This window comes from Amphiprion ocellaris, chromosome 21 (assembly GCF_022539595.1).
Source record: "Amphiprion ocellaris isolate individual 3 ecotype Okinawa chromosome 21, ASM2253959v1, whole genome shotgun sequence".
Taxonomy (NCBI): Eukaryota; Metazoa; Chordata; class Actinopteri; family Pomacentridae; genus Amphiprion; species Amphiprion ocellaris.
The window spans coordinates 23,353,163-23,406,760 of NC_072786.1; the positions used below are offsets into that span (position 1 = coordinate 23,353,163).

Genomic DNA, 53,598 nt, shown 5'->3' on the forward strand with positions numbered 1-53,598 from the left:
GCCTTCCAAGCTTTTGTTGTTTAATTCAGAACAAACAATGACAAGCAACCAGAATCTGCTGCAGTTGTGTGTTAACTCAAACAAACAAATGCACAAATAAGAATAATTATGTTTAGTTATTTTTTATTAATTTATGTTTTTTTATTAATAATTTTATTATTATTAATTTTATTATTATTATTATTATTATTATTATTATTATTATTATTATTATTATTATTATTATTATTATTATTAACTTTTTTTTTTCATTTTATTTCTTGGGCTGGGAACAATTTAGAGTGTGCAGGTGCCCAAGGTTTATATAAAAGTTATTTTGTTTGGTTTTGTTTTCATTTTGTGTTGTTATATTTTGATTACATTTTGTTTTGTTGTAATATAAAACTCCACACAGGAAACATGCCACCAGAGGGGTGGAGGTGTTTTTGTGAACCTGCAGCGCTAATCACTGAGCCACAGTGCTGCCCTTAGATAAAGACAGAGTGAGGAGTAGAAGGGTGAAGAAAGGGGGTGAGGGGTGGAAGAAAGGACCTCCTGGGCTGTGATCCTCCAATGTGCATCCAGATTCAGCTAAAGTTGTAGAGGGATACAAATTATTTCAGCCTCATTCACTGGACCTGCCAGAAAATGTACCCCCCCGCTGTAATGAAAAGTCCAGTGAATGAGGCTGAAATAATTTGTACCCCTCTATAAGCTGTGATTAATGAAATTAGTCCTAATTCACAGGTGTTGCTAAGCATGATCACAAATGTCTGCAGAATAAAACACGTGATGTTAGTACATCACCTGAGGAATATAGAGGGGGGTACATTTTCTGGCAGGCGCAGACAATCAGGCTGCAATTATGTGTCTCCCCCTCATAACATGTTCTCGTCGATCCTCCTGTATCGCTATTTGTCTGAGAATTTCTGAATAAATGCTATGAAGTTCTGATGATCAACAGAGGGGGGATTTAAAAAAAAAAAAACAAAACAAAAAACAAAAACGCCAATATCTGAAGACAAGATACCCTGTGGAAAGTGAGTTACAGCAACAGCTATTGCTGGCAGTGCTGCAGTAAATGCAGTGTGTTAAAATGCTCACAGTGGTGTTGATTTTACTGTATCAGAGGTTGGACAGATAGATCTAAAGGTTGAATTACAGCGCGTTTGAATCTAGTACCCACCCAAAGAGTATTGGGCCTACGTTTAGTCAGCAGGGTGATCGCTTACACTTCATTACAAAAAGGAGAAGGAAAAGACATTATTAGGCAGCGCTATCAATATTATTAATTAGGCAACACGCAATGTATAGCAAAAGCATTTATTTAGGTTGAAATGTCATGTGCTAAATTACCAAACATGTTTGACAGTCAAAGCATGATCGTAACAATCCACATTTTGCTTTATTCATAAACTACGCTGATATCTAAACACAGAATTATAGCTCCACCCTTCCGAATGCATGCGCGCTCCCGCGAGGGGATACACTTTCTATCGGGGGTAACTACTTTGGCACGACACCTGTCGTGAACTGGTGTTGAGGTTGTGATGACGGATGGACGACCTGGACACCTGTAGTTTTCCACCTGAATCTAGACAGACTTGCCGCTGTTTTCTTCGTTAATTCGTGGTACTTTGCGGGGGTGAGTTAACTCCTAGCGCTGCTAGCTTGACTTGTGCTAAGTACATTAGCGAGCTAACAACGTTAGCCCAACGTCTAATCCACTTCCACACGTGCTAATGATAATGCTAATGTTAGCTGTCTAACAGACTGCTCTGAGTTGAGAAAAATACAAGACATACATGTTCTGTGCACTAAAATGTTTGTCAGAGTCTGTTATATTATGTGTAACCTACTGTTATGTTGGTAAAAGCTACTCATGAGCTAATATCGGTGTCTTAAATGAGCTGCTACTTTACATATTAGCCGCATGAAACTAATGGAATTGGTTTTCATTCATCAAAAAATAAATCACTGATCACTGAAAACATAGTTGTTGTTTTTTTTTTTTTTTTTACGAAATAGGTGTACCATTGAATTACAGTGGAACATTAGACTAATTTTGTTGAAGCTTTACCCTTTGGTCAGTCATCTTCATAGATTCACTTAAAGCTTAAATGTAATTTGACTGTGATCCTCGCAGGTCAGGGCTTTGAGTTGGAATCCAGAAGAGCAGAGATATAAAGAGAAACACTGGAACTTCCTGCAGGCTTTCCAGACACTCACAAAAGATATGACAACTTTCTGTTTCATGGATGGAGAGCCACAGCCCAGATGGACCTGAAGCCTTGAATGTGCAGCTGAAGTTTGGTAAGATCTAACTGTACTGTGACACACCGTTCTGTGGACAGAATTTAAACATGCCCACCTCCTTACAGATCAACCAGCTGGTTTGGACCTGAGAACAGTGACATTGAAAGACCTGCTTTTGTGTTTTTGTTGAATGTATCCTTTGGGCCTCATTGGGTTGTTAACTGTCAAACCACAATATAAGTATTTATTTTTTGCAGTAAGCTCTGTAGCCTGTTTGTCATTACTGTTGTCCATCTTGTTGACTTATCTTCTACTTTTTACTATTGTTTTACTAACTCCACATACTAGACACACGTCTACCCATTCCGGAGCAGTTTTTGTTGTGTGCAGAGATGAAAGTTTTCCGGGTTTTCCCGGAAATCCGGGATTTCAAATTTTGTGAGTTCATTTCCGGGAATCTGGGAAAATTGGTCGAAGTTTTCAGTGAAAATCAGAATTTGATTGATAGTATTCTTTTTGAAAATTTTATTCTTATCGCTAATGCGTTGTTTGTTGTTTATATTCCTGTACGGAGGCAGCCATTTTGAATCTCGTTCATTGACGCGATTCCAATCTAATGCTGAATACATTGCTGCGAGAATTTGCGAGAGCGGATGCACTGAATAGCGCCAGTTTTGAGTACAAAGGAGAGATTAATCATTGAATAGCGCTCATTGAATAGACGACCTTTGCTTTTGTGTAACTGTAATGACCCGTACCTGTCAGGACAATGTTTAAACAGCTAGACAGGCACGCTGACGTGCGTGCTATAGACGCGACAGTCAAGAACGCGTTCCGGTGGTCGTGGTTAGAAGAGAAAGATACGAACGGCGATTTCTTGTCTGAATATATCAGGAAATTAGACAAACCAGGTACGTTTTTTTTAAATTTTACAAAAATAGATATCAATATATTGATAGTTTACTGTGTCTTAAGATAAGATAAAGATAAGATAAAGTTCTTTATTTCTCCCCACTCCAGGGGAAATTTACATTGTTACAGCAGCTTATGTAACAGGAGACATAGTGATAAGAATAAAATAATAATAGAACAATAGTAATAATATTTACAATATATACAAGGGTGACAGATGAGGGTAAAGTGGCTTAACAGTAAAAATAAAAATAAAGTTTAAAAGTGTCTGAATATATCAGGAAATTAGACAAACTAGGAACTTTTTTTTTTATTTTACAAAAATAGACCTCAATTTTTTCATATTTTTGAGTGAATAGATATCATTTGTGCATGCTTTTGATAAGATAGACTCCATTGAAGATCTATATTTGGTCATTTTTAAATTTTTATCTTCATTGAATATTGCGTGGTCATTTTGATTTTTTATATATATTTTTATTGTTAATAAAGACTATAATGCTATGTTAATTTAATTGTAACAATGACACTATTATAATTTATTATTCGGCTCTCGCATAAGGCTGCCTTCGGCAGCCTCTTGGAGCACCTTCGGCGCTCACTTGGCAAAGTTGCTTAGAAAAAAAACTTTCAGGGTTTTTTGCCAACAGCCACTTTCATCTCTATGTGTGGTGGCCTGCACTGTCCTGCTAGGGGAGGTTGGTGGCATCAGGGAGTGTGCTTGGTCTGGAACAACGTGTAGGTAGGTGATACATGTCAAATTAACATCCACATGAAATAGATTGGAAGCTTTGTGGTCATTATACTGCAGTGCAAGACAGCAATACAACTCTATTTTGAAAGCACCCTTTCAGTAAAAAAAAACAACAAACAAATAGTCCATTAAAAGACATTCTCAATACAGATTAAAACATCAAGACATTTTGTAAGTTAATATGTAAAAGTGCAATGTTTAAAGTGCGAGGTGTGGTAGCAGGAAAAAAAGTTAAATAAATTGCACATCTAAACAGTGTGAACAGCTCAATCAGCCAGTTTCAATATATGTTTGTGTGAGTGGAGGGTGAGGGATCCAGCCATGTTCAAAAGTTTAACAGCCTGGTAAAAAGGCTGTTTTTAGTCTTGTTGATTGTGTGTACTGTCCTGTATCTCCTGCCAGATGGGAGAGTAGAGGGGATGTGGGAGGCCCTGCGCTTACACCAGGTCTGGTAAATGTCCCCAGTAGATGGCAGCAGAGTCCCAGTAATGATGTGGGCTCTTTTATTGAACCATTGCAGAGCCTTTTGGTCCTTCTTGGTGGAGCTGGAAAACCATAATGCAGCATGGTAGGATGCTCTCCATTGTCCACCTGCAGAAGTAGACCAGAGGGCTCTGTGGCAGACTGACTCTCCTGAGCTTTCTCAGGACAAAGAGGCACTGCTGAACCTTCCCAATAGTTGTGGTGGTTTGTATGGACCAAGACACTTCTTCAGTGATGTGTGTCACCTGAATTCTAAAACTGGAGACTCTTTCCATAGCCTCACCATCTGGCTATGTATCTCAGAAATGTTGTTAACATTAGTGACATTTTTAGTGCAGAAGTTACTGAATAACAATACAGAAGAGGTGCACTGTGTGCTGAGGTAAATTTATCATTAACTTATTTAAACTTTTCTTTTATTCTGTATTTTCCCCACTGAGAAACATGATTACAGTTGAGGTAACTTGCTTCCCTTAGGATGCACATTTTATCCTCTTCTCCTTTCAGTTTCCATTACGTGAGTTAAGTAGAAACTGTACCATAAAGTGAAACCTTTGAAGGCGAGTGTGTACGTATTAGCTGTCCACTCAGCCCACGCTGCAGTCAGCTGATCCTTCATCATACTGTGTTCCTGCAGAAACTGCAATAAGTTTTAAGGGTTATAAGGGTTCTTCTGGGAAAATACCATTAAACCAACCTTTTAGGTAAATGTTCCAGGATGTTGGGTAGAATATACCATCAGATAAACCTTTTAGGTCTACATTGGAAGATTTTAGAGTAGAATATTCCTCCAAACCATCCTTTAGGTCTACATTTAAGGTGGAATACTCCTTTACACCAAGATTTTTTTGGTCTACATTGAAGGATTTTAGGTGGAATATTCCTTTGAACAAACTTTTTAAGTTTATGTTCAATGATGTTGGGAGGAATATACCATCAGACCAACCTCCAAGGTCTACAGTAGTGAATTTTAGGTAGAATATACCATTAAACTCACCTTTTAGGTCTACATTGGAGGATTTTAGGTGGAATTTTCTTTCAAATCGTCTTTTAGTCTACATTTAAGGATGTTTAGGATGGTATATTCTTCCAAACCAACTTCTCAGGTCTACATTTCAGGTGGAATATTCCTCCATACTAACTTTTTTGGTCTACATTGAAGGAGTTTTTCTAAACCACCCTGTTCGGGTCTATATTTGAGGTTTTAGGTGGAATATTCCTTTTAACCAGCCCCTCAGGTCTCTTTGAGGATTTTAGATAGAATACTCAGTTAAACCAACATTTTAGGTGCATATCCAAGGATTTTTGGTGGAATGTTCCTTTAAGGTGGATGTTTGAGGACCTTGTAGGTGGAATACTTCCTGAAACCAACCTTTTAGGTCAACATTCAAAGATTTAGGGTGGAATATTCCTTTAAACCAACCAAATTTCATGTTTTGCTCATTATCAAGTGAGAAACCTCAATCCAGACTCCTCATAATGACGTTTGACATTTATGCTGCTGTTATTTGTTTAGTCCAGACTAAATGACAGAAATCCACAACTGTAATTTTATTTCAGGACTCAGTTATTTAATGTCAAAACAATCCATGTGACTCTAAAAACTCAACAGCTTTACAAACTCTAAGATTAAACTCTCCACAAGGATCCAAAATAAGTTGGACTTCTACATGAGAGCTTTAATTATTCTTCATCTACTTCCTGAAAAGTTTGGTCAATAAAAAAGACAAAAACTAATATTTTCAGCTGAACTAAAGACAGATTTTGTGTTTTTTCTGCTCACATGTTGTGTTGTAAACTTCCTCTTTCAAATAAATATCCTCCTAACCCCCTGGAAACCAGCGTTTGTCCTGTTTTTGTGTTGCTCCTCAGCGACCCTAGACAGCAACACACCATACTATGACGTTTTTACAATGATGGTTCTACTATGGAACCAGTTTGACATGTTCAGGTGTTCTTTGTGTGAAAACTCAGCGATTTCAGGGTATCAGAAGGTGGTTTTCAACTTTCTTTGTTAACTTTCTGCTTCAACTTTAAATTAAATTTCCTTCACTAACCCCGCCCTCTGTACTTCCAGTAAGCTGTGTTCCTATTGGCTGTCCAGGTGGCTGCTTGGTGTTATCAGGAACACCTGAGCAGCTTGGTGTTATCAGGAACACCTGAGCAGCTCAGTGTCTTCCTGCTTCATTTAGCTGCAGTCAAACATTTCCTCTGTTTCTCTTCACCACTGATCCGAGTTTGGCTCCATTGCTTTAGTTTGTTTTTTAGGCGTTGGCTTGCAGCTTCCAGCAGTAAAATTGTCTTTAACGTGTTTCTTAATGTGTTTTAGGGCTTTGTACTGGATAGTTGTCTTGGTAAATGTGGTTCTTTAGCCACAGTTAGCACATGGTGCTAATGTGTGCAGTGATTAGTGGATTTGGTGCAGCTGAGTTGTGTCTTTATCTTGGCTGTAGTGAGTCTTTAGAGGTTTTTGGTCAGACACATTCTGTATTCTTGTGAACCAGCGTTGGTTGTCCAGAAGGTAAGAGTTCCTGTCCTGATTCTCTGTTCTCAGAGGTTCTCTGGTAGGCTGCAGGAGACTTTAGTGTTTGGGTTGTGCTAGTTTGGTTTTTGTATGGTTTCATTTGGACGACTATCTTGAGGCCCCTCCATGTGGTTTAGTGAGGTTTTCTGGAACAGTTCTACAAAGCAACCTGCAGCAGAAGAGACTTTGAGAGTTTTTAGGAAGTTCTGGAGACCAGACTTTAGAGCAGCAGAAACATTTGTCAGCAGTTTGAGCAGGAGAAGGTGAGCTTCAGAGTAGAAATGAGACAGAAACCTTCTTGACCCGTGTGGTGAGGTCCTGTACCAAGAGTTTGAGCAGGTTGTGAAGAGTCTGTAGTTCTTTGGTCTGAAAACACAAGAAGAGTCGACTCATTAAAGGAGAAAACAGGAGATATTGTTGGTTCTTCTGTCGCTCTGCAGTTTCCAGTTTCCTTAGACTGAATATCAAGTTTATATTTTAAATGATTTCCCATGTGAGCCCAAGAAGACTTCAATAAACTCCCTCCATCCCCTGGACACGACATATTTTATTATGATGTTAAATCTTTTTTTTTTTAGATATGTTTTTGAGTTTTAATCATAGTTTTAGCATAGTTTTTTCTCTTTGCTTGTTTAGTTTTGTCATCTGTGTGAAAGCTGCTAAACAAATAAAGTTGAATTGATAAACTGAATAATTGACTAACTCATGATTGTGACAACAGAAGTATTTTTCATTGTGATTTCAGGGTTTGTTTCATTTTTAAGGTTGGGGTTAAAATCTTGACAGGAAAAAAAAAAGATTAAAGAAATAAACTACATTAAAAAAGCAATTAAATCAAAGGAAAAACATTTCATACAATAAAACTTTGAAAAAAAATTAAACATTAAATATAATTAAATTATATTAAACAGCCAAAATATTTAATTAGATAAACAGAAGATACAAAATGTAATTATGAAATTAAACAAAATTTTTTAAACAAAAATATTAAACATTAAAGATGGAATATTTTAGATAATTAAACATTTAAAATATACAATTAAACAAGAAGAATGATAAAACATTTCAAAAAATACAAAATATTTAATTAGATTACTAAACCTTTAAAAAGACAAAACATTTTATTAAAAAATTAAATGTTTAATTAGAAAATTAAATCTTATAGACAATAAAACTTTAAATAGGAATCAAACAAAATACAATGAGGCATTTAAAAAGAAAATTAAACATTAAAAGGTGGTAAAACATTTAAAAAGAAAAACAAAGATTTAATCAAAAAATTTAACATTGGGAAAGAAAAGAAAATTTTCAAACAAGCCGATAAAACATTTGAAAAAACAATTAACCATTAAAAAGACAAAACATTTCTAAATCAAATCAGACATTAGAAAAGAATAAAAGGTGAGAAAACAGCAAAACTAAACGTTTAAGAAGAATCAAACTAAAGACAAAACATTTGAAAAGACACCAGTTAAACTTTAGAAGATCAAATTAAACAGAGGAGACAATAAAATGATCAAAAGAGCAAAAACAGATCAAGGCCTTAAAGTCTTTTCTAGTCTGAAATGAAAACAAGTTGTTTCTTCAAACATTTCCTCTTTCTATGTTCTTGGTTTGATTGTGGACAGATTTACTAAGAACTCATTTCAGAAAACTGCTTTCTAGATAAAGTCTACTAGTAGTTGAAGGCATCGATCAAACTAATGTTACCTTCTGATCTCCACAAACTTTACTGTTCATTGAAGAGAATCAGAGTTTGTTGAGGATTTCTAAAAAACCCACAGGTGAAGGTCTGAGAAGAACTCAGATGGATGGTCTAAATGTGAAATCAAGACTCATGGTCACAAGTTTTAAGGCTTCTGTTAACCAGAAAGTTCAAACTAACAGAGAAGTACTGAGAAACTTTTAAGATTTCAGTCCTCAGACTGTCTGAAGGTACAAACTAACAGAGAACTACTCAGGAACTTAGAAGATATCAGTCCTTGGACTGTCTGAAGGTTCAAACTAACAGAGAACTACTGTGGGACTTAGAGAATTTCAGCCCTCAGACTGTGTGAAAGCTCAGGTCCTAAGGACTCGGGAGGTCTGGAGGCTTGGAAAGTCTTGGAACTGAGGGTTCCACCCTCCAGCACAAAGGCTGAAGTCCAACCTCCTGAGAAAAATGGTCGTCGAGACTCGAGTTAAAAAAAAAAAATCGAAAACGACAAAAAATAGATGATAAATGCGCAAAAAAAAGAAGAATTAGTATCTGAGCGAGTAGCTCAGGAGGATAAGAAGAAGACTACCGACTGGTAGGTCGCAGGTTCGAGACCCGCCACCGGCCTTTTTCTTTCTTTGTCTTTGTCAGGATTTTGATAAAACTTAAGAAGGGTCTGGTCTTGAACCAGCGACCTGCAGCTCCATAGGCAAGTCCTTAACTCACTGAGCTACAGATCAGATAAAAAGAAATAAATTCGTCGTCCCTTTGACATCGTAGTTACTGAAGTCACCACATGGGCAGGGCCAAGGCGGAGTCTGGGTGGAGTCAGGGCGGAGAGTAGGTGGGGAGGTGGGTGGCGGCCTCCCCCCTCTACTCCCCCACCTCCCACCACCACCCACCACACCTTCCCCCGCCCGACGAGTTCTTCGAATCTTGACGAGTTCTTCGAGTCTCCACAGGTTTTCCCGAGTTTCTGGAGTTTCCACCAGGTCGGAGGCAGAACAAGTTGTCATGAAGAGGTGTTGAAGTCGGCCAGGATGGACTGACTTTTTACAGCGACTAGAAGGAAGACCACTAGAAGAGCAGGTCTTTAACCACCATCCATAAAATCCATGGAGTCGCTCCAGAGAAATGAAAGAAGGTCAACTTTTATCAACCTCCATCCAGATGTTCAACTTGATAACTTTACTTGGAAATTTTTAGCACCACAAACCTTTAGTATCACATTTTATTATCATTTATTAGGACTTTAATGGAATCCACCAGCAGATTTAGACTTTGTTGACAAACTTTAGTCTTGTCATTGTGGGACTGCAGTATTTAAAACTGTTTCTTCTATTTGACCTCATGTTTATTAGTTTTTGTGGAGAAAGTTATTTTAAATTGTCCATTAGTCTCTTAAAAACCAAATAATAAATTGGATTAGTCAAGAGGTTTAAATTTCTTACTTTTTCATATTTTAAATATGACAAAAAAGTATAAAAATAAAGTGTCTTGGGACAATTTGACCTGTAATTGGTGTTATATAAATAAAATTGAATTAAAATTGTATGTATCTTGTAATGTTGGAGTAATTCAGCCATATATGTTGGAAAACACATTTTCTTTGTCCATTAATCTGTTGATTGTTTTCTCCAGTAATTCATTTCTTGTTTTGGACTATAAAATGTCAAACCCAAATATATTCAGTTTACTGTCATAAAAACCAAAAAGATTTACATTCATGATGCAGGAATCAGGCAGTTTTTCACTTTTTATCTTAGTTTAGTCAGAAAGATAGTTGATAATGTGTGAATTGTTGCAGCTTGTGAGCCGTAGAAGGTTTTAATCTTTGGGGCCGAGTGTCAAAAAACATTTAGAAACCAACATCAACAAAACACTCAACAAAGATTTGAACATCATTAAAGGGAAATCCAACTTTTGCATGACAATGTCTAATTAAAGGACATTTATTTCCAACGTAAATGTGTGATATTCATCCTCTGGAGCTTTCTCTTCACATCGTCTTCCACCTGGACTGGTTTGGTCGGGAGCATGTGCAACAAACATTTGAAAAACTGCACTTTAACATCAATGAATGACACTGAAGTTTAATCTCTACATAAATGAGACTGAGTCTGGATGTGCTGCTCTGTCATTAACTCCTAAGTTTAGGGAAAGTTCAAACAAAAGAGGACAGTTCAGATAAGACTAGATAAAAGAATGAGCTTATTTTGAACAAACATCTCAGACTTTCTGAGCTTCAGCACCTCTAGCAAGATATTTTAACAACAAGCAACTCAAGAGATCCAGAAGTTGGAGAGAGTTAGCTTTAGCTGAGCCAAAGAACATGTGGGACGCTAACCTAGCAAACATTTCAGACTTTTCTCTGTGAATTCTGAGAAATAATTTCCTATTTAATGACAGAGCTACACATCTTAACTCAGTCTCATTAAAACAGACTCTAATTCAGTGTCATCCATCCATATTAAAGTGCAGTTACCCAAAATGTTTGTTGCATGAGCTCCAACAAAACCTGTCCAGGTAGAAGGCCACTTTGACAAACAGGAAGTGGAAGATTCCAAGCAGATTTATAGAAGGGGGAACCGGACTGTACTAAGTGTGGTCGAGTATAGAGGGGTGTTTTGTGGGTTTTTAAGGCTGATAATGATTATTAGTGAGACATTTGGAGAAGATATTTATTTGCAGTAAATGAAAGTATTTAAAATCTTGGTGTTAAACTTAGAAGAACACAAACTCTAACAGAAAACTTTGTTGATAGGTTTTTGTTTTGTTTACAGATGTTAAGTTAAAGGAGTTTTATTCGTGACATATAACCAATCAAATCACTCCAGAAGACAGAGCGACCACAGGTAGATAAAGGTTCAGAGCCAAAGTAAATGTATTTATTACCGGTAAAAAATACCAATAATCAGAAAATCAGTCAGCCCACAATTACTACAATTCTACAGTGTATGTCTCTTTACTTTGACTTGTTATTTATACAATATACTATGTATATTTTACACTATGCTACTATGTTTGTTTCCTCCTCCTCTGTTGTTTTCTGGATTGTACTCAGCTGCATGCCTTCGTCCACCAGGCCTCCGTTGACTCGTCCCGCCTGCCGTCTCTGGAGCTGAAGCTGGATTGGAACAGACCAAAGTACAGTCCAATCACGATGCCAGCTGCCTCTCAAAAGGCTCCTTCATCTGGCAGGTGGCGGCACTTCTTCTGAGGGGAAGCTGAGCTGGACCAGCAGAACTTTGGAGATGTGTTCCAGTGGTTGGTGGATGTGTGGGGAGATAGAGAGGGACCTTTGAATTGTTCACAAAGGAAAACAGGGAACCCATTGTTAGTTTTAGTTTAGGGTGCTACTGCAGTTTGTTTTTGGGTTTTAATAAGTGAACAGGAAGAGGTTTTTTGTATTGATTGTCTTTTACTTTTTTCCTGGTTGGAATGCCCATCAATGTCATCATGAAGTTCACTTTTAGTTCTGTTTATTATTTTTATTTTACTAACACCCATTTGCTTTTAACCTCCCTACATGTTGTGTTGTTGTAAACTTACTCTTTCAAATGAATTCTCGTCTAATCCTCTGGAAACCAGCGTTTGGACTGTTTTTGTGTTGCTCCTCACCTACTTCAGACAGCCAGGACATAACAACCTTTTGTGGACTAAAGGCTTTTCTATGACGTTTTTAGAGCGACATGCTATACTATGACGTTTTTAGAGCGACATGCTGAACTATGACATTTTTTGGACCAAAGGCTACATTATGACGTTTTTTGGGCGACATGCTATACTAAGACGTTTTTAGAGCGACATGCTATACTATGATGTTTAAGTGACATGCTATACTATAACATTTTTAGAGCAACACGCTATACTATGATGTTTTTTGGACGACATGCTATATGATGACGTTTTTAGAGCGACATGCTATACTAAGACGTTTTTAGAGCGACATGCTATGACGTTTTTAGAGTGACATGCTATACTATGACGTTTTTAGAGCGACATGCTATACTATGACATTTTTTTTAGTGACATGCTAAACTATGACGTTTTTAGAGCGACATGCTATACTATGATGTTTTAGAGCGACATGCTGAACTATGACATTTTTTGGACCAAAGGCTACATTATGACGTTTTTTGGGCGACATGCTATACTATGACGTTTTTAGAGCGACATGCTATACTAAGACGTTTTTAGAGCGACATGCTATACTATGATGTTTAAGCGACATGCTATACTATGACATTTTTTGGACGACATGCTATACTATGACGTTTTTTGAGTGACATGCTATACTATGACATTTTTAGAGTGACATGTTATACTATGACGTTTTTAGAGCGACATGCTAAACTATGACGTTTTATGAGCGACATGCTATACGATGACGTTTTTAGACCAAAGGCTATACTCTGACGATTTTTTAGCGACATGCTATACTATGACATTTTTTGGTTCGGTAATAAATTAAAAATCTGAATTTTAAGGAATTTTTATTGGTAATAAAAGTTAATAACTTCACTCTTATACATTGTATTGTCACCAAAATCACTGGAGCCATCAATTGACTCCTACTGGTCATACTACAACTCTTGGTTTGATATAAAAACATTTTTTCATAATTTTAATGAATTTTATTATTTTATTATTATTTTTATTAGTAATACAATTCAATAACTTTACTCTTATGTACTGTAGTGTCATCAAATTCACTGGAGCCATCAGTTGGCTCATGATTGTCATACTACAACCCTTGGTTTGATATTTTTTTAAAAAAATCAGAATTTTAAGGAATTTTTGTAGTAAATAAAATTCAATCACTTTACTCAAACACTGCAGAAAAAATAAACTCCATCCAACCATCAAAAGGTCGTACTGATCATACCTTCAGGTTTTTTCTTCCAAGTATTGTCTGTACAGTCCTTAACTTGGAAAATATTATTAGCTGTTTAACATTATGGTTTAAATGAATCAGTTAACGCTGCAGCCCTCGTAGAAGGCATCTTATTGTCTTTCTTCCCAATCGTCAGTACTTGAGGAGACAGGCTAAACAGTTTAGTTTGGTATATTGGTGTTATCTGATCCTCTCTTTGGTGAGGATTCCAAGTTCCATTACTATTCAGTATCATGTACAGACCTGATCAAAATCTTAAGACCAGTTGAAAAATAGCTAGAATTTACCTTTTGCACATTTGGATCTTAATGAGGTTTTAAGTAGAGCTACAATATGCAAAAGCAAGAAGGGGAGTGAGACAAAAAGCACTTTGAAAAAGTAATTTATTGAAAACAACAAGTAAACTGAAATAGGCTGTTTATCAGCTGATCAAAAGTTTAAGACCACAGGCTATAAAAGCCCAAATCTGCTCAAAATTCTCATTTTCTGTCAGGCATTCACAGGGTCATGCCCTCCTGATGGCTAAAGCTAAGAAGCTTTCTCTTCTTGAACGTGGTTGGATCGTAGAGCTGCATAAGCAAGGCCTCTCGCAGCGTGCCATTGCTGCTGAGGTTGGACGCAGTAAGACAGTCATTCCAAATTTTTTGAAAGATCCTGAGCATTATGGAACAAAAAAGTCAAGTGGTAGACCCAAAAAAATTACACCTGCGTTGAGCCGGAGGATCCGATTGGCTGTCCGTCAAGACACAGGGTGGTCCTCGACCCAAATTAAGGCCCTTACTGGTGCCGACTGCAGCGCAATAACCATCAGACGGCATCTGCGGGAAAAGGGTTTCAAAAACAAAAATCGAATTCAAAGACCTCGTCTCCTACAACGCCACAAAACTGCCCGTTTAGACTTTGCCAGGGAGCATCAAACATGGGACAGTGAAAGGTGGAAAAAAGTTTTATTCTCTGATGAGAAAAAATTTAACCTTGACGGTCTACAGGGCTTCCAACATTACTGGCATGACAAGGAGATCCCACCTGAGATGTTTTCTACCCGGCACAGTGGAGGGGGGTCCATCATGATCTGGGTGCTTTTTCATTCAGTGGAACACTGGAGCTTCAGGTGGTGCAGGTCGTCAAACGGCGGCTGGTTACGTGCAGATGTTGCAGCAGGCATCCCTCATGACTGAGGGCCCTCGTCTGTGTGGTAACAGCTGGGTTTTTCAACAGGACAACACTGCAGTTCACAATGCTCGCTTGACCAAGGACTTCTTCAGGGAGAATAACATCACTCTTTTGGACCATCTCGCATGTTCCCCTGATTTAAATCCCATAGAGAACATTTGGGGATGATGGCAAGGGAAGTTTATAAAAATGGCCATCAGTTCCAGACAGTTGATGCCCTTTGTGAAGCCATCTTCACCACTTGGAGCAACGTTCCCACCAGCCTCCTGGAAACACTTGCATCAAGCATGCCCAAATGAATTTTTGAAGTGATTAACAAGAACGGTGAAGCTACTCATTACTGAGTCCTACTGAGAATTTTTTTTGTTCTGGTTTGGAGAGTTTTTTTGTAATTTTTTGAGCGATGGTCTGAAACTTTTGATCAGCTGATAAACAGCCTATTTCAGTTTACTTGTTGTTTTCAATAAATTACTTTTTCAAAGTGCTTTTTGTCTCACTCCCCTTCTTGCTTTTGCATATTGTAGCTCTACTTAAAACCTCATTAAGATCCAAATGTGCAAAAGGTAAATTCTAGCTATTTTTCAACTGGTCTTAAGATTTTGATCAGGTCTGTATTTGGACAAACAGGTGCACTGTGGATCTAAAAATATAGCACCACATGCATCAAGAGAAGAGCCATCAAAGCTAATTTACTCATAATCCTTAAACTTCACACACAAGCATGCACAATAAATAGTGTGCACAACATCACATGGCAATAAACAACCCAAATAAAATAAAATTCAGTTACTTTTGGTTATTAATGTTCCACAATCTACCAAAAAAATGGATGAGCACTTTTATCTGTTACAACAAAAATATTTGAGCTATATAACATCAATTTCATTACTAAATAAAAAAAATCCTTAAAATCATGAAAGATAGTTAAATATCAAACCAAGAGTTGTAGTATGATCAACAGGAGCCAACTGATAGTTAGACTGAGTGTAATCTTTCTGCAGTACATAAGAGGGAAGTTATTGAATTTTATTACTAATAAAATAATAATAAAATAATAAAAATTCCTTAAAATTCAGATTTTGTATTTAGTATCAAACCAAGAGTTGTATTGTCACCAGCAGGAGACAATTGAAGGCTGCAGTAAATTTGGTGACACTACAGTGTATAAAAGTTAAGTAATTGAATATTTGTGTAGTGTCTCTCTTCGCTGTTGCAGCGGTTTTGCTATTTGCAGACGGTCCCTGTTCACTCGTTGCACAGCCAGCTGCTCATAGACATCAATGTTATTTCTGCAGCTTGAAAGACAGCGAGTTTTGATAAAACTGGGCTTGTAGCACATTGTCTAGCTTACAACGATGGGAAAGAGGCATTGTTTATGATTTTACAACGTATATCTCATGAGTTATTGATGCCAGAAGTCCGAATCTGTGAATATCTTGCCAATTTTACCGAACTTGCATATTTTAATACCTAATAGCGATAAACTGCAGCCATTACAGGGTCGTTCACAGGACTAATATACGATAGCTAGCGAACTAGCATTAGCTTACCCTCATATCATAGTTCATATCCTCTTGTCTTCAGCTTGATGCTGCTGTATCGCCTCCCAAACTCTCCTGTGTCTCCTGAGTGTTTCGACTCGTCGCTCTCAGCTTTCTCCGACTCTTCTATTACTTTGAATCTGACAGAAAGCCACAGACCGAGCAGCAGGTGAACCATCGCCTCCATGTCTATTGTTGTGTTGCATTTGTGTCGCACACAAATGACGGTAAAGGACCTTCGGTCCGCCGTGCTATGACGACTCCACCCACGATGAGGTGGTACTCAATGTGATGGAAAAACAACTAAACCGAGACGAGCCGAGTCCAGTACAGTAGTGGCGAGCCGTACCGCGCCGAGTAGGTGCTAAAGGAAACTTTGTCTTGCACCGTGTTGTATCAACATTTGGGGTAGAGGACCGAGTCTTTAGCGGTTGCCAATAAAGTTTTGTTTAATCCAAACCAACGTAGAGGTGAATAGCGCCACCCAGTGTATCGGAATGTGTTCACAAGCTCTGCATCAATCCATTACCTGGAAGCGATTTGCCTTGACTTGATGTGCAGGGTAACCAATCAGGTGTTAGGATCCGCCCACCGACTTTGACGGGCGAGGTTGACAGATAAAATAAATTCATGATCCCCTGCAACACAAGGACCATGAAATAATTAATTAGTGAAATAATAATATGTTTTTTTTCACCTAAAATGAATTGCTATTTTAATGAATTAATGACATATTTAATAACACATTTATGTATTTAATTCCAATTTTAATTAATTAATGACATATTTAATTCCAATGTTAATTAATTAATGACATATTTAATTAATTATTTAATGATGTATTTATTTATTTAATTTTGGCACTTTTAGTCCTCCATGTATTTCAAGTTTAAAAAAAAGTTTGTAGGATGTGTCATGTTGCTTTTCTCTCCACTTAGGAAAAGTAAATTTACTTGTTTTGCAAATGGCTGCAAAAATTAGATTTAAATATGTACTGAACTAAACAGCTGTTATAAGTGGAAGCCTCTGTTTTGCTAAATAATTTTAGTTTCCTGTTTTTGTTTTTGTCTGTTTTTTTTTTTTTTTTTTGATGAATGTGACAGAGTTCCATACTGAGTTTAAGGGATGTTTGCCTACCACACCTAATATACTCTTTCTTTGTCATTTCATTGTAGGCGCTTCCTTGGTATCAACCCTGAGAGGGGAACAAAGGCCAGCCAGGAGAAGGTGATGTCCAAGAGGTTGGGGAAGCTGCTCCAGAAGAAGGCATCTACTGTAAATCCCCATGTAGTCACCCTTATAAAAAGACTGATGGACTCTGAGTGGGACTTCATGTAAACCCACAGCACCTCTCCACACAGAACCTCACTTTGACAAAGGAAAAGCCCAGTCTGCAACCAGATGTTCATGCTGTCATTCTAAGGTAACAAGTCTCAGTATTGTGTTTGGTTCAGTATAAAATACTTCAGTCCACGTGTCTCAGTTTTGAAGTTCCAGGTTTGTTCCATGACGTGGTGTTTATTGAACATGATCATGAGTTACGAAAGACTGATTCTGAAGGCAGAGTACCTGAAATGTGATGTGCAATTTTTAAACAGATTGTTGACATGTTAAACATCATTCATCTTTTTTGTAGATTTTATTTTGCAAGACTTGAATCACTTGAAATTTGTTAGCTGCTGAATGTGTTCAATGCAGTATTAAATAATTTAAATGATATATAGATATCTTTCGTTACAGTTCAGGAAAAATGGAAATCCAAACTCAGTGTACCTGAACTAGAACATGCACAATGGGAACCTATTCACCATGAGGAAATGATTGTATGTTACTAAAATTTAATGGGTTAAATAAGTCAGTTTTTGAAATATGTTTGATACAGAATTGGTTTTAATAAAAGCTGAATGTTGAAAAGTCATCTCTTGTCTGAGCCATTTCTATGCTATGCTATTTCCTGGGGCTTTCATTTTGAGATGTGACATTTTTAAATCATTAGTTTTCAGCAATGTTATCACTTCATATCATCACATTCTCTGATATCAATTTTACAGTAATAAACTGTTTATGAAGATTACAGTACAAACAGTAAAATAACAGTATAATGACACCAAAATACTGACAGTAATATACTGTAAGCATAAACTCTGAACATCATAATACTGTAATATTTTTTATAGTAATAAACTGTTGCTGTAGGATACGGTAGGTTTACTGGAGAATAACAGCGTCCTGCTGGCAACTTTTGCTGCCAGCTCTTTACTGTGAATTTACAGGGAAATTTCTTAGAGTGTATGTCTTGTTTGGAAGACTAACATTATATATTTGACAGTTTCATAGAGCAGGATGTTGATAGGATAGACAGACCAACTTGAAACACACTGCAATCCTTTTTGATACCTGGGTTAACATGTATTATTAGTATAATTTATTTTTGTTATGTTTTGCTTCTATTGTCAATGCTGGTGTTTTTGTTATCTATAATTTCCTTCATCTATATGTATGTGTGGGGGATATATTTTTTGAGATGTTTTTGTGTTGGGAAAAAAATGAATTGGGTTCCATGTACCTAGAGTAGAATGTATGTAATGCGAAAACCCACTAAAAATACATGGAAAAACAAAATAGTTACAGTGACCTTGTGCCACCATCTTGCAATGATACAGAAATTCTTAAATCCGTGGATCCAGACTAAAATCGGCCCGCCAGAGGGTCCAATGTGGCCCGAGGGACGACTTTATAAAGTCTAAAAATTACAGAGAAGACACTGAGAGCAAATTGTGAATTTGTAAAACTATAAATTTGAAATAATTTCTAGACCATGACAAGTTGTTTTGATCATAATACTAGATTGCTCATTGTTCTTTTGTCATTTTGTGTCTCATTTTGTTGTCTTTTTTTTGTCATTTGTCCCATGTTTGTCATTTTGTTCACTTTTCTCTTTTGTCTCACTTGGGATTTTTGTCTCGTTTGTCATTTTGTGTTTTGCATTATTCGTTGTTTTGCGTGTTAGTTTTTGTCGTTTTGTTCCATTTTTTTGTCTCATTTGCCCAATTTTTTGTCGCTTTGTCTCGCTTGTCGTCTCGTTTTTTGTCTGACATAGTTTTGATCATAAAGTAGAATACTCTGTCATTCAGTTCCAGATACCTGTGACGAAATGCTTTGTTCATTTCTAGACCCACTGTGATCTGTAAGGTGTAATGTGTAAATAATAAACTGAGGCATAATGTTGTTGAAATTGAACATTTCAGGTTGTTCATGTTTTGTAAAAAGATAATTCCTTAAATGCGAACATTTTTAGAATGTACTTTTTTACACTAAAACAAAGAAAAAATTTGGAGCGGTCATTATTTCTAGGTTATTATGCTGTGATTTTATTGCTCCGGTCCACTGGAGATCAAATTGGGCTGAATGTGGAGCCTGAACCAAGGTGACTTTGACACCCCTGGTTTTAAGGCTTTAGAGCAATAACATGCAGCAGTAACATCAAATAAAATCCAACAGAGCCAGGGTGATTTTTAAAACACTTGTCCATTTATTAATCAAAATGACAAAACAAAAGAAAGGTAGCTGAAACAGGAGACACAATCGACAGAATCAACATTCATATCGTGACCAACAGAGGTTTCTGTAAAGTGCCAAATAAGAAAAAAGCCTCACTGCGAATATACTGTATCATCACACACACATACACAAACACCACCACATAGAAAACTAGATTTTTAATACGCACAAAAACTTAGAAACCATATAAAAGGAGTCTATACCAAGTAGAGTCTGCTCTAAAATGATGTCGGCCGCTGGAGGCCTCCAGAGTTTTCCGTTAGAAGAGGCGTTTGATCAGTAGTTCATCCGAGATTCTGGCTTTCCTCTAAAGTCATGAGTGCTTGTACACACTGTGCAATATTCATCAGTACAAACCATTTAAACCCGCCACCCTCCATCAGCTAATACATTCTAATGCCGCTCAGAAAGAAGGTTTCTGATGAAGGCACACGACAGGGAGGCGTGTTCGTAACAACGCCTCCCACCTAGATATCATTTATACAAAAATCACACAGACCTGACTGTCCACCAGTGGAAAGTGTGTTCTCACTGGGGAAAATAAGTCAGAAACCATGTTCCACTTCACACCTTTGGTAACCTGCTGGAGAAAACAGGACAGAAGCCTTCCTTGGTTTTCTCTGAGAATAAAAACAAATCTGGATCCTGAAACCTCAGTGTCTTTACTAAATCATGACTGTGTCCTAGTGTTGAATTAAAAAAATAAAGCTGAGGTTAGTATTTAAACATGACTTTCTGACAAACTTCTATTCTTTGTTGTTTAAAACTCAGGACAAATGATTTTTAACAGCTGTACATGTAACAAAGGTGAAAATGTAAACATTGTGCAAGTGGTAGTGTTACTGGGGTACGTGGATATGACGCCTCCACAGAGACTGAATCACCACAAAGACAAAACAAACATCTTTGACCCTTTTGGATTAAAACATAAAAAATAAAAGACTATTAAATAAGATACAAAAATCAACAAAAATATAATTGTAGACAAAAAAAAACATGGTCAAAAGTGATGAGCTTGTTCACGAGGATTAGTCTGAGCTCCAACAAGTGCTGGTTTGAGATGGAAGCTGAGTCACCAGCCGGCTGGTTTTGTTGAAGTCTTCTGAGCGCGCTCAGTTACGTCTTCTGCCTCCGCCTGCTGTTCATTTCGAAGTAAGGGTCCTCACTTTTGCCCTTCCACTGTGGGATCTTCTTACTGATGCTGGGCTCGGCTTTAACCACTCTGGCGTTGGGGCTTTTCAGCGTGGCCAGAGCTGGAGCTGGTTCAGGTTTTAGAGTGGACTTGATGGGGTTCGTGGTGGCGGCCGGTTTTCGCCCCACCCTCTGTGCTGTGGCTGGTGTTTTCTGATTGGCTTTGCTGGTGGCAGACGGGCCGGTGTTGCCCCCTGGGACCCGCCCAGGGACAACAGCAGTACCTCGTGAAGGGGCGGCAGCCGCCTTGTTTGGGGCCGGGCCCTTGGTTTTGGCTGTGACCTCTTTGCCCTTCGACAAGGAGCAGGCGGGTTTAGCGAGTGCTGGGGAGGCTGTCCGTGAGCTGGGGGTGGGGGTCCGGGTCTGTGGAGCTGTTGCTGCTGCTGCTCTGGGAGCTGGCGTCACTGCAGCCCTGGTGGCCGTCCTGGCCCGCCTGGCTGCCTCTAGACGGAGGCGTGAGGCTGGAGAACCGGGGCGGCGCTGTGCGAGGCGAGAGCGCTGGCTGGCGCCTGTTGGGGGTCGGTCATCTTTAGGGGTCGGCGCCCCCCGCACTGGAGCAGTGACGGGGCGAGGCACAGAGGAGGAGGTGGGGGAGGTGCAGGGGCTGGAGGGTTTGGGGCATTTGGAGGATGGCTCGGGGCAGACGGGGCTCCTGGGCTGGGAGGTGGCGCCGTGTGGTGATGGTCGGAGCTTGAGTTTGGAGGCGGGGTTCGGCTCTACAGGGGCAGCTGATGGAGCCGCTGCTGGAGTCACGGCTCGACGCTGGGCACTCTGACACCCGGGGCTGGGTGTCTGTCTGGAGGAGCCTCCCACCGGTGTGGAGGGCAGAGAGGAGGAGCTTTTGGTGGTGATGGGCAGGGGCAGCTGGGTGGGCTTCCTGGGGGAGGAAGGTGTCATCTGGAAGTTCTTCTTGGGAGCCGAGGCAGAACCTTTCCTGGGCAGCGTGGGGGTGCAGGCCGGGGAGGCGTTATAGGACCGACACGTCTGACCTGCTGCCGTCACCGACGTCGGCTTACAGGCTGAGGAAGAGGAAGACGAAGAGGTGGAGGAGGAAGAAGAGGATGAAGAGGAGGAGATGAGGTTGTTGACGGCAGCGAGGGGGTCCATGTCAGGAGGAGGCGGTGGAGCTGCGTTGCCATGGTGACCACCCAGGCCTGGGGGGCCTTTCTGAAAGGCCAGAATCTTCTGCTCCAGAGTGGTGAACTGCAGCACTCGCAGCGGATCGTATTTCATCAGGAAACCACGCAGAGTGTCCCAGCCACCACCTACCCGCACCATCACATGTTTACCATGGAGCATCTGAGGAGAGAGAAGTCATGTTGAAGTCAGATCCACTCAGTTTTACAACAATTACACCCGTCTAAACACAACATCCATCCATCCATCCATCATCTATACACCACTTAGTCCTCATTAGGGTTGTGGGGGGCTGGAGTCCATCCCAGCTGACTATCACAGGACTACATATACAGGGTGGGCAATAAGTTTCCATACACAGGAAAATGTATAATGTATATTTTTTTAGGTTTTAGATACCCTAGAAGATTCATTTGGTGCCATCTTTGGGGGCAGTTGAAGGCCACGGTGTATCAGGTGAAGATATGAGACATAAATCATCAGAAGGAACGTATCACCAACACCATTACAAGCAGAACTTCAACTGTGCTAATGGAAGTTCATCAACAGTGCAAAACACGTATTAATATGTGTTTTTGAAACAATGGTAATCATATGAGCACATTATATAAATAAAAGCATTTGGCCAACATAAAATGTTTATTTTTCCTATGTATGGAAACTTATGGCCCATCCTGTAGAGACAATCAATCACATTCACACCTACAGAAAATTTAGAATCACCAATTAACCTCAGCATGTTTGTGGAGTGTGGGAAGAAGCTGGAGAACCTGGAGAAAACCCACACATGCACAGAGAGAACATGCAAACTCCATGCAGAAAGATCCCGGGAAGGCGGGACGCGAACCAGGGATCTTCTAGCGGCAAGGCTACAGTGCTAACCACCAAACCACTGTGCAGCCCGTAAACACAATAATGTGTGTTAATGGGTTTTTAATGCCTTTAATACTTCCGCCCTCCTTTATCCCTCAGATTCAGTTTGACAATCAAACATCACCAGTGCCAGATCACTTTAAGGTCCCAGAATAGCTGCAGAGACACAGATGAGTCCGTCTGTCCTAAATCTTGGCACTGTAGTTATGATGTAATTGTGATGTAAGCCACACACGCAATCCACCACTCAGATAATGAGCTTACATGTGTCCAATCACAGCCACCACTGATGCAGTTAGGACTAATGCGAATGCCAGGACACACACTTTGGCAGCCACCTGTGTGCCAGTGAGTCTCCTACTATGCATCTTTATTAGCACATCAACAGTATTTACAGTTGTAGACTGTACTGAGCAGCTTCTGGTTTCTACAGCCAGTAAAGGTACAGTGAGTGTAAGTGAAGCACAAAGAGCAGCAGCACTTAGGATGGTAAGTGCTGCTGCTCTTTGTGCTCCACTAACACTCTCTGTGGTGTCTGTACTCACCCGAATAAAGATGGTCTTATCTCCGAGTCTGTAGCGTCCCTCAGACAGGTACTCGATAGACACTCTGTTGGAGCAGTTGCAGGGCGGGTCATCCATGCCGTGCTCCTACACACAGGAGGGAACAATAGCGGACAGTTAGGCAGCCATACTGGAGGTTTCTTTGACAGAAACACTGGATTTTGTTCCAACATTTACAGTCTGAATATAATTCAGTGTCGCCTCAGATGGAACACAAAGCAATAAATTTGACATTCCCATGAAACGGCTTGCTGAGTGCTACTTTTTTCCCCCCTCATATATACATGTTTGCTATAAAAACAGAGACGAGGGAGTCCACGTCCTCCCATTAAGACCATACTGCTTAACTCCATGGGTCTGAGCAGGAACTTCCCACTATTCTACATCAGCTCTGGCAGTAGGTTTGGAACTAGTGAAGCGATCTACCAGCTCAAGGTTGAAAACAGCGATGAAGGAGGCCTGCTCTGTTCTTTGAAATATGTGAACTCCAGTCATTTTCTTCCTAGCCAAGGCTTACAAAGGGTTAGTTTGGATTAAACTGCTATATCACATTCAAAGTCACCAGCCACATCTATTTTTACTGCAAGTCAAATAAAAACACTTTAACACAGAATTCGCTTGCATGGAGATTTGAAGGACTTTCAATCTTTGCTCCTGGATCAGTGAACAATAATACAGCCAGTGAATTCAGTGAGTGTAATTAAAGGCAGACGTGGCTTCTTCCAGTTTCCCTCCCAAAAAGAGAAACAAACGAGGTGTTGAAGGCCAAAAATGAACTGATATTGGCATCATTTACAATCAGCAGCTCATTTGTTGCTGATTAAACGTATGAAGGCAGATACATTTGGGAATACATACATTGGATGCTTTTATCCAATCTGACTTCCACTTCAATGAGTGCAGCTATTTTTAGCACAGTTGTCTCTTTTGAACGATCAGACCACACAGGAATAAACCCACCTAAAAAGAACCTCCATCAGTAGTGGTTTATGAACTGTTTGAACTGCAGTCAGCTGAGGATACAGACTATTTACACTGAAAACCCATCGCTGAGTGAATGACGGCACGTATCTGGAGCCTGGAGGTCACGTGTGACGACGAGTCACAGGGCGGCGGCACAGCGTCACATGGTCAGCTGTGGTGTGTCATGTACCCTGTGGGGCGCCAGCGAAGCGCAAGAGCCGCCGCCTGACGCCATCTTGGCTCAGCTTTAACTGGGTCGCACATGTACCACCTATGTGCTGTTAACGTGATCAGCTGTCTACACTTTCCACGCAAAGTCAATGTATGAAGTGAGGAGTTCTCATTCTGCTCGTCTCTGTTCGGCTTTATGATGCAGTTGGTTTCATCTCATTTAAAGCTAGACGACACGTGTTTTAATGGCAAGTTCAAGGAGAGGAAGGTCAGCCTCGTGCAATACTTCTGCCTCTGGGTGGGAAGTGTCATATTGTGTCAGTTTAACCTGTGTGGTGTTAGTTTCCTGTTCATATGTCTTGCTGCCCTTTATTTATCAGAGCTTTTAACTTGAAAGGACCAAAAAAGAGCTCTGAGGTCGTCCAATCAGCGGCTGCTTTAAGCACCCAGGTCTAAATACAAACACTGGGGTGACAGGGTGTTCTCTGTAGCTGCACCCAGGCTCTGGAACAAACTCCCCCTGACATGCACCATCACTGACCTGGGTCTTTTTAAATCACAACTCAACCCTCCTGTTTAAAATGGCTTTTCACACCTAGTGGCATGGTGACATTTTATTACTGTTATTTCTTTTAGATGTATATTTATTTGATTGTTTTATTGTATATTTTACGGGCTGCACAGTGGATGGTGGTTAGCACTGTCGCCTTGCAGCTAGAAGATCCCTAGTTCGTGTCCTGGCCTTCCTGGGATCTTTCTGCATGGAGTTTACATGTTCTCCCTGTGCATGTGTGGGCTTCCTCCCACAGTCCAAAAATATGCTGAGGTTAATCGATTATTCTAAATTTTCCCGCAGCTGTGAGTGTGATTGTTTGTCCTGTTTTAAGTTACTGTATTGTTTTTAAGTTATTCTCTTGTTTTTCACTGTGAAGCACTATGGTCACCCTTTGGGCTGTAGAAATAAGCTTTGATTGATTGATATGTTCAACCTGTCGGTGTACGCTCACCCCGGGCTGGTAGAGGCCGCCATGCTGGCAGCACACACTGAAGGTTTTGACGGCTGGAGGCGGCTCCTCCGTCAGCAGCAGGGTCTCCTCCAACTCGATCTCCTTCTCCAGCTTCACCAGCACAGGAGGTTCCACTCCATACCTGAGACACACGACGTTTGCAATAGCAATGAAATGCTACGCTGACTTTAAACTGCCTCTAAATTATTTCCTAACTGCATGAAGTTCTATCCGTACTCAAAAACTCACTTGGAGACGATGCGGCCGATCTCCAGCAGGCAGAGACAAACCTGCCGAGGCTCTTTGTGCAGCACTGAGGCAGAAGACATCAGTTAACAGTTAGAGGCTGACTGGAGTTAAAATATCTGAAGAAGCAGCTGCCACCTCTGCTCTCTTAAGACAGAGGACAGTGGACAGAACAAGAGGGCCGAGTGACAAAATTCACGTGTGAAACTCAAAAACGTGACATTATGAGGACATTAGATGAAGTTAATTATTCCCTGAGGGGATGTTGGTGATTCATGCAGAAGAGGACAGAGGTTTGGGAAGAAGAGCACAACTTTGAAAACACTCGAGGGGATTAACAAAAAGTATATTGAAGAGTAGAATCTATGTGTACGTGCTTTGTGAGCTTTGCTGAAACAGCAGCTGAATGGATTTCTTTCCAAATCGTCCCAATCCGGTGTTTTGGAAAGCAATTACTTGTAATGAAGTGATCCCCCATAGAGAGTACTCAGGGTGATTGCTCTCTTCAACAGATCCTATTAACCCATTAAGAAGTAAAGCTTAAACAACAGAGTCGGCTCTGCAGATCTGATTTTACTAGGAGCTTACGGCTCAGATCTAGTCTGTTTCATAGCATTAACATCCTCTAAATGAAGCCCAACATTAATGAGCTACACTGTTGGATTAAGTGGCAGTGATATGAACAAATCTGGTCTACAGCAGAGGAAAAATGTTCAATGCTGCACAGGACTCTGCCTTCTTCTACCTGAATTTTAAACTGTACTCAACTCCAGTGCTTGCTAAAGAATGACATCTGTAAAGGGAAAAAAGGGAGTTATTTTCCTGATGGGTACACAGTGGCCAAGGACACGCAGGAAAACTTATCATGATTCCATTTCCAAAGCTTTTAAACTCACTTGGCTGGTAATAAAGCAGGTGTAAGGAAATTATTTGGACACATAGTTGCACTTGAGTCCCCTGGATTAAATGATTTACCAGCTAGAATGAAATTCTTTCAACTGTTCTGCCTGCTTGTATAAAACAGACCATGAATGCTGAGTCCTTCAGCTTAGCAGCAGAGAATGTTTACCTGCTTATTTAAGACGGATTGTGGCAAATTATCGAAAGCTTTGGCACCAACAGGCATTTTAATGACTTACTTTGTGTTCTTACAGTAACTCAGTGTCGATTCAGTAATGTGTTACCAGGAAAACGTTGCAACTTCATTTCAGCCAAAAGCAAACAATGTTCCTGTTTCCAAAAACTCAAAGGTCGTATTTACTCGGACTCAAGTGTTTTCAGACCATCGATTCTGACAGAGTTCAGGCTGTTGTATGTGAAAGAGAAGAACCCAGGTATAACAAGTCACAAAGTAATTTATAGCATTTAATAAAACAGGAGAAGGATAAACAGTGACGCTATAAAGGATGCATCTGTTCTCTTGTGTCAGTACTATGCGTTGCAGCTATTTACCGAGGCCCTCTGACTCAAACAGGTACGTCTCCTCCACACCGATTTGTCGACACCAGGCCAGGAAGTTGGCCGTGTTGTCACGAGCAAAGAAGGAACCTGGAGAAGCGTCCCGCTTGCATGCAACCTTCCTCGTGGGAAAGAGCTGTCAAGAAAAACAGAAAATAAAATCAATCACCATCATTCAGAATCTCAGTGGAGATAAATGCAGAAAATGAGGGAACTCAAAGTAAAAAGAAACAGGTCAAAAACGTTGCAGAACATTTATTCAGGCGAGAGTGTAGATGAGTTCCAATGCAATCAATAGCGAGATGCATGTATGAGTGAGGACGGAACTAAAATGTCTTAAATGGACTGAATGTGCAACAGAAGTTGGGATAATTAGCAGACTATTAAATTTTAACACCCAGACATCCAGCCTGGTTAAGCTCACTACCAAGACCCATCTGGAACATTTTTTTGACACAATGTACCAAATAAATAAACCAAAAGTCAGACATGTGTCCGTACTGTGACCTGCAGATTTCTTCCCAAACATTCTGCACACGTGAGCATGAACGTCGCCCTTCGTAAGATCGTCCGAGTCTATTTTCATCGCTGCCGACTGACTCACCTTGCCGAGCGCAGAGGGGCTGCTCTGGGCGATTTTGGTCTGCAGCACACCGATAAGCTGGCAGAGCTTCACGCCGTTATTCAGCTCCTCCATGAAAAACTCAGCTCTCACTTCCTCTCCTGCAAGAACAAATGAGAAAAACACTAAGTAAAAGTTCACACAGGAGACAAGTTGAATGCAAATTATCCTACTTTTCTATTTGCTTGAAGCTTTTGTAGAAATGACAGTTTGTTCTTTAAGGTTAAAACCACAGGACAGAGTTGTTTTTTGCCTCTGAGGTTAAATTTTTTTGTAAAACATCACAGTGAAAAACACTAGCTCTTCAACAGGAGACTCCTCAAGGATTTATAACACTGCCACAAACCCTGATTGTAAATAACTGCCTTAGGAAGCTCCACAAAGGCCACAGAGGGAACAAAATCCACAATACCATCACACTAAGTGACAAAGATTGCTCCACAAAAGTTTACTTCCCACCCAACAACGGTGGACCCCTGAGGCCTGAAACCTTAGCCACAGCACGCCACCTGTTTCTGCAGCATCCGGCCCCTCACGATTGAGGATCGGAGTGGTCTAACAGTTGAAAACGACTACAAATGTGGGGTACAGGTCATCGTAGTCACGGTGCCAATAACTCATGCTGAGTGTTTAGTACCTGCCCACATTCCTCATGAGAAAAACTAAATGCCTGCTTCTTAAAGAAGCGGATTCAGCAGTCAACAATAGAATCAGTTTCCAGTCAGCTTCAATTTCCTCACTGCTCCATTGTATCTTTAGGGACAATAGGTGCCAGTATAATGGTAGAGACTGATGAAATGAGGGATTTTGTTCCACTACCATTTCTGTGGTTTACTAAGAGCTGGTTGGAAAGAGCAGCATCCAAATCCAATTACATGGCGAGGCCTGTGTCAATTGTGCTCCAGTATTTTCCTCGCCTGAAGGGGGAAACGGGTATCATGCAACCGTCAAGTGTTGATTCACATATGAACAGGTTTGATCACATGGACTCTGTTGTGTAACACACGGACAAATTTCATTAAAATTCACAGAAATACTTTAAAGTGTCAGAGGAATATTGTTCGTGTGACTGTCAAAGTATGACAAAACTATTTCAACTGGCACACGCTGCTTCTTACCCAGCATGCCGGTGAGCCAGATGGCAAGATCCTCCTGCATGGGCACCAGGGTGGCTTCATGTCGCACCGCCAACCACTGGTCGTACTGGAAGACGTCGGCGAGGCCGGGACCATGCCGCTGTGCTAACGGGCTGCGAGGGCTCCTAGGGCTCAGCAAGGGGGCGTCAAACTTCTCCCCAAACCACACCTGTACACAGGAAGAGAGTAGGTTAAGGTGAGATTAAATGCCAGATATCCATTCATACTGAAAGACAGAAAGGAATCCTCAGGGTCAAGAATGAGATTTGGTGGGATCCGAATATTCAGATTTCAAAATAAATATTTGGATACCACCGTCACGACCAGGGTCCAGCCCTATAAGAAACAAATGGAAGGCAAGGCAGAATGTTACAGTAGACTAGTGTGACTGTCCTCTTACTGAGACGTTTTCGATTTGGATGAAAAGACTGATATTTGGAGAGCAACGAATCACAAAACTGGTCTGGATCGTATCACGGCTTTTCAGTCAGGGAACAGAATATTTGTGGGATCAACAATAATAAAGTGAACTGTTTTCCACATGCAAACACACATCTGCTTTCTATTTCATCACTGCAACACCGCCTTGAGTTTTAAAGGGATTCTTCCTCAACGAGACATGTTCTCAGTGGATTGTTTGGTTGATTGCAAAATACTATCAAGCCAATTTTCATGAAACTTCTCTAGATGGTGGAGCACACCAAATAGTACACTGGTCCAGAGCTGGATCATTTTGTTGAAAACTGGCCTTGACACTCTGAGTGCTCTTCTAGTAACTTTAAAAAGCAACAGTGGTACTAAATCTGTATTTCACTCCATGATGGTTAACTTTGTAATCAATTACATATTAATTATATTCACTTACATTGTTGTCATTTTTAACCGTAGCACGTTTGTTCGAGTCTTGCATTTGAATGTGCTTTGTAAATATTTTGACTTTACTTGGAATGACCAGCCAAACATTGGAGATAAAAGTAATTACTTGGCATTGCAGTTTGTCTCGGGGTGTAGGAAACATATCCGATCCGGTTACTGATAAAAACACTCAAATCATATCAAGAACCCAATGCACAGTTCCACCCACAAGATAAATTGTACTTGTGGAGGTGTTGGCAAATAAGATGGAGTTTGGAGAGTAGAGTTAAGCAGCTGGGAGATAACAGAGTAAGACTCAACTTTAAAAGCGTTCCACCTTTAATAAGACAGCTGCTACTGCAACATGTAGCAGCTGTAAGAACCTCAGGCTTATATGGCAGAAGGATTTGATTTTAAACACTGATAAAAACTTTTATAATTTCCAGTGCAGGCTGGTTTACAAGTGAAGTCCAAGGAAATTGTATAAACTATTAGATGCTTAACCGCTATTATTTTACCCCTGTCCACCTTCATAAAATGGGTTTATTACTAAATAATTTGAGGTAGAAATGTAAAAGACATGGAAGCACCTTTATCCATTCAAAATGGACCGGTTCTCTAGTAGAAATATAACATAACAACAGAGGAGTGGCTGAATATAGTTGTGCCTAAATCAATTCAACTTTGCTTCTTTGGGAACAGATCATGTTTACACAAGATTTCCAAATCAGGATTTGCTCAAACACATTTTATCTCAACTGCTATGGTTATACTCCATAACCAAGTTAGACCTGAATACAGGAAGTGGAGGAAGTTAATGACAGAGAACATGTCATATGAGTTAGAGATAGCTTGTCTCTCTCATTCTTCGCTTGTCTGGAATCAGTTTTTCTGTTTCATAAGGCAGAAAATATGTAATAGGAGATAAACAGTATGCATGGAGAAATGAGTTATCCTTTAGCTGATATGTCCTCTACTGAATAAGATTTGGTGCATTATCTTATAATGAAGGTTTCATTTTCTGTGAGTGAAAGTGAAGGAGGGCTTTTGTTTTCCATTTGGCTGCACCACAGGGACATTTCTTTTGTTTCTGTTTCCAGCTTGGATCTGTGAAATGGGTCATGTAGAGGACTGGTGCTGTGCTAACAGAGCTTAGCATCACTTATATTGTAAATGCAGCAGAGATGATGCAGTCGCTTTGTTTACCCTGTGCAATCCTGGTTCTTGTTTGTGATTCATATCCATCTACTCCTATGTGCGTTTGTCCTTAAATTAATTTGCAGTCAGACAGACCCATCAAACAACTTGTTCTACAGCTTCTTTGAGGTATTTGTAGCAGTTCTTTTTTTTTTTTTTTTAACCATTTTGGACAGGACCAGTCAAGCCATTTCCCAATGTTTTCAGTCTTTTTATTAGGCTGAGCTAACCAGCTAGTTGCTGTGGCATTCTATTTAATGAACAGCTGGAGGAAAGTGGTATCACTTTCAGCAAAACAGCTCCAGATAATCAAACACAGTTTACAAAATATCTGTTCATTTAAATCTTATGACTAAGACATGCTTTGTCTTACCAGAATTTGCCAAATCAGCCATTTTAATAAATACAGCATTGATGGGTGATGGCATTTTTTCGTTTACTGTGCTGTAGAACATAAGATCTGATGTTTTCATAACTTAGCTGCTGTCAAAAGTCATTATATTTTCTTCCTTCCAAGCCTACTTCAGGGCTCCAGTTTTTGTTCTTCAGATAAGCAAAGAAAACACTTTATCTCTTCATTGAATCACTGTGTGATGAGCCTGAGCTTGTCTCAGTCACTACAAACTCTGAAAACACTGTACCACATGACTCAACAAACCTATACAATGTTTTCCAGAAACACTGAATAATGAATATAGGTTAGGAGTTATTCCACAGCCCGCTCTCTGCAAGGACACATCACAGCATTATCATACTCTAGTTAGCATTTAGCCTTGCGCTGTGAGAATATGAGAGGAATTTGTGTGGGCCATCCATGCAGAGAGAACGCGTCAGGGATGCCATCATACCACACTTCACTCCTCTGCTCTACTGGAGATCACAGCATACACGGCACGCTGCGACACAGCAAATTAACTTGGCTTTGGTAACACTGGTTTTCACTGCGTCTTAAAGTCCTCATTTCTACCCCAACAGTCTCTTCTTTTTTGTAATTTTAATGAATTTCATTGCCAACTAAAAAGGCATCGTTACATTTTTTTCTCCCTAAAATTCAAGTGAAAAACAAATAAGTGCCGTTGCACTTGACTGCTTAAATGGGTGTCTAGCTCCAGTTCAAAGTCTTTGGTTCAGTGCCTGAAGCGAGCCGCTGATCCCTGCTGTCGACACCGACATCCCATCATATCCATCTCCACCGTCACACACTCCCTCTCTGTCCAATCGCTCTCATTCTTCAGTTCTGTACTGTTTTCCACTGATGACTCACTTAATCTTTGATATAAAGAGGAAATGGAAAATAATCCAGTGCAGCCTCACTGTTTTGGTTTCACAGCCACCATAAAACTTCAAACTGTGATGAGTGAGATTTATTTACTAAACTGTACATGGTATCATCCTGAATTTAATGTAACTCAAACTCCTGGCTGTAGAGCTTTAAAGTTCCACACCTAAAAGAGGCACACGTTGACAAAACAACAGCTTCTCCTTCCCAAACATGCAGATAGTTGATATTTACAAAAGGGCCGTGTTGTTTTGTCTTTAAGTGTTTAGTTGTTTACAGGGAACAGGAGGTGAAATCTAGAAACAAGCAGCAGATGTGCAGCATGACGACTCGTCCAGACATTACATAACTCACTTCTGGATGAACCCCCTCCCCTCTCCTTTCCCCCGTCCAGTTTATTGACATCTGTTTAAGATACAGCCTTTAATCGTTGTGTCCATCACATGTCGTCCAGCAGTAATGGGACACCGAGTCCACTGTGATGAAAGGGTTATTGTGCTTCCAACAAGGATGGGTCTTATTGAGGACTTGAATTTATCGTGTCAGCTCAGCCTACAAACAGGAAACCTTCTGGGCAATGGAACAGAGAGGCCGTTATACAGAGATGGAGTTCTGTTGATGCTCTGAAGCTACAGCTCAGGATAGCCTCAGTGTGATAAAGCTTTATGCAGCACTGTATCAAGAGTATTTTTGGGGCAATGTCCAATTGCATGGAAGGAATCTCTTCATTTACCAAGTCTATGCTATGAAAATGAGTTTAGGACAAATCAGAAGGGTGATAATGAGTAAATTCATTAGGACTGTACAGTGGTCTTAAACCTTGACCTTTAGCATAAACCTGTCATTCTAATGGAGAAGCCGAAGAGAAAATGTTAATATTTCAAATAGATTCACAGCAAACCATGAAAACTCTGCTGTAAAAGACATGCTCTGTGTACAGCCATGTATTAACTTCAAGGTTCTGCTGCAGTGATTCAGTGTTGCATGTCCATTAAAGTGGGGATTCTCAAGAGACAGACTCATTTAAGCTGCAGAGGCCCAGATATCTTGACTTTAAACCCCCAGTGTTGGTCAACGCAGGTCAAAAACTCTACATCCGACGTTTCCCACAATGCAACTTAACATTATCTGTAATCAAAGTCTCTGTGCTTCTTAAATTCCAATTTTTCCAAACTTTAGACTTTCTAATAACACAGACTTCCAGTGAATATTTGGAACACTTGAAATTTGGCTTTAAATGTTGGACCAAGGGCTGCATAAGCGCCTTTGTAGCTAGAAGATCCCTGGTTCATGTCCTGGCCTTCCTGGGATCTTTCTGCATGGAGTTTGCATGTTCTCCCTGTGCATGTGTGGGTTTTCTCCAGGTTCTCCAGCTTCCTCCCACAGTCCAAAAACAAGCTGAGGTTAATTGATTATTTTAAATTGCCCATAGGTGTGATTGTTTGTCTCTATATGTAGTTCTGTGACAGACTGGTGACCTGTCCAGGTGTCTCCTGCCTTCATCCTGAGTCAGCTGGGATAGACTCCAGCTCCCCATAACCTTAATGAGGATTAAGAGGTGTAGAGATGATGGATAGATGTTGGAACGACAAAAGATGTTATACAACAGTTCAGAGTAACACTTCCCAATAAAAGGTAAACTCGACCAGGTGTGAAATCAGTGAAATTCCCCTTTAGTATTCAACTTCATTTTGACTTGTTTAACTTGCTGTAATTCACTGTAAAAGTAATTTTCAGGCGAAACTTTCACCTTCCCAAATTCCTATACGATTAGATGCATGCAAAGACGTCCAAATGGTCATTGCTTGGGGAAAGTGTAGCACCGTGCTCGTGAGAATCAGATACGACTGGTAAACGCACATTATAAAAGTGGGAGAAAGGGCAAAAACACCTGATGCTCTGAAGTGAAAAGACAGTCGCACATTGATGGACACAAACATTACATAAGAGTTCAGAAGGGCAGGCTGCCTGTGATGCTCTGCAGGGTCACAACAACATCGTATGTTCATTTCTCCTCATCCAGCTAATTGGAGAATAAGGCAGCGTAGTGTGATGTTTAGAAGTTACGTAAAGATGCCGTGCTGATTAGAAAAGGCGCCTGAACGGTGGGGATAATCCGACCGCGTACTCTGACCACATATAGGCTCACGGTGAGCATTCAGGTTGTGCTAATGTTGTAAACTAAAATCTGCATTGGACACGGTATTGGGACATTCTCGGTTAATTTTCTCCTCCTTTTACCGCCTCTGACCTCATTAGGTGCAGGAATGTTGGTTGGTTGGTTGGTAATCCAGCACAGAAATGCAAAACACTGAGATTTTAAGCCTGTAGAATACCAATTACTCCTTAGCAGATTCTGATGCTCTTAACTTGAGCCACTTACACTGAGGGCAAATAAGCTCCCTGAAACAATGGTCAATAGCAGGAAGGTCAAAGGGAAAAACCACATGTACCAATATTTTCCACAAACACCAGGTTTTCTCATAATATGGTCATTACTCGTGACTATGATCCTCACTTGTTATTTTTAGTTTCTTTCATGTTATATAAGTGTTTTCTCATGATGGTATCATCTGCTCACATTATTGTGAACCCTTTTATCTATGCCATATGTTTCTGACTCATGCATATGAAGCCTGGAAGCAACAAACCTGAAGTAAAGAAGACGCTGTCAGCTAAAAGTTACATTTCGACCAAGTTAAATAACGTCAGTCACTTTGTTTCCCGCTTTTCCAGGATTTTTTGTTTTGATTTGTTACTTCCCATGGCTTGGTTTTTCACCTTTAACCCTTTAGGATCAGAACCATCCCAGAGCTGTTTGGTTAGGCCAGGCTGAACTAACATGGTCACACTGTTCCTTTCAAACAGTGAGAGCTACTTGGGCTTTCTATTTGGTCATTTTTGTCCCAGATTTTTGTAACACTGGGAACATAAAAGCTGCAGTGGCCTTGGCTTCAATGTGGAATTTCAGGAAGGCTAAAAAGGACATTTCAGTGAGAAGAAATGTGTGAGATCTGTACCGCTAAAAGATTTGACACTTGTCAGTCTAAATCTGGGTGACTGTTCTTTCTTTCTTTGAATTTTGCTCTTTTATGTCTGTTTTCACACTGTGGCCATCTCTGCTAATGCTAACTACCCCGTTCCTCTGATGATAATAAACACAAAGAAACCCAGCATTCACTGTTTGTAGTGATTGTTAGGAACAACAAATTATAAAGGCTGTACAACCAGCAGATCACCAAAGCAAAAATATACATGCTTCACAAATTGATAATCAAATTACAGCCGCACTAATCAGTGAATCTAGTTCACAAATGGGTCAATGCTTTGGTTCCGTGTCACAGCTATCATCAGTATCATTTCCAACTACAAGCAGCTGTTTACAGTCTTAAAAATATGATAAACGCACTGATAACTAGCGATACAACACCAAATGCAGGCAGTGATAGGAACTAGCTAGTAAAAATATTGGAGCTGAAGCACCAGATATTTTTCTCAAGAGATGGTGGAGACCAACACTGAGTTAAAAACAGAATGAATGTTGCAAATCCAGCTAATGTGTCTCCAGTTTACTACCCGTTTGTCAACATTAGCCATATTACCTTGTATTTAAGGTGACAAAATGTCAAGGTTTGTCCTAAAATAAAAAAATACAGCTTTAACTTGCTAAACTCCTTAAGCATTTATTGTGGTTTGTTAAGTCTGTATAACTACACAGTTAATGGGAGTGGATAACTATACCTCAATAGTCCTGACCAATGATGTACAGCTGTATCAACCTTTGAATAGCTAAACAGAGGGCTCATAAAAAGCATATTTTTAGCTTTTGAGTTTTAACCCCCAGCATCTATCACAGAAGATTTTCAGGCACAACACAACCCTGCAGACTTTATATTCTACTGCAGCCTTTATAGATGAGCGCATATGCTACTTATACTTCCATGAGTGCATACATCTTCAGCATGGCTGAGCAGAGCAGTCAGAGTGTGACCAGTGATTGAATGTGACTGTGCTCTACATGGGCAGCGAGGCTCTGAGCTGAGCTCTGGAAGTAGCTGCAGCATCACCACAGTCTGATACGGATCAATATCCTCACAGGGTGCCTTTCATTACACGGGACAGAACAAAAGATCATCCATTTAGTACGAGTTTTCTCTGTATTCTATGTTCTATCATACATGATATTCAGCACATATGTCCACACGTGACAGACAAACGTGGGACTACTTTACTGCATTTACTTCTTTTTAAGAGGGCAATTAGAAAACCACAGCGATTGTTTTGTCTGCTTTAAAGTGGAAAAAAAATACTAGAATTAAAAAAAGCAATCAGGGCTTGCAAAAATAATTATTTATATGTAAACTACTCCTATCCACTTTTCAGAAAAGGCAACAACTTTGGTAAAATACACAGTTGCCTGCAGAGACATGTGCTATATAAGTCAGTCTAAATACCGCCTGGCATGACAAACCTTCAAAGTATCGCTATCTTTGAGGTTAATCTGGTACGACTGAAGCTGCAGCATCCGACCACACGTTATCAACAACTCTGTCGAGACTCTTCACAGCCTCATCAACACTTGGCCATCAGTCTGAGAGGCTTCCTGCCGCATGTGATGTGCATACCACTGGGATACATGTTTTGCATAGCCACAATCCGAGTGGTGAGAAGAGCCAGGACTTTCCAACCCAGATGACAGAGGAAGGCGAGGAGGTGCTGCCATGTGACAAATCTGTAACATGATACATTTGTTGTTTTGGGTTTTTGGGATGGCTAACACTTCGTTGCTGGGAGGGGAAAAAGAAAAAAGTGTTGTGCGTTCCACCCACTCCCCCTAAAAAATGTGCGGAGAAACTCCTCGGGGTCCGAGCAGTGGAACGTCAGACATGCATAACAAAAACAAGACGGCATGCTGCAACACAGGTGGGCTCGCCACAGCTGCTGAGTAGGAGACAGATGTCTGCAGTTCTGTATTTAATCTGGATAAAACTGGCAATGTGTGGCCACGTCTTCCTCAGCTTGGCACACAGATCGTGTTGGTGACTCACTGCTTGGGCACTCAGAATGGTTGAGTCCGGCCTAAAGAGGGCACTATAACAAGGACCCAGAGTCCAGTTCAGCCCTACAGCAATGTAGACAACTGGTATTTTGTACAGACATGTAGCTGTACATGCTGTTCTGCCTCATGGACAAAATGTGGACAGGTTTGGGTAAAAAGGTGATGAAGTTCATCACCAATGATGTACAGTTTTAACAATATCTGCAAGCCAAGCAGTGATGTGCTTGTCATCTTCAACATGAAGGGCTACATCTCTCCTCTGACCAATCAAAGTACAACCCATCCTAAATAAATGTTGCTGAGCTTACCTGGATCCCAGTCTGGACAGCCATGACTGATCACAGATGATTTATTTCTTCATTCTGTGGAAAAACGAGACAGACAAATGGGTGAAAACTAATAATTTAAGTGTCAGTTGCATCATTGTGTTACAGTTTGGAGAGTGTGAACAAGAAATCCCAGAGACTTACATCTGTATTCCTGAAAAAATATTATCAAAATGTGCAGTTTTAAAAGAACAGTTCACTATTTTGACATTTATAAGTGTTACATGAGAAAACGAATGCTATTCTTGTGTTTATGCATTAGATATAGAGCTAGTGGTGAATAGCTGATCTATACAGACTGGAAGCACACGCAACAGGACACATATACCACCATTCAAAAGTTTGGGGTCACTCAGACAATTTCATGTTTTCCATGAAAACTCACACTTTTATTCATGTGCTAACATAACTACACAAGGGTTTTCTAATCATCAATGAGTCTTTCAACACCATTAGCTAACACAATGTAGCATTAGAGCACAGGAGTGATGGTTGCTGGAAATGTTCCTCTGTACCCCTATGGAGATATTCCATTAAAAATCAGCTGTTTCCAGCTAGAATAGTCATTTACCACATTAACAATGTCTAGACTGGATTTATCATTCATTTAATGTTATCTTCATTGAAAAAAAGGCTGTTCTTTCAAAACACAAGGATATTCTAAACTTTTGAACAGTAGTGTCCATGCTGTAACTATTTCTTGGGGAAACCACAGGTGTGACTGGTGATGACCTGGAGTTTGCAAACACCAGCAAAAATGCTCACAGATGTGTTGACCAGATAGCTAAACTAAGAAATGGTTCCACTGTGCCATTCACTCTGAGAAACACAATGTTTGTTCACATTTCAGTTTGTGTACAGACAAGACAAATGGGACACGAGCTTATTTGTGAGCATTACACGTCTCATTTGGAAGATTACTGAACTTTGGAGAGGCCAGCAAGGTTTGTGATTTCCCCCTACTTCCTTGGCTAAGCTCATCAGTCTTCTGGTTTTATACTTAATACACAGAAATAGGAGTGATAGAGTAGTTCCCAAAATGTCAAACTGTATATTTGACAGAAAAACGACACAAACACTCATCAGTGTAGGGCAAAGCGAGGCAAATTTACATGGCATATTTCATTACACGTCAGATCTGTGCATTAGAAATATATGCAAACACCAAGGCCAAAACTAAACTGTTAAAATTAAATAATCTGATTATCTGGTTTCTAAACATTCAAAATATGGTTAAAAATAAAAAAATCCATCACAGTTGCCCAGACCCTGAGGTGACATTTGATTTTTGTCGCTTTACAAATGACTCAAGCAATAAAAACATTTAGCAAAACAGCTGCAATTTTCTTTTGATCGTCTAATCATTTCTGTTCCATCAAACACCCATCTTGAGCTGGAAGACATTAAGCAGACTTTTACTGTCTAGACAGTTTTTCACTGAAAACTCAAATGCAATAACCACATTTTTAGCCCAATGACACATCCCCAATGGTGGTAATTCAGAGCTAAAATTCAAATAATTTTGATATATTAAAACACTCTTATTTTTTGCTTCGTCATAATATCAAAGAAATCCTTATAAACATATGACAGTAAGAGTACATGTTCACGTTGTCCAGACAGGACTTGGCATCTTCAATCTTCAGTTGCATTTAGATTGTTGGTTAGACAAAAAACTGCTTAAAAGAAGATAACCCAGACTCTAATCAGTCATGATTTTCAGACATTTTATTGATTAAATCAACAAAAGAACTGGTAGATTAGTCAATAATGAGAATAACCAAGGTACAGCATTAAACCCTATACATTTTTTATCTATTTCTCAGTCCTACATTGGAGCCTTCTGACTCCTTGGACATGAGAAAAGCCTGTGAAAGACCTGTGAGCTTAACTGGTTCCATACAGTGACTTCAAAGCTCCATTCAGCACACATCCTCATTATCCCATCAAGCTATTCAGTCTTTTAAACCAATTTCAGGCATGTTGCTCTTCTTTGCAAATACATCTTCATATCCTCCCTTAACAAAAAGCCTCAGCTGTCAGCACAGAAATTCATTGCGTTCATTCACTGTATAATCAAATTTGGAAGGCATCATTCGTCATTTTAAGGCTGTTTTAATGAATTACTTGGGGAAGCTGAAGGTTATTAACGAGCAGCAGTGGAGGAACATAACAGCAGGCAGTTAAACAGGATACAAGCTGCAAAACAGGCGCACAGGATGCCGTCTGGGTAAAAAGCTGCGAGGATATTGTTGTTTTTACTGGAGCCACAGTGAGTTTTAGAGAATCAAACTTTCTCACGAGGAAGTGATTGGGTTAGTCTGAGGGCTGCTCTCTTCCCCTTTTCCCACACAGGATGTGAAGGATTACCCCGACCCTCCACTGTCCCCGAGGGTGTGTTTGACAAAGAACGCCAATGGGTGGGGGAGAAAGCAATCACAAGCATGTAGATCCTAATAACACTGATGATTTGGTCAACACAGCTGAGGCAATAGCCCTCCACCACCACAACCAACCCCCCACTTTCTCCTCACACACAAATATCAGCTGAACTTCTACAGCAAAACGTGTTGGTGAAACTTCTTCACTGCAGTACGAATATGTTCTGGTGTTTTCTACTGATGTCATCATGAACAGAATGATGAAATTTACACGAGAAACGGCAAAACTCCTTTATCTAAAAATGCCTCCACAACTACAGACAATAGAAGGATTTCATCAGTAGTTAATCAAAGGCCTGCCTCAGAGTGCAGCGCCCAGACATCCGACACCACAACTGCAGCCCAGGAGAGAGAAGATGCAAGTCAGCGGCCAAGGGCAGCACAGGGCAGGACGGGACAGAGAGGATGACAACACAAGACGACTTACCTCAGAACAAGAACACTATGGTACCGAGGGAGGACACTGCAGCGCACAACTCTGATCAGCCTCGAAAGCACATCCTCGCCAACACTGAGCCTAAACCCGGCGCTGTCCGGCCAGAGTGACTCCTGCCTCTGAAGCTGCACGAGTGAGCAGGGAGGGAGAGGCAGCGGGAGAAAGACGAGGAGGGAGGGAGGGAGGGAGGGAGGATGGATGGGAGGAGGTGCAAGAGGAGAGTCCTGACTAATGAAGTGGCTACGCTTCGCTAAGCTCTGACCAGCCCCTTGCTTCCCCCCAACAATCCTGTCACAGCGGGACCCTCTCACAAAGCACCCATTGTTTTGTTAGCTTGCCACCCTCCCCGCCACACACACCAACACACTCCTCGTCATCTCCAAGCCAACAGCCAAACCTGGAACTCCCCAACCAGTATGCGATGAAATGGAATGAGAAGGGATAGATGAGGTGAGGCAGAGGGGGGTTACCTACAATTGCTTTCTATTCCCCCACCTCCAGGCTAGTCCCACCACAGAACTCCCCAAACCAGCGCTCAGTAGAAAGTTAGAGGAGGGAAGCTGGATCACAGCGAGTGTGGAGGTTGTCGCTCCGGTGTTTTTGGATGGTTTACTATGGAGCTGTAGGCGTCTAGAAAGAGGACACTTGCATCCATGTGGAAAGTGTTCCAATGATATTGCCAAAGAGAGAGCAAACCCGAAGAAAGCAAAGAACAGAACACATGATGTCATGTGATAGTATCAGATGTCCAGATGTTGGTTTTCCACAGCTGTTTCAACTTGTTTTGTTCTAATGACTACAGTGTTATTTGACCACTTCTGTTGACTTCCAGTATTTTATATTCATCACTCTGTCCTTGCACTTTTCTAAATCTGGAATCTCAATGTATAAGTTACACTATCGCAGCATGCTCAGAGGGATTCCTTGTATTGCTGAAACTGCAATGACAGTTTTGAGGATTAAGTGGAAATGAAACTGAATAGAACATTATTGATCAGAAAAAGTCAGAGAGGAACTTCTAGGACAAGAGAAGTCTTTCAAAGCATTGTTTGGAAATGTCCTCAAGGGCTCCAAAGCAGAGTAACCAGAAACAGTGAAAGAACGACGACATTTAGGCTTTCTAAAGCGAGTGACACTCCGGAGGGGCTCTGCTTCTTTTCAGCATGCAGGCGTGCACGAAGGGTCACATTCAGCAACACAAAGGGCAAATCTCTGGCTCGGGACTCCAGTTGTGTGCATCTGGGGCCACAGCAGAGCCTGAGAGCGTGACTCCCTACAGGGACCAAAGGCACCCACACACTGTCAAATGTCAAGCACAGAGGAAGGCGGGAGGATTGAAGCCAAAAAGGGGGAGGCAAAGACAAAACACGTTTTATTATGATTGGTGAACTTGGGAGTGGCGCTCTGGAAAGGGCAGGCGTCGACACTGACACGAAGCACCACCGCACACATTCCCCAACGGTCGTAAGGAGGAAAACATCTGACAATGCCGGTTTTATGTTGAAGCCAACACTTCGTCAAGTTGTGTTTCCGTAAGATTAAAATTATGTATCCTGTAGCACTCTCCTCAGGCTTAGGTTAGCAGAGATAACCGGATGAGGTTAGGCTAAGGTTGGGGTCACATTAAGGAAGGCTAGTTGGGTTAGTGATAAGGTTTGGTTTGCATTTAGATAAGGACCACCACCAGCTGTGTCTCTTGGTAAACAAGACAGTTTGAGATCATGTTTCTTTGGAACCAAATATGCAGCTGAGCCTCTTTCTGGTGAAAATAATGAAAGTAATGAAAAAGCTGTACTTTATATGAAGAATGTTATTTTTGGTATTTCTTGGGAATTTACAACTTTCCAAGAATTTAAATTAATTGCTCAGGCATTATCCTCAGGGGCATATGTGAGCCATTCCCACATTTCTAAAGCAACATTAGGCCTAACTGAGTGAATGAGGCTCAGAAACCTGGTGCACAAAAGACCCCGGTCAGGTCGGGGCTGTCTAACCTGCACGTCTTGCTGTGGGTGAAATAAAATCCTAAATTTCTTGTTGAAACTGCTATTTGCAGACTGAATGAAGTCTCTTTAAGCATTAAATGAAGATGCCATATTTAGATCTTGCATTTAAAGGTTTTTATGTTTATATAGTTTGTAGACTTCAGAAAATGTGGAATATTCAGAATTTTCTACGGATTCGATTTTAAAAAGAAACTTATTTAGACAACTTTCTCCACTAAGTGGCCTATTTTCTCCTTAGTGTTCCACACACAAGCCACTTCTTTCCAGGAAAGAGGTGCTGAATAAATTAAAGGAACTGTTTTTGTTGGTGTACAAATGAGCTGTATAATAGACTTTGAGTCTATTAAAAGGACAGGGATCTGGCCGAAGCTTCCCTGTAGCATGAACTAAACATAGATACTGTCTGTGTGTATGCGTTTTGTTGAGGGTGGGGGTGAGACATCTGTCCGCATGTTACCCACGCAGGTCGCCTCTCTCTAGTCGCAGCCAGTAATCATTTAAGAGGATCAGCGCTATTCCAGACAGCAGAGCGCATCCACCTCCACGATGCTCCGTCACCACAACACACACAGCACGTGGCGCACGCATGCAGCATGCAGCATGCAGCCTGCAGCGCTTCGGCGGAATATGTGAGCACCCGTGCATAAGTGCAAAAAAGAAATGAGAACGCATTATGTAATGAGTTAAAAGTAGAATGTTCAGGCGGTGATGTCCTTTTGATTTTCCACTACATGGCATTGTGTGTGTCAGGGGAGTAAACATGAGGAAAAAATAAAGCAAAAGTGGGCCATGTGATGTTTTTAAGTCCTCTAGGGGTATAAGTAAACCTAATGTTGTATTTTGTCACTTAATTCTTTGGACGTTTACACATTAGAGCTGGCATGTGTTCTGTTCACTGCTTTGTGTCCTCCAGCTTATTAATATACTTAACCAGTAGCTGTGAGCCTGGAGACTTTGAGAAGGAAAAACATTACAAGGGTGGATATTTCTTAAAATGTACGTTGGACCCTTTCAGACATAAACTACTTTTCACTGATCTGATGGCTTCCAAATGTGACGGCTTCACGTTAAATGCATCGAATCTAATAACATTTATCTGGACCGAATGATTGATTGAAATCACAAGTTCAAACAATGCAATTAGCAAACCACAAAGGCTGCAGTTTCGGATGCCGTCTATGTTATGCATGACATTTGACCCCGAGTGTTAAGTAGAATAGTATTTATGTAGAAGTGACCTTTGTCTGAAAGGCAGGTTGCCGTCACTTCACCAGACCAAAGACGAAACGCCTACAGATTTCCAGGGTTTCATATGTGAAAAACCAGAAGAACCAATTCTGTGAACTTGCAGGGTGAAGCTTTCTGTATCATTATTCTTCTGTAGAACTGCTTTCCAGCTTGAACATGTATAACTGAAGCTGAACTGCTCTATCATGACAACTTGCAATTTACAAGTGAGCTGGTGTGCTTGAGCTACAGCAAGTAGCAGAAGGGTGGGTGAAACAATGGTGAAGACTTCACAGATCTGCTCATTCTAGAGGAAGCAATAGTGTAGAGTTACATCGAAGACATTTTAAGGCAGAAAGGATTACTTTAAAGGACAACCTCTGATACACAGAAATGACTGGTCAGGGGTTTAAGCAACGACTGGAGAGCGACTTTAAAGCATCAGTATGCTTCATCTGGAGTGTCATTTACAATAAAATGTCTGAAATCTCCTCTTTCCAAAGCAGACAATTTAGCATGCCAATTTAGCACAGTAATTGACCAGCTGTGCAGTGGAAAACTGGATTTTAAAATTATCTCTAAAGCTAGTTTGTTTCTGGCATACCCTGACCTTCAGCATCATGTAAGATGAACTGAAAGACTCACTGAGGATTCTAGTGGACATTATCTGATAGTTTTTGATGCAAAAGTGATGCCCTATTTTTAGGCACCCAATGTGATAACTTGAGCAGACAGAATGCATGAGTAATATCATTGTGTGTGTGTGTCTTTTACCCACAGTGTGAAGTGGCTGTGGGCCAGTGAACCTCCTGCGTCCTTCCCTGCAATCCAAAGAGGTTCTGCTGGACCCAGCTAACCCCCGGAGAATACTAACTCCTCCTCTATTAAACTCCTTCCTGCTGAGCCCTTTGTGTCTGGACTTAATTACCCTGTCGCAGGAGCGTTTGATTTAGAGACCAGCTTAGCCCTTTTCATTACAGATGGGGCCCGGCTGCTCTATGCAGAGAAGGAAATTCATTCAGTTGACAAGAATGAAAAAGTAAATATACGTCAACGGTCCGTCGTCAAATTGAATCCCACATATTCAAAGAAACTTTACTTTGTAAAGACATTCAGTCCCCCTGGGCCTGTACAAGCTTGCACACTGTGGACCTCTATAGTAAAAGACTATTCCCCTTTCAAGCAGGATTAAATCATTTCTTGGCCTTGTCCTTGTTGGAGCGGTCCTTCCTTAGAGGTGAGACAGAGTGAGTAAAGCCCATCTTAAAGGCTTCAATGAGTGGAAGCCACCTGCCAATCCCATTTTGATTTGTTGACGCTAATCCACGGCTCACTACACGCCACCGGGTCAACCTCAGGGTTTCAAAGCCCCTTAATGCTGACTCAGGATCAGGTTTTCTACTCTGCCTTCCACAACCTTGACCAGTGGAGGAAACAACGCAGGCTGGCTCCAGGTCAGTAAAAACAGGTAATTGGTTTTCAGTAAACCGCATCCTTCACACACGAGTGTGTCCTTGGAGTCAAACCGATGAACAGACAAAAGATACGATCAACCATTTATTTACCCAAAACATGCTGGGTCCACTGACTTGCCTTCTTAAATAGTGTTCTTCAGAGGACTTCTTTATCTAACTGCATGTCAGACTTCTTTGTCTACTGCGTCATCAGCTACTTCAAATTGTAAAAACACTGACTTAGGACATACACTACCATTCAAAAGGTTGAGGTCACTTAGAAATGTCCTTATTTTTGAAAAAAAAAAAAATTTTTTTTTTTAAAAAGATAACATTTAATGAATCAAGAATCCAATCTAGACATTGTTAATGTGAATTATTATTCTAGCTGGAAACAGCTGATTTTTAATGGAATATCTCCATAGGGGTACAGAGGAACATTTCCAGCAACCATCACTCCTGTGTTCTAATGCTACATTGTGTTAGCTAATGGTGTTGAAAGGCTAACTGATGATTAGAAAACCCTTGTGCAGTTATGTTAGCACATGAATAAAAGTGTGAGTTTTCATGGAAAACATGAAATTGTCTGGATGACCCCAAACTTTTGAACAGTAGTGTAGATAAAACTCAATAAAAGATAAACTGAACAGAGCCAATGGTCTCAGAGTCTTCATTAGAAGGTTTTACATAGGTTTTATTTATTATAAAAATACAGCTTACCATTTCTAGATTTCTTACAGCGCTTAATGTTACACAAGACAAACTGAACATCTAAGCTAACCTGATGAAAATATTCCTCATCACAATTCCATCCTGGAAACAGCTACTAACTAAATAAAACACTTGGTCAAGATAATATTCAGTGACTCCAGTGTTTAATGGGAGCTACCAACACTTCTCCATAGTCAGGACCTACAGGAAAAACTGAATAAATGGTCTCTGTGATTTAGTCAAGTGACATCATGATCACATGAACACTTTTGTCTGAAAAATGCAGAGTTCACCGTGTCCCAGAAACCTGCATTCAGAAAGATGTCTTCTTTAAACTACTAACTCTGCTTGAGAAAAGTCCCTGAAGTGAGCTAGAGCCAAACTGCAACAAGCCACTTCTTTAACGGATATCCATGATGGCACCAGACTGCATCACCCGCGCCGCTTGAACCATCCCTTAAACAAACATTTCCACAGTTGTCTTCCTCATTTTCAAATTCCATCCCTGTATGATGTCAGCGGTCAGTTGGCTGAGTCAATCAGCAGCGTTCATCACAGAGGCGGCCTCCTTTAAGCTGCAGCAGGCCTGGCTAGATGCCCACTTTGAGCCATTTCTGCTGACCTCACACACACACAAGCCGACTAACTGCACTGACATCACTGCTTCAGTCACAGCACGGTCATTTGAAATACCTGAGTGCACTGCCAGACTTGACCGTTGATGTTTCCTCAGCTGTCATTTTAACAGATTTGTTGTTAGAAGTTTTCCTGAGCTGAATAGAAGTGCATCCCATCATGTGTTCATTAGATTAATGAACTGGGACATGAAACTGCGCACGGAGAAGTGCACCAAGAAGGAAACAACAGTTGCAGTCCATTGATTTCAAATGCGACATCTGTCTAGCTGCCAAACATTGGCAGAGCGTCATAATGAATGTCAGCTACTGTAAAGCTTACAGTTTGTACAGCTCCTCCTCTACCGTCAACATGGTAGTTAATCATATAACAAGCACTGACTTCACGTGTAATATTGTTGACACTGAGTCACACCAAGTGATTCTGCTGTGCTGTAGGAGCTCTGCCAATAATCAAACGTCCAAACACACAGCTCCGGTGTTGCCATGTTCCAGGCTTTATCAGGGCCAGTTCAGATAAGCCTCTGTAGCCCAAACAGCCACGTCGCTGCGTCCCAACTTTTCACAGAGCCGAGATGTGAGAGGTCGAGGGGTCACGGAGCTCAGGCTAATTAGAGACGTTTGTTTGTCAAATAATAATCCTGGTTAGGGCGGAAAGGAGGATTTAAAAACTGGGGCACCTTTCACCTTAATCAGCCTCACCAGTGCTAAGACCTGGTGGGAGAAATCTGGGCCCCCTTAGATCCTCAAGGATCAGCAAGAAACTTGACAGGAGGAGTGAGTAAAAAGACAAAATGAGGAAACCAAGTAAAACACAGAGGTTGAAAATCCTCAATTGTCACTACTGAGAGGTTATGACAGCTAAGAGTTATTTTAATCTAACTGCTATCAGGATTTGCCTGATGATTATAAAAACATTTACATAATAATGTGCACACTAAAAACATAGCTATCACATCAAATGACCCTTTGGAGAAAAAGATAATCCTGAAAGCTTTTTTGAAAGAGAACCCATAGTTTGACATTCAACATTACATTGTACAAAACTGGCATTTTATTTCTAAAGGTTGTTTTGGGATCTGTACTGAAGTTTAAGCATACAGCTGACCTGTATTCATAAAAGCACTGACATGAACTAGTCAATAGAAGCTGATTATTCACATGCCCATGAGAAAAAAGGAGTTCAACTGGTTCAGAGTGCTGTATTCTTTTAAGTTCAACAGCACAACCAGGCTGGTTTTAACAGAACCACAGAAAACAAATTAAAATGGTATGAAAAAATGTAAAGATGCCATTTTTGTTTAAAAAAACAAAAAAAACAAAAAAAAAAAAAACTAATTGCAGTCAACTGAACAGAGATACAAAGGGTATAGGTATCATTTTAGGATTGTATAAAAATTGGTAACCATGTATCAAAATGGAAATGAAACGCCACATATGAATAACACATGATGTCAACCACAGACAGGATATACACATCCACCTATAGAACAATAACCCTCACACACACAAACACAAACACCACCACCAGATGAGACAAAGAAGGCTTAATGAGTTAAAAATGCACGTGGGCACATATGGGCTGCGATGCTGCTGCGTGTGGACACAATGGAGATGTTAATGACATCTTGGATTACCCCTCATGTATTTAGGATACAGCTTACAGGAACAGAATGGGGGTGTTCAGGCAGGGTGTGTGCGTGTGTGTGTGTTTGTGACATCTTTCGGGACCCTTGGTAGACCCAAAATGTGAGGCGTGGAGCCAAAGATCAAGCAGATGGTGATTATGAAGATAGCTGAAAATGAGGTTGCTCCTCACATGTGCTCTCATCTATTAAGAGCTGGTCAGTGACTGCTTTGTCTGAACACAGAGGCGTACTGTATTGTTACTGATCAGGAGACAGATCCAAACTTCAGGGCAATGAAAATACAATAACACCTTCAGCTTGATAGAGTGAGCTCAGGCTTGAAGACTAAAAATGGATTCAAAAGTAGCTAAAAAGGGACACGCTTATGTTAAATTCTATTCATTCACAAAACAAAAAGCAGTCAACCTGCTCAAGTTTCAAATAAATTAATTAAATGTACCAACAGGATTATGAAACAACTGCATTGCTGTCCTGCTTTGTTTTGTGGTCCTTTGCTACTTGGAGGCAGTGCAACAAGTTTAAACACAATACTGACCTATAGTATAATCACTTTGTTTTAGTGAGCTGGTGCTCATTTTTACAATCAATAGAAATTAATTGTAGTTGTAGCCTGTTGTTTCAGTCCACCTGGCAAATAAGTCTGATATTCCCTCTCTGTTGAGCTATTTGTTGGAGTGTCTTCACCAGCTCTGAACTAAAATAACATGTGGAGCTTGGGGTAATGATTTTCTATTGGTTGGCCACTTCGACCGAACCCTTTCACATTACACACTGCCATTTATTAGAAGTCAGCTGAATAATCACCATTTTAAGGTGAATTTGCATAGGTTGAATACCAGGTGTACAGCTAACAGCTACACTGAGACGGTCTGCACTGAACCATGGCCTGACTTGCTACCGCAGCTAATGGGTCACTTTGAATGAAGAGGTACCAAACAGACTTCAGTAAGTCTAGCCTCCAAGAACCAATACTCTCAGTACATCAATGGCTATAATGTCAACAACATCCAGTATGCAGATGATACAATGCGGATCAGTGAGACACAAGTTCATCCCTGAACACAAAGAAAACGTTCACTATGACCCTATCAAAGAAAACAGAGCCACCCGTATGCAAGTTAACAACAAAAGGAGACAATATCAAACAGACTGAGAATTTCAACTACTTCTGCAGCAAGCTAACATCAGATGGCAGATCAGACCAGGAGATCAAGAGACGTATTGGCATAGCCAAAGATGATTTAACAAGAAAAGACCATTTTCATGAATACACACATCAGTATGATGACAAAACTAAGAATCCTCAGATGCTACAGCTAGTCAATCTTGCTATACGGACGCGAAGCGTGGACAATATCAAACAATATGCAGAAGAGACTCCAGGCAACAGAAGTGTGGTTCCTACGAAGGATGCTAAAGATATCATCGGTAGAAAGAGTAACCAATGAAGAGGTGCTTACGAGAGCGAATGTGAAAAGGTCCTTGCTGGCAAAAATTAAATTCCTAGGACATGTGATGAGGAGGAATAGTACAGAGAATCTTGCAATAACAGGGAAAATAAAAGAAGAAAGCAAGAGGACGCCAAAGAATGACATATATTGACATCAAAGATTGGACAAATACATCGAATGACAACACTGTACTACATGCAACGTATAACAGAGAAATGTGGTAAGGCATGGTTGTCAACGTGATTACACAAGACACCTAAGAAGAAGACGTTTAACATATCTTACCAAAATCAGCAGTTTAAATACCCATGTCAGCTGACCAGTATTTGTAAAGCTTGACTGATGCCACACCGACGACAAGATTTCATCTGGAAGAGCAACAATGAACTTAGATATTAACGTGTCACAAGAAGCACATAAACCTGATCAGTGACTCTTATTATAAAGCAATTTGATAGTAGTAAATTTCTCAACAGCTGTGCAGAGTCTGCCAACCACAAATTGATTTCCTTTAACATAAATAAGGATGCAATAAACTACTGGATGTGAGGTTGATTAGATGCATATGTGTGATGCAGTTAAATTTGAAGCAGAGCAATGTCAATTTTTATGAATATGTGAGGATGAATAATGGTATGCCTACACCCATTTAGCTCCTTCCTTCTTTCTACCGACATGACTTATAGTTACATCACATTCTGTGTAATGGAGTAAAGCTAATATCTGATGACTTACACAATAAATCAGTGGAAAAATGACTTCAGCTATAATTACAAGGTCAAGGCTGAAAATCTTGTTGTTGTGAGCACAAATGTAAACACCACCATAAACTCATCACCAGCATCTGAAGCCCTTCCCTGGTGTCAGCCTCTATACAGGAAGCACCTGTCGACCCTTTACTTGATCCTTTTTCCTCCAACGGGAAACCAGGAATCTCCCATGTACAAGACTTCAACTTAATACAGCCTTCTTTATTGTCCTGGCACAATAGGTGCACCAGCAGGATAAAAACAGGCCGGTCAGTGAGCGCTTTGATCCAAAAACAGCAGCATGAGAGTCTTTCTTTTAAGCCTAGGAGAAGTTTGCACCCCCAATCTAACCTGCTCTTCCTCACAGGGATGCACAATTTATCAATGCAGCACCAACGTTGCAAAGTGCTCAAAAATCACACCAACTGCAGTGTGAAGTACGGAAAATTATCTTAGACTTATCAACTGCTTTTGCTGCTTGATACAAAAAGAAAATTCACAGTTTATTTTCAACATTAATCAAAAATGACCCTAATCCTGTTAGGATGGTTCATTCTTTCCTAGCTAGTAAAACATCACAATGCCAGTTTATTCCCAAATGCCTCGCAGCTTTACTTCCTATTGTACTCATTACAAACATGACATTCACTTGATCCTGTTAATCACTGCAGCCACCATGATCAGACACGGCCTCCCAGGTTAGATATGCACTAGTAAACTACTGATCCTCTTACCTATTTATTCCCACCTGCCAATCTCAGTTAATTCAGTGGCAGCAGCAGCAGACCAGGAGCTGTTGTTTCACACCAGCATACCCATCACAGTCAATTAACCAGCCTGCTCTTATGCAACAGAGAAACCTGGAAGGAGCTTCAGGATGTAAATTGGTTTAACCCTCCTCATTTAAACTCTGCTGAGAGGGAAAGTGCAGCGTTTCCTCAACAGTTACATGAAAATTAACACACTTTTCTGGAATAGTGAGCAGCCCTAGAGGTGGACTTTAAGCTAGTTTGCGGCAAACACTAAGAAAACCTTAAAAAATATAAAACATAACTTCACTTTTCCTTCAACAGTTGCATTTTCTTCGAACACAAGCGACCTTTAGAGCTGTACTAGTCTCCACATTACATTAGCTCACCCTAAAACGAACATAGGACTTGTTATGTAAAAAAAATTAACGGTATCTGGAGTATTTTGTAGCTGCTTCCACGAGGCTCCCTCATGGATTTAACCAGAAAACCTCCCGATAAACTTCACACAGCTGTCAAAGAAAGCAACAGTTTGAAACTCACCGGCTACACTCAGAGAAAGAGACTCCTCGGGCTGAACGTGTGGTCTCCGGGTGCAGTTTTATCGTGTCGTCCTGGTGGAAATCTTGAGCTGTTCTCCAGTTGTTGGTTCCTCATGTTCTCCTGCTGCTGCTGAAGCTCCGTGTGTTTGTGGGTAGCGCTGTTCGAATCAGCCAATCAGAGCGCTCCGTCTGCAGGGGGCGGGGCCTCCGCTCACCTGTGTCATCTTACTGGATGATGAAAACCCATTCAGTCATCAGAAACAGGTGCAACCAGAAGTGGATGGAATAAGCTACGAAATACATTCTTTTAATGCTTTCTTTCTTTTTGGATGTAACATTTGTGCAGTCTTTATTTCTCTGCTCATTCTGCAGAACTTATATAGATGCTATTTGGAATTCAAATTCTTTCTACCGCCAATCTAACATGCTGTTTTCAGCCGTTTCCACTAAGAATCTATGTTCTCAGAGAGATGCATTTTTAATTCACTCTGCATTTTGACATTTGAGCAGCAGTAGAGGAAGTATTGAAATCCTTAACTAACCTTAACAAACGAATGAAAATCAAGTTTTTTCTCCTTGTAAACATGTTCATTTTGTATGTTATCATGAGCTAAATAAGCAGTCAAAGCCACAGCTGAAACTGCAGAGTACTGATGTCCCCTTCTGCCATTTAAAGGCATTATTAAAGATTTTTTTCATGGGTTAAAAAACAACTTTGAAATACATTACAAGTGAAAAGTCTGAACACACCTTCTCATTTAATGGTTTTTCTTTATTTTCATGACTATTTACATTGTAGATTCTCACTGAAGGCATCAAAACTATGAATGAACACATCTGGAATTATATAGTAAACAAAAAAAAGTGTGAAACAAGTCAAAGCATGTTTTATATTTTCGATTCTTCAAAGTAGCCACCCTTTGCTTTGATTACTGCTTTGCACACTCTTGGCATTCTGTCTTACAGCCATGACAAAAGATGAATTTCAGTTTTTACTTGAAACAGACAATAAAGTTATCTATCTATCTATCTATCTATCTATCTATCTATCTATCTATCTATCTATCTATCTATCTATCTATCTATCTATCTATCTATCTATCTATCTATCTATCTATCTATCTATCTATCTATCTATCTATCTATGAGCTTCATGAGGTAGTCATCTGAAATAGTTTCCACTTCACAGCTGTACCTTGTCAAGGTTCATTTGTGGAATTTCTTGTCTTCTTAATGGGGTTGGGACCATCAGTTGTGTTGTGCAGAATTCAGGTTGGTCCACAGTTGACAGCCCCATTTGAAAACTGTTAGAATCCATATTATGGCAAGAACCAATCAGCTAAGTAAAGAGAAACGACAGTCCATCGTTATTTTAAGGACTGAAGGTCAGCCAGTCTGGAAAATTGCAAAAACTTTGCATGTATCCCCAAGTGCAGTCACAAAAACCATCCAGCTCTACGACCAAACTGGTTCACATGAGGACCTCCCCAGGAAAGGAAGACCAAGAGTCTCCTCTGCTGCTGAGGAGAAGTTCATCTGAGTCTCCAGCCTCAGAAATGGAAAGTTAACAGCAGCTCAGATTAGAGCCCAGATAAATGCCACACAGAGTTCTTGTAGCAGACACATCTCTACATCAACTGTTCAGAGGAGACTGAACCAATCAGGCCTTTATGGTCAAATAGCTGCTAA

General features: G+C 40.4%; 1 protein-coding gene and 1 long non-coding RNA gene across 4 annotated transcripts; one reads left to right on the plus strand and one right to left on the minus strand.

Moving 5' to 3' along the window:
- The first annotated feature begins 1,446 nt into the window (after positions 1-1,446).
- LOC111578540 (uncharacterized) lies at positions 1,447-7,602 on the plus strand. Its single transcript, XR_002746997.3, has 3 exons — positions 1,447-1,624; positions 2,126-2,292; positions 2,361-7,602. It is a non-coding gene; the product is annotated as an uncharacterized LOC111578540 (long non-coding RNA).
- A 12,122-nt stretch (positions 7,603-19,724) lies between these two features.
- gas2l3 (growth arrest-specific 2 like 3) lies at positions 19,725-52,047 on the minus strand. 3 transcript variants are annotated; one of them, XM_023290469.3, is made up of 10 exons: positions 51,911-52,044; positions 50,155-50,237; positions 37,842-37,895; positions 29,126-29,312; positions 27,990-28,108; positions 27,380-27,521; positions 25,931-25,994; positions 25,682-25,823; positions 23,523-23,627; positions 19,725-22,266 (listed from the first exon to the last, which is right to left on the minus strand). In XM_023290469.3, the coding sequence occupies exons 3-10, from the start codon at positions 37,863-37,865 to the stop codon at positions 20,893-20,895; spliced, it is 2,157 nt and encodes a 718-aa protein (XP_023146237.2). In that variant the 5' UTR covers positions 37,866-37,895; positions 50,155-50,237; positions 51,911-52,044; the 3' UTR covers positions 19,725-20,892. The 3 variants fall into 3 exon arrangements, with proteins under 3 accessions (XP_023146237.2, XP_023146229.2, XP_023146247.2); XM_023290461.3 differs by lacking the exon at positions 50,155-50,237 and having other exon boundaries at positions 51,911-52,047; XM_023290479.3 differs by lacking the exons at positions 50,155-50,237; positions 51,911-52,044 and adding an exon at positions 40,728-40,882.
- Between the last annotated feature and the right edge of the window lie 1,551 nt (positions 52,048-53,598).

What these genes read in the sequence shown, in the direction of transcription:
- gas2l3 (XM_023290461.3), bottom strand. Translation starts at nt 37,865, where the DNA reads ATGGCTGTCCAGACTGGGATCCAG. An exon ending in GTTTGAGTCAGAGGGCCTCG is followed by an intron (nt 25,995 to 27,379) that starts GTAAATAGCTGC and finishes CTTCTGCCTCAG; the next exon opens with TGCTGCACAAAGAGCCTCGG. An exon ending in GCGGCCTCTACCAGCCCGGG is followed by an intron (nt 23,628 to 25,681) that starts GTGAGCGTACAC and finishes TCCTGTGTGTAG; the next exon opens with GAGCACGGCATGGATGACCC.